The sequence below is a fragment of the Salvia hispanica genome, chromosome 5 (assembly GCF_029641045.1).
Source record: "Salvia hispanica isolate PSC_SH4W2 chromosome 5, Shi_PSC_v1, whole genome shotgun sequence".
NCBI classification, from domain to species: domain Eukaryota; kingdom Viridiplantae; phylum Streptophyta; class Magnoliopsida; order Lamiales; family Lamiaceae; genus Salvia; species Salvia hispanica.
Window position 1 is genome coordinate 30,447,345 of NC_142696.1, and position 72,089 is coordinate 30,519,433.

At 35.3% G+C, this 72,089-nt stretch overlaps 4 protein-coding genes and 1 long non-coding RNA gene across 5 annotated transcripts; 4 read left to right on the top strand and 1 right to left on the bottom strand.

Annotated features, from left to right (window-relative positions):
• Positions 1-22,301: 22,301 nt before the first annotated feature.
• On the bottom strand, positions 22,302-26,510 carry LOC125188777 (uncharacterized). Its single transcript, XM_048085829.2, has 10 exons — positions 26,365-26,510; positions 24,627-25,624; positions 24,167-24,251; positions 23,907-24,002; positions 23,601-23,753; positions 23,407-23,514; positions 23,186-23,305; positions 22,887-23,012; positions 22,713-22,796; positions 22,302-22,610 (listed from the first exon to the last, which is right to left on the bottom strand). The coding sequence occupies exons 2-10, from the start codon at positions 25,598-25,600 to the stop codon at positions 22,485-22,487; spliced, it is 1,872 nt and encodes a 623-aa protein (XP_047941786.1). The 5' UTR covers positions 25,601-25,624; positions 26,365-26,510; the 3' UTR covers positions 22,302-22,484.
• An 8,143-nt stretch (positions 26,511-34,653) lies between these two features.
• Positions 34,654-35,206, top strand: LOC125186056 (uncharacterized). The gene is made up of 2 exons (XR_007170354.2): positions 34,654-34,755; positions 35,034-35,206. It is a non-coding gene; the product is annotated as an uncharacterized LOC125186056 (long non-coding RNA).
• Positions 35,207-39,390: 4,184 nt separating this feature from the next.
• Positions 39,391-40,213, top strand: LOC148926625 (hydrophobic protein RCI2A-like). The gene is made up of 2 exons (XM_089058316.1): positions 39,391-39,496; positions 39,581-40,213. The coding sequence occupies exons 1-2, from the start codon at positions 39,407-39,409 to the stop codon at positions 39,710-39,712; spliced, it is 222 nt and encodes a 73-aa protein (XP_088914442.1). The 5' UTR covers positions 39,391-39,406; the 3' UTR covers positions 39,713-40,213.
• Positions 40,214-40,337: 124 nt separating this feature from the next.
• LOC125190261 (PMP3 family protein At2g24040-like) lies at positions 40,338-40,867 on the top strand. The gene is made up of 2 exons (XM_048087517.2): positions 40,338-40,543; positions 40,627-40,867. The coding sequence occupies exons 1-2, from the start codon at positions 40,457-40,459 to the stop codon at positions 40,750-40,752; spliced, it is 213 nt and encodes a 70-aa protein (XP_047943474.1). The 5' UTR covers positions 40,338-40,456; the 3' UTR covers positions 40,753-40,867.
• Positions 40,868-43,991: 3,124 nt separating this feature from the next.
• LOC125190962 (F-box protein SKIP1-like) lies at positions 43,992-46,405 on the top strand. The gene is made up of 2 exons (XM_048088396.2): positions 43,992-44,372; positions 45,665-46,405. The coding sequence occupies exons 1-2, from the start codon at positions 44,014-44,016 to the stop codon at positions 46,236-46,238; spliced, it is 933 nt and encodes a 310-aa protein (XP_047944353.1). The 5' UTR covers positions 43,992-44,013; the 3' UTR covers positions 46,239-46,405.
• The last annotated feature ends 25,684 nt before the right edge of the window (positions 46,406-72,089 follow it).

Here is a 72,089-nt window from a genome sequence, read left to right on the forward strand (position 1 = left end):
TGAATTAGGATAGATCAAGAACAATAATCAAAACCCTAATTCTCTCACGTGCTAGGCATGAAAATCGAGACCAAGTGAGAGAGAAGAGGAGGCGCCGATTTCTAGGCTAGGGTTAGGGTTTTTGTGTTGTCTTGGATTGTGTGCTAGGGTTTCCCTTTCATTCAATATTTATAGTGGACCTTATTGGGCTAGTAAGGGGATCCATGGAATGACTTAAGTGTTGGGCTCACCCATTAGATAATTTACTAATTAAATCAAATGACCCATGATTTAATATATTATCAATGGAATATTATTTTATTCCACTAAAGAATAATATTGCACTCCCACTTAAATCACCAAATTACAAATAACTTGGGTCCATTTTATTTTATAATATTTCCCGCGTTTAAGAATATCTCGATCCGTCAATTTAATTCTTTTGTCTGCTATGTGACTAGAATTAAATTAATTCTCCAAAGAGTTTTTCTAGTTTGAAACTTTATTTATTATTCGTGGAATAAATTCCAACTGCGCAGTTTTCTGAATAATAAATTCCTTTTTCAAACACCTCTTGGGGATCACCCCTTAGGGATTTAATCATACCACACTGGGCACGCGAATTCTATGAAATAATATTCCAATACCTTCATGTTATTCAATTACTACCACCCAAGATATCATGAACTTGAGTTACGTACAAACTCTCACATATTGATAAGTCAAAGTGGCGTTTGATTGAATAAACAATATTGATATTAATATCATAGACTAGAAAATACTAAACTTTCTGAAATATATTCTTTCAGTAGATAGCAATAAAGAATACATTTCGGATTAGATCCTTTCAGTGCTTTACCACACCGGTGTTACTAATCTCTTCTTAGGTAAGAGAGAATTATCACAAACACCGCAACCGTTCCAATAGGTAGCCAAAGCCTATCTAGGTTGTGAATACGTTTTTCTTCTTACTAGATCTGGCCAAGTCCCCTACTGGAAAACTCATGAGGAGATTCATCGAATTTCCCTGCTTGACCTTCTTAGTAAAAAGCCTTAGACTTGTTTATCATATTTCAATAATAAACCATTTATATTATATTATTTATTCTCATAAATAGGTAAACAAGTGGATGTGGCGTTTCTCGTATACATGCACAAGCTGACTGTACAAAGGCATGTACGCTCGAAGCATCTTTTAGTATACAAACCCCAACAATCTCCCACTTATACTCAAAGAATGCTTTCGAGTATACCAACCGCTTTATTGGCCTTGTGCTACACATTCACAACACATTTTCTCCCACTTATACTCAAAGCAGGCTTTGGCCACTATGTACTCAAAACTATAATTCTTTAAAAAGAATCTACCAACATAGTTTGCTAGAGTACATAAAACGAGAATATACTTCTAATTTATAACCTTAATTCTTGCTAAGGAGCACGATTATTTGATCAAAATATTTCTAGGCCCTTTGATCTAGTGGAATAATTTTATGTGCCTTTCTCAAGCGCACTTATACATATTCCTCTATCAAAATCCACTATTTGATCCTTCTGAATTTCTACTAATTAAAGTAGAATACTTATAGCAAATATAAAGTTTTAATCATGTCGAATATGATTCCCAAAACTTTAATTATATAATACCAACCTAATTTGGTATTATCCTTGCTATATAATTTGTGATGTAAATTTATGCATGAACATAATTACCTCATCACAATGACTAATTGGAAATTAGTCCTTATGACAAAATAAAACCGAATGATTGCATTCTTTGTTTTATAGTCATAAATTCCAAGAGTTCATTTATTTAACCATTTGTTGTGATCTTTAGAAATACTTTCTTTGGAAATCCAAAAGCAATTCTAATCTTTAATAGCTAACTTGGAAATATCTTTTAATGTTATTAGAGTCTTAGAAAGTGTGCAATTCATCACTTCTTTCATTCTAGGGTGTGAACCCTTTTTAACTCTATCAAACATTACCTTAATTCCATTTATGAATATTCTATGAGACAAAATTTAGCTCCCACTTTTAAAAGTAGAAAAATACTAGTCTCAATATTCTTTAAGGCTATTAAAACAATTTAAATAGTGCTTGGAGTTAAATTCATCCTAGTTTAATTAAACACTTAGAATTTAATCATTCATTAAGAAAAGCTCCCACTATTTTAATTATCACTTTCACAACAAAATAAATAAAACAATAACTAATCAAATAGTCAACTCTTGGCTTGGAACATTAAAATAAATTTAATGTGCACACTATATTTACTATACAAGAATTTCTAGTATTTATAATAAATACTTATCTTGTCTCTAGTTGAATTTAATTTACTTATCTTGTAATCAATTATTGTGATTATTTTTCTTATACCTTTATTTGAACAAACGCGATCATAAGATCATTTTATTTTGTATTGAATCCATGTCGAACATTAATGTTCTATTGACTCTTCAACAAAATAATGGTTCAAAAGACTTAAGGATTAAAGAAACATAATAATCAATATTTCTAGAAGAAACCTTCATGATAATTGAATCAACAAAATTAATCACAAGTAAATATTTTGATATTAACCATGTTACATTTGATGTCATAAATAATTGGATAATCAAAACTTAATTTATCTAATAATGCAAGCATTATAAAATTACATCGATAATCCAAAAACACAATTGATAAACTAGGAATGAAATTCCATATCAATAGTCCATATGATATCAAAACCAAACAATGTACAAGTATCAAAAATCCTCAAAAATTCAACAATGTAAATAAAGCAAAATAAACTTGTCTGACTTGAACATGATCATCTTAAAAGTCCACTCCTTCTGTTCATCTTAGTTTGAGCAGCCACAAGCTTGTTATAAAGCTCTAGAAATGAAAACCTTTTGTCGCTAAACAAAATTTCATCTCTGACTTCATTAAAGCTATCTGGAAGCCCATCAAGGATCATTATCTGTTGGGTTTCTGGGTCAATTTCCTCCCCCCCCCCCCGACAAGTGAAGTTTATTGAAGTAGCCAAGCATGACTAGGGCGTATACCCCCACGTCTTGGCTCTCTTCAAACACATCATTCCTTAAATGCTTCACGGCGATACCAGCTCGTATCTTAGAGGACTTTTCTTCAAACCACGTGGGCTTGTTGACCAACGGCCTTTCGGGATCGTCAAACCTCTCAAGGGCATTGCCAACACTGGCTAAAACGAAACCCTTGAGATGACATTCCGCGGTATGCCATTGATCACGAAACTCCTTGTCCTCTCCTTGTAGATGGTATGTGGGTGGACGATTCTTGCTGAGAATCAACCTTAAGTCATTGATCAAACGATCAACATCAAGCTTACTTTTCCATTCCTTAAACAATTCAGAGTCACACTTCCTCGAACTAAGTATGGCATAATAAATATCCCAAGTGTCAATCATCTTTCGTTCAAGCTGAGAACAAAAACCAATAATATAAACATGTAAAATTTCAAGGAATTGCAAATAACCACAAAACAATTCATCAATTTTACATCCACAAAAATCAAGCACAAACGTTCTTCTACGAGGAAGCCGAGTCTTATTCATGCAAGAAATTCATTATTTTTACTGGCCACAAAGTCGACAGATAGTCCAGAGACCATAAGAATGGCATGGCTGACTAACAATGCTAAAGCGTATAACCATAAAATTAAGCACTAAGGATTCTTTACTTGTGCGTGAACTCCTCTAAATAAAGGTCGAACCGGACAAGCACCTCCTCCTATAGCTCCCTCTAAGCATTATTAAAATACAATCCTTATAATTTCGCAGCAATATTGCTCCGGTAAAGACCAGTCGCGATATTACTGAAAAACTAATTTTACGATTTTAATAACCTTTATCTAGAGAAGTCAAAACTTACGAACTGGTAATGTTCCTCCCGTAAAGACAGGCCGGTCACTACTTCGCACTAAGACCAATTTTATGGAGGCCATATACAAACGTGTTGTAATTATCGCTTCATATTTTCTTGTTGGTGGTTTTAATAGTTTAATTATCACTTAAGCAGATGAGGCAGGTATCCACATTCAAAGAATAATTAAACATGTACTAGCTATGCATGCAAGGCAATAAGTACATAGGCGATGCACGAGTTAAACTAGATTTTAACAAATAAAATCATAACTCAAATTAAATATCCATCATTCATCAATAAAACATGTAAACACATTTACATAAGGTTCACATAAACATAATGACGAAACTTGATCATTTAATTAAGCATCTTAAAATAAATAGATAGAATTAAAATTCTATCTTCACATAAACAAGATTATCTAGACATTAAGTCCAATCTTAAACAATCATACATTATTAGTTAAAATAACGTATCTTGATTATTAGAATCACCTTTTAATACTATTAGGATTTACTTAGATAGAATTAATCCATCCTTATCCTAAAATTAATGTCTAGGTGTATATCATAAAAGATTAACTAAGTCTCAATTTAAAATGCCCACTTGGATATATAAATCCGCATTTATCCAATTAAGACTAAATCCATTTAAAACACACCAATTAAATTTGAGAATTAAATCTCTCTTAGCTTTCATAAAATTACATGACAAGAGGAATCTTATTACATCTTTAATTCAAAATGATGTTTTCTAGATGAAATAAAATTTACCTTCATCAAAATTAAAGACAAAATTCAACTTAATAAATAATTAAGGATTTTAATAGCAAAATTAATGCTCTATGAATTTTCATACCTTTAAATCACATTTGATAAATCACATTTGATGTTATCTAGATGAAACAAATTCACCTTCATCAAAATTAAAGATAAAATTCAAATTAAACTAGGAATTGAATTCCAATTAAAATCCAATTAATCATTTAACACTTTAATAATTTAGGATTTAAGTAGCATGTTAATGCCAAATGAATTTTTCACTTCTTTAATTAAACCGGTGTTATCTAGATGAAATAAAATTCACCTACATCATATTAAAGACAAAATTCAAACTAGGAATAGGATTCCAATTAAAATCCATCCAATTATTACTTATGTAATTTTCAAATATTCAAGGTTTAAAACAATTGAAAAACTCATGTCTTTTCCTTAGGTATATATCTAGGAAATAATTCCATAACACACCAAATAAAATATAGACAATTTTCAATTAAACCTTAAAATTAAAACATGAAAGCATATTAAGAGAATATTCTTTAAAATTCCATCCAATTAAGGAAAAGCCAAAAAATTAGATCAAACAAATATTGAATTTCCTTATGTTAATTACCATGATATTATCTAGATGGAAACAATCCACCAAAATCAACTAATTAACAAATTAAATCAATTATTTGACTAATTATTCCAATTGGCAAAATTAAAGAAGACAATTATTCTCTTTAAATTAGAATCTTCACTTAATTGCAAAATCATTCTAATTACCACTAGATATTCAATTATTCTTGGTTTAGGATTTTAAACCATAATTATAAATAGCTTGCGTGTTAAGAAACGAAACGAAAATACGAAAAACAAAACGAGACGATGAGACGACGCAACCCAAACCCTAATTAGGGTTTGGGCCGCCACTGTCTCGCAGCAGCCGCCGCTGCCGCGTCTGGCCACCGCCGCCGCCTCTGGCCCGTCGGGAACTGCTCCGGCGTCGACCGCCAACTGGAACCACCGCACGCCACCGCCGCCGTTGCCTGGAAACGCCGAGTTTGGCCACCGCAAGCGTCGATCAGCCTCTGCAGCGACGAAGGAGGCCCACGTCGCCGGATCTTGGCATACCCGACACGCCTCCAGCGCCGCCGCCTCGCCGATTCGTCGCCTCCAGCGCCGTCGTCGTCAGACAGCCGCTGCAGCAGCCGCCGGAGGCCCACGCCGTCGGATCGAGATCGATCCGACGCGCCTCCGACAGCTCCGCCGCCTGTTCGCCGTCTGCCGCCTCTCCCACTGGACTGGAGCTCCCTCTGGTCGACGACCATCGCCGGCCGCCGCCTCGAGCTCCGCCTCCGTCGCGATCCCCGGTCGGCGTGAAGCTAGGGTTTTTCGAAACCCTTGTTTAAATTTTTTTTTTTTTTTGTTTTTCGATTTTTATTTAACTCGATTCATCGCGGTCGCTACGCTTGACCGCGATCTTAAATCTTAATTAATCGTTTCTTATTTGTAACAATCTTTTATGTTCATATCAAATATGCATATTTAAATATCAAGCATTTAGCAATTTAAATTGTTCTAGCATATTAAGAACATAAAACTATAGATCTATGAATACTTGCTTAGATCTAGAATATTCTTGTGAAAAACTCAAATAAAATTCGAGATTCATAATATTCTTTCATCGATCCAAGTATTCAATCATGGACCACTTTATTTCTTGATTCAAAAACATATATTCACTTAAACACATACATATATGTACTCACAAACATATAATCTAGTACATATTACTTAGAATATATAGATCTAATGATGTTCATCATAGATCTAGAATATTTTTGTGAAAAACTTGAATAAAATTCAAGATTCATAATATTCTTTCATCGATCTAGAACATCATATCATAGATCCAAAATTAAAATCAAGAAAAACATAGATCCAACACACATTGCATTATTTTCGAAAATCCCAAGTTTTAACACTACAATTTTCGAAAAATTCAATTAATCAAATACATAATCAGAGCCTAAAAAAAATGGCTCTGATACCAGTTGTTGGGACTACCGCAGCGGAAGACACGGAAACCAAACAGGTCCTAGACGGATCTATTTAGGTGATTATGCATTCGACTCCAATTTCATGCAATAAACATAGATCTATAGATATAACATCAAATAAACACATAATCATGCATATTCGATGTAGATTCGATTGTTACCTCATAATCCATCATTGGATTGACGTTGCTAGCTGCACCACCCGGAGATCCTTGGTTTATCGACCACGAATCTTCCGTACTATTCCCTTGTCCTTGATTCTCCATCCGTGTGGGCGGATCTTAGATTATCAATTAAATAACTTTGAATGGGTCTAGGGAAACCCAATACAAACACCAAATTGTCTAGATCTAATCCTATGAATTAGGATAGATCAAGAACAATAATCAAAATCCTAATTCTCTCACGTGCTAGGCACGAAAATCGAGACCAAGTGAGAGAGAAGAGGAGGCGCCGATTTCTAGGCTAGGGTTAGGGTTTTTGTGTTGTCTTGGATTGTGTGCTAGGGTTTCCCTTTCATTCAATATTTATAGTGGACCTTATTGGGCTAGTAAGGGGATCCATGGAATGACTTAAGTGTTGGGCTCACCCATTAGATAATTTACTAATTAAATCAAATGACCCATGATTTAATATATTATCAATGGAATATTATTTTATTCCACTAAAGAATAATATTGCACTCCCACTTAAATCACCAAATTACAAATAACTTGGGTCCATTTTATTTTATAATATTTCCCGCGTTTAAGAATATCTCGATCCGTCAATTTAATTCTTTTGTCTGCTATGTGACTAGAATTAAATTAATTCTCCAAAGAGTTTTTCTAGTTTGAAACTTTATTTATTATTCGTGGAATAAATTCCAACTGCGCAGTTTTCTGAATAATAAATTCCTTTTTCAAACACCTCTTGGGGATCACCCCTTAGGGATTTAATCATACCACACTGGGCACGCGAATTCTATGAAATAATATTCCAATACCTTCATGTTATTCAATTACTACCACCCAAGATATCATGAACTTGAGTTACGTACAAACTCTCACATATTGATAAGTCAAAGTGGCGTTTGATTGAATAAACAATATTGATATTAATATCATAGACTAGAAAATACTAAACTTTCTGAAATATATTCTTTCAGTAGATAGCAATAAAGAATACATTTCGGATTAGATCCTTTCAGTGCTTTACCACACCGGTGATACTAATCTCTTCTTAGGTAAGAGAGAATTATCACAAACACCGCAACCGTTCCAATAGGTAGCCAAAGCCTATCTAGGTTGTGAATACGTTTTTCTTCTTACTAGATCTGGCCAAGTCCCCTACTGGAAAACTCATGAGGAGATTCATCGAATTTCCCTGCTTGACCTTCTTAGTAAAAAGCCTTAGACTTGTTTATCATATTTCAATAATAAACCATTTATATTATATTATTTATTCTCATAAATAGGTAAACAAGTGGATGTGGCGTTTCTCGTATACATGCACAAGCTGACTGTACAAAGGCATGTACGCTCGAAGCATCTTTTAGTATACAAACCCCAACAGTAACTTGGTGATCATCCTAGCTCATCTACATAAATATGGATAACTCTCCTCTTTATAATTTTTTTAAGGGGTGAGTGACTCATTTCAGATTTGGTATCAGAGCAAGCTCAAGTCGACGAGGATTTTATCTCTTTATCTCTTCTCTTGCCTACCCACATGATGGAAGTCTGATGTGTCATTCCGACCTACACGTGAGGGGTCGTATTAAAACTATTAATCTTGTCCCACGTCGACTTGATGATGATCCTAACCCATCTATATAAGTATGGATAACCCTCCCCCTTATAAAGCCATTTAAGAGGTGAGTGACCCATTTCTCATATAACCGAACTCCATATAAATATGATATTGTATCTTTGAGCGAAGTCCTTATAGTTTTTGTAAGATTTCAAGACTATATACAATGTGAGTCTGTTACAGCAACAACAACTGAGGACACAAAGAAGTCTTCTTAAACACAGAACTAACTAATGTTCAACTCTAAGTGGTTATCACCGTGTAGTACACCTGAAACACTTAATACACATATTGGATGCGTTCACATGATGATGTACAAAGGAAATCGAACAAGAACATAAAAGAAAACAAGGGAATAAAAGAAGATATCAAATAGGCTCAGGTTTCACCAAGTTCAACAGCACATGCCTATTTTATCCGACCATCAATCCCTTATTTCACCTTTCAATTTGTCCAAGAAGAAAAGCTAACAGATAACCAATCTGTTTCACCGTATCCACAAACCCTAGATCCTGCAACTACCACGTTGCAGACACGCACAAGAGTCTCAAACCACGACCAAACTCACACTCTTGCAACTTCACCAAATAACACAAGGATCCACTCACATACGGTCAAGTTACCAGACTAGAAACAAGTGGTTCCCGCACATACCAACTCAGTGTATACACACGTAGAGGTGGGAAATAGAAAGGGAAACTCTCAAGCTTCAAAGCATAGAGAGATCGCAAGAAGGAAGAAGGAAAACCCTAATCTCATTTTTGTCAGAGCACTAAAAATCAGAGAGAGAGAGAAGTAACACATTGAGAAGAGGTGAAGAAGCAGAGGAGTAGGGTTTCTGGTAGGGTTTCTGATAAGTCGTATTCTAAGCCTTGGTTACTGATCAGTATATCGTGATTTGCATGTATTATCCGCAAAGAAATTGCTTAAGTGTGCAGGATAAAGGGGTCCAAGTCAGTAGGAAACGGTTCAGACAACTCAGGTGAAAAGAGCGCTAGAAGGGTGCAATACTGACCAGGATGCATGTCGGAGAAAAGGCTCGAGATGGAGAAGAAGGATTGCTGGGATGATCTGCTGGGGATAATCGCAGCGGAAATTGCAAATTAAATAAATCCACAAAAGAATCTATTTAGGTGATTATGTGGGTCGATTCAATTTCATGCTTAAACATGTAGAAACATATAATTGTGCAATTAATCACATAATTTAAATTAAATTATGTTATTGAATACTTACAACAATGATTCTCCAAAGAATCGAAGTGGCTTGCTACTTCTCCACGTGTAGATCTTGAAGCTTGATTATGAATGCAAGACCAAAGATCTTCTAACCTATGACCCTTAACTCTATAGATCTAAATTCCTTGTGGGAGGAATCTCTTAGAAATTATAAGAATCTTGAAGGAGAAGACAAGAAAGCCAAGTGTGGAGGCTAGGGTTTGTGATGTGTATTTTGTCTCCTCTCCTTACATCCTTATTTATAGAGTTTATGATGGGCTAGGTTAGGGATCTATGGGACTTGGATTGGGCCTCCCCTATTAGACCTTCTTTACTAATTAAATTATAACCCATAATTTAATATAAGGCCAATGGAATATTTCTTGTGCCACTATAGAAGAAATATTGACCGCTCATCCAATCCGTGATTACAAGCAATCCGGGTTAACCTCTTTAATATATTATTTCCCGTGTCTAAGACTTTCTATATCCATTAATTAATTTGTAGTCTGCTATAGACTTTAAATTAATTAATATCTTTATTTCCAAGAGTTTGTCTAGTACGAGATGTATATTAAAAATATACTTTTCCTTTTCTATTTATTCTTGGATTAAATCCAAACCGGCCGGGTTTCCGAATAATAGAACTTCTCTCGAACACCTCTTGGGGATATAGTCAAACCGCGCAGGCACACGATTCAATGTAATAATAAAACTGACACCATGCTAGTTATTAATTACTACTACCCAAGATATCAGGAATATTGGGTTAAGAAAAACCCGCACCTATTGATAAGTCAAAGCAGCGTATGATTAAATAACGTGTGTCCTATATTATTACAAAGATTAGGAAATATTAAATCTCCAAGACATCGTCTTACAGTAGATAGCAACAAAGACGTGTCTATACTTTAGATCCATTCAATGCTATACCACACCAGTGTCACTAGTCATTCTCAAGGTAAAGACGACTTTCGGATGGACACTGCAACCTTTCACGATAGGTAGCCAAAGCCTATCTAGGTTGTGAAAAAGTTTTACTTCTACAAGGTACCGATTGGGCCACCTACTGTGATGACCTGTTCCACGACCCAACCTTCAATGTAGAAGACTTAGACTGATTTTACTTTCCGGCATTTTAATTATATAATTTAATATATAATTAAATACGGTCAATACCCATTAAAGTAAAATACACAGTGTGAAGAAAACATTTATTATTCTCATTAAATGAAGAGTGTTTACAATATACAAGCAATTTATCAAATTCAAAAACTCGAAAAATGCTTTTTAGTATATATGTTCCAACATGATCAACCATAAACAAGGGCAAGAGAGTCAGTTCGCGAAGGAAGTCTACCCTTAAAGCAAGGGCAAGCCTCCCTATAAAAGAAGCCACTTGGAGAGAGAGCAGGAGTTCTTAGTTCGGAGTCCAACCACCACACTTAGTTAGAATTCTCTCTCGAAGATCAGTTCCTTCAGCATTGTCCACATTCTTCTCGTTCCTCGCCATAGCTATGGTCGCCTGAAGTTCCAGACGTCCACCAGAGAATCATCATCCACCGTTCCAGCCATTTTGTCTCGTAGCAGTAGCAGTTTCATTGCCCGGAGTGGCATAAACAATCTTTAATCGCTTTCCTAGTTTAATTTTTACTAGCTTTCTTCGTTGGATCTGTTGCAAACTTAAATCTTGTTGCCTTTTGAAGTATTTCGTTAAGATCCAAACGTTTTAATTACGAAGTTTGTTTTTCGCATCTCTCTTTGGTTTGAATCTACTTCATTCTGCCTAGGAAAGTTAGATCTAGTTATCACGTTTATTTTCTAAGTGTTTACGCATTCTTCTGAGTAGGCTAAATCTGGAGTTGTTAATTGAAATTTCAAAGTTCATGTTTCAGTTTAAGTTTTCGTGCATGAGTTTTTTATTTTGTGTTGTCATTACCACCTTGCATGTTAGCCAGTAGGAGTAATCTGCAGTTATTAGCCGTTAATCTTCAAGTTTAAGATTTTTAATTGATGGATCTTGTGTTTGAAGTTGAGAATCTGAGTTTATCCATAGAGTTTGTGTTCATATAATTTTTGTTAATACTTGTTGAAGAAGAAAACATCACAATCCACTTTTGCTTTGGACCACTTCTGCTTTTTAGTTACTTTTTACTTTTGTCCTTTACTTTAAGTTTGTACGCTCCAGACCTGTCAGAGTTGCCACCCAGCCATCACATAAACCCTGTTGTTTTAGTAATAGGGGCGTTTTTCCATTTTCGTCTGTTCCATAGTAATAGAGTCATTTCCCGTTTTAGTAAAAGTCAAACACATTTTTTCACACCTACTTTACTCTCACTTACTTATTTCTATCTTCATCTCTCTACCTTTTTCATTTTTCACTTTATTCTCTCTTTATTTAACTCACTTAAACAATTTTTCTTAATCTCCGTGCCGAAAAGTTTTGCCTCCATTACTATGGAACGGAGGGAGTACTTTCTTATTTAGTAACTGTCTACTTTCCACATGTCTCTAAGATACCTTGTCCCCTATTTTCACGTACACAACCACATGTCGGTCATTTCGCGCCCACTAGTTAGGTAGAATCTCAACCCAAAAGCGTGGTAGCTAACCAAAACCTTCCAGATTATCACCATAATTATCCGAACGTGTCCATCTATGTGGGATTCGACCCTTACCTCCACTATACTAGCCAGTAGAAGTGGTTGAGGAATTTATTTGATACTAGGTTCCGGTTGTCGTGCCAACGACTCAGCTTGGTTGGGATTTTCATTCTGATCAGTTGGACGCACCCTTAATTTAACACAACACCGAAAACCTGCACTTTCAGTTTCTCAAGCATTGGGTTGATAGACTAGGCTGGTAATAAGGTAGCAGATTGAGCCTTCCAATAAGGACCACTACTCAGCGAGTATTGGGCAAATCCTATTCGGGTTGCGAGCTAGCCGGGCAGGTTAATCGGGCTAAAAGAAATAATTAAAATAATCTTTTTATTCTTAGGAGCTTATTGGCGGCGTGCACCTTCTGATCGCAGTCGGCGCAGCAGAGCACCTTCGCGGTGCACTGAATCTTCAATACCGCCAGCAACAGAGCAGCAACAGCAATGATTCCCGCGCTCAATTGCTCACACGCCAGCCACAGAGAACACATGTAGCGAACGGTTAGAGAGCAAGATGAAGCTTTCAGGTAGGGAAAAGGAAGGTTGCAGCAGCGGTTTAACCGAGAGAGAAATGGCGGGGAAGTGGTGAGCAACTTTTTATAGTGGAGTTGGATAGTTGTTGAGTGTGAACATGTATCGCTCTGCATGTGTTGTTTTGAGGCGGTGAGTTGATGTTTTATAAAATAGTCGTCACTTGTCACGTCCCTTCATTCGTCACGTCTTTTTCTTCGTTAATAAATTGAACTTTCGAATTAATCTCTTTTCTTCGTCAATAAGTTAAATGTTCGAATTAATGGTATAACTATTAATTTTGCCTCACGTAACTTGGTGATGATCCTAACTCATCTACATAAATATGGATAACTCTCCTCTTTATAAGTCTTTTTAAGGGGTGAGTGACTCATTTCAGATATGGTATCAAAGCAAGCTCAAGTCGACGAGGATTTTATCTCTTTATCTCTTCTCTTGCCTACCCACATGATGGAAGTCTGATGTGTCATTCCGACCTACATGTGAGAGGTCGTATTAAAACTATTAATCTTGTCCCACGTCGACTTGATGATGATCCTAACCCATCTATATAAGTATGGATAACCCTCCTCCTTATAAAGCCTTTTAAGAGGTGAGTGGCCCATTTCTCATATAACCGAACTCCATATAAATATGATATTGTATCTTTGAGCGAAGTCCTTATAGTTTTTGTAAGATTTCAAGACTATATACAAAGTGAGTCTGTTACAGCAACAACAACTGAGGACACAAAGAAGTCTTCTTAAACACAGAACTAACTAATGTTCAACTCTAAGTGGTTATCACCGTGTAGTACACCTGAAACACTTAATACACATATTGGATGCGTTCACATGATGATGTACAAAGGAAATCGAACAAGAACATAAAAGAAAACAAAGGAATAAAAGAAGATATCAAATAGGCTCAGGTTGCACCAAGTTCAACGGCACATGCCTATTTTATCCGACCATCAATCCCTTATTTCACCTTTCAATTTGCCCAAGAAGAAAAGCTAACAGATAACCAATCTGTTTCACCGTATCCACAAACCCTAGATCCTGCAACTACCACGTTGTAGACATGCACAAGAGTCTCAAACCCTGGCCAAACTCACACTCTTGCAGCTTCACCAAATAACACAAGGATCCACTCACACACGGTCAAGTTACCAGACTAGAAACCAGTGGTTCCGGCACACACCAACTCAATGTATACACACGTAGAGGTGGGAAAGAGAAAGGGAAACTCTCAAGCTTCAAAGCATAGAGAGATCGCAAGAAGGAAGAAGGGAAACCCTAATCTCATTTTTGTTGGAGCACTAAAAATCAGAAAGAGAGAAAAGTAACACATTGAGAAGAGGTGAAGAAGCGGAGGAGTATATATATGACTCAGCCTAAAACTCACCACAGCTCGCTAACACATGGTAGGGTTTCTCAAGCATTGGGCTAATGGACTAGGTCGGTTATAAGGTAGCAGATTGAGCCTTCCAATAAGGACCACTACCCAGCGAGTATTGAGCTAATACTATTCACATGTAGGAATGTCAATCGAGCCAACCCTGCGAGTATTGGGCAAATCCTATTCGAGTTGTGGGCTAGCCGGGCAGGTTAATCGGGCTAAAAGAAATAATTAAAATAATTTTTTTATTCTTAAGAATTATAGGTAGAATGATTAATATACTCTACATGTCCCATAAAAATAATCTTTTGTTTACATTTTGGGATAATCCAAAATTGGTCACCTATTTTTAGCAAGTTTTTTTCTCTCTTATAAGGTGAGTCGCATTTTCCACTGACAATACTCTAATCACTTTTTCCTTTTATCTTTCTCATTTACCAATTTTTGAATTAAAATATGTACCGTCTCCAAAGCTCCTATTTTTTATGGGACGAAGAGTGTATAATATCAAATCAAAAGTAGTCTTTCGTCTTTTACTGTAATCACATTATTCCGGGAAATTATCAATCTTCAGATTACATTAATTATCAGAATTTGAAATATATTATTATTCATATTTAGTACTAGGATTTGTAAAAGTCAATAACATTGTTATTGTGATTTTATGGAAGTCTAGAAATTAGGCATTAAAATATTAAAATCCTCATGAATTTAAAAAAAAAATTATATTAAGAGCATGTAATGTGATTGAAATTATTTGATATTCTATATAAATTCTTTATTTTGTACATGTATAAGTAATAAGTAGAGAATGTCTGAATGTGTATGTTACTGCGGAAAATATCACTACATATATAATGGGTGCAAAATATATTATGGGGAGTAGTGTATTTTACTTTTATTTTCTTCGCAAAGAATTTAAGTATACAATAAATTATAAAAAAATATATATGAAGTCCTAATTAATTATTATACTTCCAGTATTAATAGGCATTTTGCTCTTTTATGGAGTATATTTCATTCAAATAATTTGCTCTTTTTGACGTGGAAAAAAAACGTTAATGACCAAAATTAGATTTCGTTTTGATAGATATACACTTAAATATTTGTCTACTGGCAGATATGCAAATGCGAAACTAAAATATAATTTGTTTCAAAATAATTCTAAAATGTAGTATAGTTTATAATTTAATTAATATGTTTTATTATTTTATAGTATATTAGTTAAAATGTACATACACAACAAAAATAAAGAGTTTATAATTCATAAATAGCGGATTCAGATCAAACTGATGTTCTTTCATTCCATATGAATAGTCCTTTTTTTTCATTTTTGTCTATTCCAAAAAAAATAATTAATAAAATGTTTGTCTTTTATGAAATCACCAGATTTTTTATTAACAATACTTCAATCACTTTATATTTTTATCTATCTTCTATTTTATCAGATTCATATGAAAATTCATGTCATTTTCAAAATCCATATTTTCATAAAAGAATATTAGTTTACTCTGTGTACATAATTAAGATTGAAGAGGCATAATGATCTAGCATTTAATTAGCTACGCCATTATTTCACAACATTCTCCATCTCTATATTTCTGAATTCATGACCAATCGAGACAAGACCTAGTTAGTTATTTCTCTGTCCTACTAGGGTTTCTTTTTAGTCGTTGTTTTGCGAAGATAATATAGAAAATAAAATTTGAAAGAGAATAATATAGAAGAGAGTCGTATCTACGTTATTCTCTTACTTACTTTACTTTTTTGCACTCTAACTATTTATTATCATTTTCGCAAAACAACGGTCGAATAAAAATGCCTCACTTTATGTGGGATGGTGTCCCTTAACCATCCCATCCAAACGGGATATCTTAAGAATGTCCCGGTTTGGATGGTGGAGCGCTTATTTAAGGGACACGCACTAGGGCCACATGGCATTGCCTAGTCGAGCTGTGTTGCCCACTTACCCCCACGAGCGGGCATCGTTCTAGCCGTTTAAATTTGATTTAAAAAAAAAAAATGGGAAAGTTTAAAATCAATAACATTTTTTTACGTCCTCTAATATTACCAATTTTTCCCTCTTTATTTTTTCATCATTTTATCCTCCAATTTCATCCTAAATCATATATAAATACCATATTCATCACATAATTGTTTTCGAACCAAAAAAAATATTTCTCACTTATTTTCCTCTATAAAAAATTCATATGCATTTTTGTTTGTATCTATAATTCTAAATAGTGTACTTTTTAATGTAAATTTTAATTTTTAAGATTTGAACTAAGTAATTTTTAATTTTTAAGAATTTAACTATGTATCTTTTAATTTTAGGAATTAGTAATCTAATTTTAAATTTTTAATAAACTTTTATTAATGAAATATTTTTTATTAATTATTTTTTTAAATTGTAGGGAATGAAATAGGGGATATGTGTTGTCAATAAATTAAGTTTTATGGTAAAAAGTGGTGGACCTATATATAATTAACTAACGATAGTTGTAAATGTTCTTATAGTGTATAAATTCATGATCAAATGACTTACGGAGAAGAAAGTCCTCGCAAACCTAAAACAATGCAGCGACTGTGAATAACTCATCTCCACATTAACTAGATCGTGTGGCCTAGAATTAACGTAAAATCCCCTTCTCCCAATGGCAAGCCGTCTCTATCTGCAATTGGCTCGTCATCAGCGCACCGATTAATTAATTTTATAAACTATGCATTTTTATTGAAATATAGAATAAAATGATTATAATATACTATTAATTTAATTGAATATAGTATAATGTTTCTATATTCATTTTAAATAAATCAAATTTACTATGATAATTTACTTTATAAAAAATAGAGTAATCCAATTATTCTAATTTCTTCTATCAAATTCCTTTTCCCGATCGTTGCCACTTGCCTTGTCCGTTAATTAATACTTCATTCGTCTCAAGATAAGCGACTCGCTTCTTTTTAGCCTTCGTTTTAAAAAATGATATAAAATAGTTAGAGTGGAGAGAGAATAAAGTATGTGAGAAAATTATGCAAAGGATAGTTTTCTCTACATAATTCTTACTCTTACTTTATTTTTTCACCACTTCAACTATCTTATATTATTTTTCCAAAATGAGTGAAAAAAAAAACGAATAGCTTGGGAAGGACATAATATGTAATCATGAAAAGCCTTCAATAGTTGATTTTCAAATAGAATGATCACAGTTACTTATTCTATTAAAGAAGATATTAATAACGTATAATTTTTCTACCAAAAAAAAAAAAACGTATAATTTACTCTAATTCATTGTGTTGCAACACATACTATTTTGTCCTCAAAGAAGTACATTAAATGAGACAAATTTGGCGTTTGAAGAAATAAACAAATAGTTTGATAATCACGAAATAGAATCACTCTTGTTTATATAGAAACGAACGAGCCCTAAACAAGAGCTAAACACAAAGCCACCGAAGCGGCGGTCACTACACCAGTTTGAACCATCACGGCGGCGCTGTGATGCGCCGGAGCAGGGGCGGGCACGGGGGCGTTATCAGCGATGGGCGATGGATCGGGAGCGGTGGAGTGGTGGTGGTGGTGGTGGTGATGCTTGTCGTCAAATTCTGTACCTTGAGAAAAGCTCATTACATGAAGAAGAGCCAAACATAGAAGAAGAGCTCTCCACAAAGACATTTTTTCACCTATTTGTTGGGAAAAATGATGGGATTAGTGTGCCTACTTATAACACAAATATTGGCCACGTGTTAAATTATTATAATTGATTCTCGTTTCACAATTTAAGTATTTTAATTATGAGGTCTCAATTTGAATATGAGTGGTGAATATTGACAAAATATGGTACTCCGTTCCGCGGAAGGGATCACCTCATACTTTCTATGCTACATTTCTTAATACATTACTAAAAACTTGACAAGTGGATCTTATTTTATAGAAAGAAAAATTATTTCCAGAATTTATTTCCTGCACTATCTCCCTACTATATTTAGTTATGTTAACTCTTGTAAACAAAAAATATAAATAGTCAAATTTTACTTATTTAAAAAAAACTGTAATAAGAGTAAATCTTTACGTATTTCAAAAGTTATAAAAAGATGATTTTTTCTTTTTTTATTTAATTGAAATAATTTGGTTTGTAATATCACTAAAAAAACTTTAATTGTAATTAATTAGAATTTGACAAAACTTTTTGATTTAAATAACTATTATCTCAATAAAAATATAGTACTATAAGTATTTATAAAATTTCCACAAAAATAATTGTAAAACTTTAATTAGTTAAAAAAATTGAAATAATTAGTTGACTCTATTATTTTTTTTATTGAGAAAAGATAATATAATTAGTTAGATTTAAAATATCAGAGAAAGTAAATGATAAAAATAATAGAGAGTTATATCATGAAGTTTAGTCAATTTCTAACTATTAAATTTTTCCTAAGATCGATTTCTTCTATATATTAAAAACCAAATTATTTTAATAAAATAAAAAAAATTGAAAGAATTTAACTCTTTTATATAATCTTTTGAAATAAGTAAAATTTAACCTATTACTATATTTTTATTAACAAACGTTAAAGATAATTATTTCAATTTAAATTTTTTATTAACAAATGTTAAGACAATTATTTCAATTAAACATAAGAGAGAGATAGAGATGGTGTACCGTGTAGGAAATATGTAGGTTGTGTTGGAAATAATTTTTCTTTCTATAAAATAAGATCCACTTGTCAAGTTATTAGTAGTGTATTAAGAAATGTAGCATACAAAGTATGAGGTGATCCCTTCCGTTATTAGGAATCGTATTGACTTTACTGCACTCGTTTTATAAAAAATGATAATAAATTGTTAAAGTGGAGAAATGGTAAGTCTTCTCTGTATTATTTTCTTTCTTATTTTACTATTTCTCCACTTAAACTATTTATTACTATTATTTTTATAAAATACATTTTAGAATGTAATACTATGAAATTTAGAAATATTAAAAATAAAATACATTTTAGAATGTAATACTATGAAATTTAGATATATTTAATGTCATCTCTAGTCGTTTTCTCTTCCAGTATGCCAGTGTATCATTGATTTGAAAAGTAATTGTTCTTTTATGGAAATGAAATGAGAATGAACCGTTTCGCGTCATCATTTAGCATTACTAAAATTTAAGGCGCTTTCAATTGCTTTTAATGTACAGAGATAGAGCATACCAAAAATAATTTAGTTTGAAAATGTTGGGAATAAGCGAAAAGGGCTCGTGAATGAAAATAATTATTCCGCCATTCATCGCCAGCCAATAGTTAAAAGTACGGTATTTTCTTCGATTTCTAAAGCAGAAATTCTTCCTATTCGATCTATTTTATAAAAATAGAGATTTTGTATTTTAGAAAGTTGATTTCACAATCTGCAAATATTAATTTTATTTTTTTTCTTTCTTTGTCTTACTTTATTTCAAAATGAAAATAGTTTCTATTTTTATGAAACGGATGAGCAATACTTAAGTGTATTTTTTAATTTGCAAACAACTACTACTCCACCCGTCCACGGAAAATAGACCTATTATGAATGACACGGGTTTTAATGTGGAATTGGTAAAGTAATTAATGTGAATCTTCTAGATTGAAGACTCATGAATTTGCCCCGGACTTATTCTTGTAAATAAACCCAACAAATAAACAAGATAAACCAAGAAATGGAACAAGAAAAATGGATAAAAGGATAGAGGATGGATTAGTGTTATGATTTAGGTGAAGAACAAGAAAGGAATCCCAAAGGCACTTTCACATACAAACACCTAATGGCTCCACAAACTAGCAACACAAGAACTAGCAAGCATACCTTTACAATCAACCTTAGCCCGGCAAAAGATCGAATGCAACCCGAAGGAATTTGATAAGTCTTCAAAAGATGAAGAAGGTGAGCTCTCAAATATGGAGAAATGGTCTCTTACAAATATTCAAAAGCTGAGAATGAAAACCCTACAAAACAGTATTTATACTAAAACAAAAGTAATAGGGAAAATAGTCTTTAAAATCTTAAAAAATGGCATTTTCGGGCAAAACGCCCGGCCCGGGCGTTTTGGGGCCTTGCCCGGGCGTTTTCTCTGTGGCCGGGCATTTTTGGCAGTTCTGCACGACTTTCGTCAAACGGCCATAACTTCCTCATCCGAGCTCCGATTGAGGCGTGTAAGGTACTCACGCGAAGCTCTTTTGACGATGAAGATAATGGTGGTCTTAGAACAGAATTTGGACATCATTTTGATAGGCAAATTCTGGTTTGAGTCAGACCTCCGAATCTGGCTTGGCTCCTTGTCATATCTCCACCTTCTTTTCGGACCCCAAGCAACCCATGGCCCTCGATGTCGTTGCATCCTATGATTGTAAATACCCGGATTCACATCAGTAATAGAGAAGGGAAAAAAGAAAGAGGAATTAGTTGTAGTGGAATGTGAGATCCAAATTATTAGTAGGGTTTAATTGTGTTAGGTAGCAAATGTGGGATCATTTTTCAAACTTGGTCTATTTTTCGTGGACAACCAAAAATGACAAATGTGGTCTATTTTTCGTGGACGGAGGGAGTATGGTTTAACGAAGTACTTCCTCCTTCCCAACTTGTTTGAATTGTACTCCCTCTGTCCCACTAGAAATGAAACGTTTTCCTTTTTGGGTTGTCCCATTAAAAATGAAACGTTTCTTAAAATAGAAATAATTTTATCTCTACTTTTCCCTCTCTCTTACTTTACTCTCTCTTCTTTAACTCACAAAACAACACTACATAATATCTTGTGCCGAAAAACAAACGTTTCATATTTATTGAGACGGAGAGAGTATTTCTTTTTCGGATGTCCCAATTTAGTTGAGTCATTTTCCTTTGTAGTAAAAAATATATCTAATCATTCATATTTTATTCTCTCTCCTACTCTTATATTTTACTTTATTTTCATTTATTTCATTTAAAAGAATCTCTTAATCTCTTTGCCTAAAAGAAATGTATTAATTAAGTTGGACGAATGGAATATGTTGCAGTGGAGTAGTGAATCAAGTGCAGTGTAATGCCCTCAGTGCAACACTGTATATAATGCCGATAAGATATGCATATTTTCAAAAAAAAAATTATAAATTTAATACAATTATCAATCGGATCGTTTTAACCTTAATGTCTTACTCACGTAAAACTAATGTACACACTAAAACTCTAGATCTTCACCATCCATTTTTTTATTAAAGGCTCCATATTTGGCTTATTTTTAATACTCCCTCCTCTCGTACAATTAGATCGAATTTCCATTTTCGTCCATCTTATAGAAAGAATCCGTATTCGTTTATGAAAATCTTTTCTATTTTTTCTTTTACTTTATCATATATGGGTCTCACCTTTCATTACACTATTTCAATTTATTTTTCTCATTTTTACTTTTATTTTATCATTTATGAACTCCACTGTCCATTATACTATTTCAACTTCTCCTTCTCTCCTACTTTACCATTTACGCATCAAAATCCATGTCATTCTCTAATGGTCTAGGGAATGGATAGAGTATAACATTAGGAGTCATTTTAACCTTACCCGTACAATATATCCATGTAACTATAACGTATACTCCCTCCATTGCAATTCAACATTTTATTTATATTCATACTTTTCCAACAAAATAAATTATTTCACCTTTTTATAAAAATTAATATATTTATTCTCTTTTACGTTATCCAATTATTGAATTAAAATTCAAATGGCAAACACTGTCGCAAGTATTTTATGATTTTTCTCCATGTTCTTGAATATGCTCATAGTCATGTGCTGTGTTTTGAATTAAAATTCAAATGGCACCATCGCAAGTATTTTATGATTTTTCTCTATGTTCCTGAATATGTTCATGTCTGTTTTTAGTATTAAAGTATACGACTTTATTGTTATTAAGAAATCGTTGAGTTTAATATTTACCACGCATGACTCACCATCCAAAATAAAGATTAATATAGAAATATTTCGAACTGGCAACATTAAAAGAATTTCAATGAATGTAGTATGACAACCGCAAAATGCAAAGGCAATGAGTCACTCTGAAATTCAGGAATTTCAAACGGGAGAGAGAGAGAATCCAGGTTCATTAGAAGTAATATCACACAACACACAGGGTTAAGCTTGAGAAACAGACAAAGAGTAGATGTAAATCCAAGTTTAAAACGGTAAAAGCAAAAGCAAAAGCAAGCAAGGCTAATGGATCTATTTGAGAAGCGTTTTCACGATGGACTTCACATTGAGCTTCTTCAAATCAGTATAGGATTGCCCACATCCAACAAACATCACCGGTGCTCCAGATATGTAAACCATGGATAATGCAGCTCCCACCTACACCATTTCTTTTATTTAGTAAATAAATCTGATGCCAACTATTATGTCATGTCATGCCATGTCAAACAAAACAACGTTTTGATGGGGATGGATACACACCTTGTCGTCAATAGTGTCGAACTTAGTTAGCAGGATCCCATCTATCAGTCGGGGATTTGGCGAGGGTGAGAGGTCACCTAGTTTCTGTACAAATTCAAGAACAATGACCAGTTAAGTGGCGTATAAGTATCACTTGAACTACTGAGGACAAATGAAAAGAAACAAAGAATCAACCTGGTTGAACTTTGACAACTGATCAACAGCATCGTTCCCCACAAGTGCCTCGCCAACAAACAGAACAAGGTCTGGACTGTTGACGTAGATAAGCTTTGACAGAGCTCGCATGAGTGGTTCGTTATCCTGCAAACATGAAAATATCTCAATGAACACGCACTTAGCTGGAAAATGCACTCAAGATAACACAGGATCCAGCAGCTTGGGGGTCGAACATAAGATCATGTAGCAATGGAACATTAACCAAACAGTAAAAAAAGTCATTGTGCACATAGAAAACCAGAACATCTGTAATCTACCTGCATTCGTCCAGCTGTATCCACCAGAACAACATCTGAACCATTTCGACTGGCCTCCTGGATTGCTTCTTTAGCCACAACTGCAGGATCCTTCTCATAACCTTTCTCGAATATGGGAATCTGATGGTGACATGATCATAGACATTCCAGTTAGAAGTTAGAACTATTTCATTTAAGACATGTATATCGCAGATAAATAAAAGTGTGGCACTACAATATACCTGGAGTCTCCGTGCATGGGTACGCAGCTGCTCCACGGCACCTGATCTGAATGTGTCACAGGCAGCCATCATTACATTGACATTATGCTGTTGAAGCCAGTAGGCAACCTGGCAAAGATATATTTGAAAATCATAAGAAGAGAGTGTGCAGATGGTCGAATCTTCAATTTGAATTAAATGTGAACATAGACTACCTTAGCAAGATTGGTAGATTTCCCTACTCCATTAACTCCGACAAAAACCACAACATAAGGTTTCCCTTGCTCCTTCGCAGCATGAACATCCCTCAAAATATCAATTGAGCGTCTAGGAGTTAAAATGCGAGTAAGTGCATCTTCCATAGCAGCCTGGAAGAATCATGAGAACCATTAGATCACTGAGGAAGTTCTAGATATGAACCAAGAGAAATAGATAGAAGCAATTATTCCTAATTATCCATATAGATGTGAAAATTTTCACTTTTCCTGCCTGATAGAAGAGGTTCAGATATTCTTAGATACCTGAACTGTTGATGAGACTCTTGTGAAAGAAGCTAGCTTTTTCCCCTCAAGACTTGCGGCCACTGATTCACAAAGTTTCTCAGCTATTTCCTCTGCCTGTTGACGACCATTCAAAGTAGGAACAAAAACATATTACCAAACACTTGATGGAAATTGCAATGCTAACTTGTATAGGTGAAGAAAAATATTAGTAGAAATCAATTGCCATGTGATAGACCCCAGAAGTGGAAGTTCGTAGTAGATAAGACACTACAACTTACCACGTTCTTGGTCATAAGCCTGTCCTTGAGAGCTTTAAGAGCTGGTTCTAGGTCAGACTTCTCCAAATTTGCTTTACCTGCAATACTGAACCAGATAAAAAAGTCAAAAACGTATCTTTTGTAACATTGTTAATAAGCTGAAATTATACGCCTGAAATGCAAAAGGATTGACAATAAGTTCGCCCCCCCCCCCCCCCCAAAAAAAAAAAAAAAACTCCCAGTCACACTATCTTCATGGTCATATTCATTGGTAAAATGCCTGAAGGAATACATCTTGACTTGCACTCCATAATGTACTCGAACCATTACTCATTTTGTTGCCTCACACTTAACTAAATAAAGGAAGTACATATTGAAGAAATAGCTCTAGCAACATTTTCCATGTTTAATAGATTGAACATGCTGTAAGTAGAGGAGAAAATCATTTTAGCTCAGTTCAGGTCAAAGACAGATAATGTACCTCTGGAACATGGATGAAAACCACCCTTTCTTCTTCCCATCATTCTTATTATCCTTTGCAGTCTCTTCATCCTCACTTTCGCTTTCACTGTCACTGCTAACAATCTCATCTTTGTCCATCATACTCTCACCTTGATCTGTGGATACAACTGATATGTGCTGTTCCCCATTCTCACTCCCTGGATCAGTGAAATCTAATTTTGCCTCTTTTGGTGAATCATCCCAAACTCTGTTCTTTTTGGTTGTCTTTTTAGGTTCCTCTTTAGAAACCTTGTTAGCAAAACTCTCAGTTTTTTTTCCACCTTTCGACCTAAGCTTTTGTAGCTTATTTACATCAAAAGCACCAGTGTTGGAAACGCCATTCTCTTTCCCATTATTTTTAACTATTGTAGTTGGTTCCCCTTTACCAATATGATTATTCTTGAGATTTCCATTTTCTGAAAGGCGGCCTTTGAAGTTTTCACTGGCATGATCATTTCCAGATTCACCTCCACTCTTTTTTTGATTACCTCCATCCATGTTTCCATTTTGCACATTCCCTTGCTTTCTAGAAAGGTTATTGTTCATAGGCTTGACCACCTGCTTTGATTTCTTCATTTCCTCTGCACGAGCCTCAGCTTCCTTCTTAAGCTGTTGAAATATATCATCGAAGTCATTGTATAAAGTTCGCTTTGGATCATAAATCACCGAGAACTCTTGCTTAACCATAGACAGCAAATCGTCAACATACAAGAGATGGAGAATACGCTGATACACAGCGACAAAAACAAGCCCCAGATCATTGTGAAACGTCCACTTAAGAGTGTATGAACAACCCGGGGCATCATAATTGTACGATGCAGCACCTGACCTTTCCTCCAAAAGGCAGGACCTTATCAACGTATCAATAGGCGACCCTCTAAGAGCATTCCCAAGCTCTTTGCAAGTCCAGAGGATTAAACCTCCTCTTGTAAATATGAGTAACTGCTCTAACATCTCTAGAGCTCAGAAAGTCCTATCCTGCAAAAGTATTGCAAAAAAAGTGATGTCTTCAGAAACCTTTTAAAATCACCAATTCAAATAATACAAGTTAAAATATTCGACGATTATCTCCGAAATAATGAAAATTTCATAAAAACCATTGAGCCACTGAGCAATTAATGATAGTCAAACCCACACACAGAAGATAAAAGGCAAACACAACTTTAAGAAATTCCAAAGTAAATTAGGAGCTCCCTTGATAGCTACTTAATCTGCAATTCTCCTGAATATCATACAGATCACCTCACATGCATCGACATAAGACATATCCTAACCATTAGATCCAAATTGTTGGGGCATCAATTTTCACCAATTCTAAACAGTGTTGCAACTTCAAATTCTAAACAGCTATCAATCATCAGATAAGCTGCAAAGGCCATGATTCTGACTAACCATATCAAGTATAAAAGAGGAAACCACAAGCACATCCCTTTGCATGTCAATTTAATCGCAGAAATATATCAGATCCCAAAAAGGTACCCCAAATTTAAGAAGCAATAGGGGAAAATAAGAGATTTACACAATTCACTCGACACAATTAACGAAAAATCGAAATCCCAATCGGAGATCAGAAACATCAAGGAACTTTACCCCAATCCCTTGACCAGAATAGATCAACAACAAAGTACGGCTACCAATCATAAAATTACCCAAAATTGAAAACGACGAACGAATCACACAAATCCTAAAATTTACTGATCTGATAATAAATTCATCACCTGAAAATCGTTAACGCCAATTCTGTTAAGGAGAAAGAGGAAATCCCTCGTCAAAAAGGAAGTGATAAAAGAAACCTAAAAAAAAGAGAAAATGGTTTTTGAAAATGGGAGCTGACTGGGAATATATAGTTGGTCGGGCAAAACCGGTGTCCGTGTGCGCTAACCGGTAAATTATTGTCAAAATTAGTAAATTCGGATATAAAATTAGTCAAATAATTTGGATAAAAAAATTAAAGTACTATTACTAGATGATGAAATGCAACTCATTAATCAATACTTCTCCGTTCCACATGATTCACTCTTTTATTTTAGTTCTTCCCACAAGAATATGAATTTATCCAATTTTAAAAACTTTTATTCTCTCCAATAAAGTGTAACTTATTCTCCACTAACAATATTTTAATTACTTTTTCTCTCTAGCTCTCTCTTACTTTACTAGTTTTGCATTAAAACTCGTATCAAATCTAAAGTGCACATATTTTTGGGACAGAAGGAGTAAGAGGGAACATCTTTTTTAGTCTACGAACTTTGCCAAAGTATCATTTTAGGTCCGTGAACTTTGAAAATATCATTTCAGGTCCATCAACTATGGGTTAATATCATTTGGAGTACTTTTTAACTATTTTCAAGTTTTTTTGGACAAAAATACCCTTGATACCTTAAAGGGTATATATTTTTAATAAACTTATCCTATACTCATATTTTTTATAAATATCTTTACTATATATTTTTGATGAATTTTCAAAATATAATTTGACCTTCAATATTATCACTTAATTTTGTAATTAAGTGACATGCAAGAAAAGATCCTTATTAAATTTTTTATTATTAAAGAAAAGTTCATTATTCAATTTTAAAATTCTTTAATATAAAAATTGAAGAAGCAATTTTACTTGCATGTCACATAATTAAGTGATAATATTGAAGGTCAAATTATATTTAGAAAATTCGTCAAAAATATATTGTAAAGATATTTATAAAAAATATGAGTATATGATAAGTTTATTAAAAATATATACCCTTTAAGGTATCGAGGGTATTTTCGTCCAGAAAAACTTGGAAATAGTAAAAAAGTACTTCAAATGATATTAACCCATAGTTGATGGACCTGAAATGATATTTTCAAAGTTCACGGACCTAAAATGATACTTTGGCTAAGTTCGTGGATTAAAAAAGATGTTTCCTCTATAATATAGTACTCACTTCCTCTCAAGTAAGATAACCTCTTTTTAGGACATCAATTTATACAAAATCTTATTTCAAGGAATTTATGAAGAGAGACAAAAAGGTTTATCAAGTGTTTAAAAGTAGTGCTCTTTTCATCAGTGAATAGAAGTTTCTTTTCGCAACGAGTTTTAGAAAATGTTAAGAAAAGTAAGTGGAAAAAGTTACGGCATATGAGCCACTTATATATACTCCATTCTTCTCGGAAAAGTATAAATTATTTCCTTATTAGTAAATCCTTGAAAAGTATGAACTTTTTAAATGTGAAATAGTTAAACAATACATTATCCTTACAAATCATTTTATTTATCAAGGACTTCATCGCCACAGAGGCGAGGAGATTTGAAAATATTGTTGTAGCCAAGAATGTGTCTATTGTGATTCAAAAGAAATTTCATCTAGGTGTATGGATCCATGCATGTTCTCCTAATTACCCATGCATATTGGAAATGTGAAAGTGGAACATTCTATGTGCGATTTGGGTGCATCTATTAATATTCCATCTTTATATGTGTACAATAGATTAACTAACATTGAGTTGGTTGACACTACAGTAGCAATTCAACTGGTTGATAAATCACGCATATGTTTGAGGATTTTTGAGGATGTTCTTATCAAGGTTCTTGGTTTCTTATATCCCACTTATTTTTACATTAATAAAAGAGTGAACTACAAAAATAGTCTCTGGACTATGGGTTTATCTTGCCCATAGTCCCTGAAAATATCGCCAGTAGTCCCTGGACTAAGGGTTTATCTCGAAATTGGTCATTTTGGCTTTTTTTGGTACGAAAATACCCTTTGATATTATTTTGGGGGGTTTGGGCAATTTGGTCTTTTTACACTTTTAATATTTTAAATCTGATATTATTTTAGTTATGTACTAACTTTGATATAATTTCAAAATTATCATTCTTCTTCCATTTTGTTATCCTTCACTGAATTTGTTTTTTTTTTATTTCAATATTAAATTTAATTTTATAAAATTAAATCTAATATTTAGATTTTTAAATATCAATAAATTTTTTTAATGAAAACTATTAATTCATGGACACTATAAATATTGATTAAAACTATTAATTTTTGTTATTTAATATAATATTCAATTGAATTGAAGAAGTACAGAAAAATAATATTAATCATGATGGGAAAATAAGAGTTATTCTATTTAGCCTCCGGTCGGTTGTTATAATTGCTTGTGATTAAATATTATGAAGTTGACTAAAAATTTGATCCTACTTAAAATTTTATATAGGAGTATTTTTGTTGAAATTTTCTAGTAAATTTTGATTGTTTTCAAATTAATAAACGAAAATTATATTAGTCTTACATTAGATTAGGGGTGAGCAAAATAACCGAAAACCGAATATCCGAACCGAACCAAACCGAAATTTTGAAATTCGGTTCGGTTTTTTCGGTTTTTCGGGTTCGGTTCGATTTTAAAAATACAAAAATTTTGGTTTTTCGGTTCGGTTCGGTTTGGGCGAAAAAAAAAACCGAAAAACCGAAAAATCGAATTATATTTTAAATATATTATTATATATTTTTATCCTATAAATTTAGTATATTATATCATATATATAATATATATTCTTCTAATATATTTTTATATAATAAAATTATATATATTATATTAATTTTATATTATATATATTTATATTCTATTAGTATATATAAAATAAAATAAATTAGATATATTAAAATATACTATTTTTTTCGGTTTTTCGGTTTTGTTTTGAAATTTAGGTTTTTTCGGTTTGGTTCGGTTTTTTATGTTCGGTTTTCGGTTTTTCGATTTTTGGTTTTTCGATTTTTCGGTTCGGTTCGGTTTCAATTTTAGCCTAAATTCGGTTTTTCGGGTTCGGTTCGGTTCGCCCAAACCGAACCGAAACCCGAATGCACACCCCTACATTAGATGCATATTTATTTCAGAATAAATTGTGTTATATAATCTATTTATGATTAAAGCTATTTAAATATTGATTAAAACTAAGGCGTTGTCTTACATAGTACTATACACTATCAAATATTGATTATAACTATTAATTTTTGCTATTTAATAATTTTTATAATTAAAAAAATTTATTGATATTTAAAAATTAAAATTTAAAATTTTGTAAAATTAAATCTAATATTGAAATAAAAAAAATAAATTCAGTGAAGGATAACAAAATGGAAGAAGAATGATAATTTTGAAATAATATCAAAGTTAGTACATAATTAAAATAATATCAGATTTAAAATGTTAAAAGTGTAAAAAGACCAAATTGCCCAAACCCCCCAAAATAATATCAAAGGGTATTTTCGTACCAAAAAAAGCCAAAAGGACCAATTTCAAGATAAACCCTTAGTCCAGGGACTACTGGCGATATTTTTAAAGTCAAGGGACTATGAGCGAAATAAACCTATAGTCCAGGGACCATTTTTGTAGTTCACTCTTAATAAAATGAATGACTTACTTTCTTAAGATTCTAGTGGGGTGTTGTTAGGATGGTCGGTCCTTAAAATCACTGTAATAACTAATAACACAATATAATACAATAGTAACAAACCAATTTACGCATGACCCGGTTTCTACATTGAGCTCATGTATGCACATAGGTTCGTTCAAGTATGTCTTCTAGAACAACCAACGACGTGGACACTTGTCTAAGTACGTCTCTCAGAACGACCATCAACGTGAACACATGTCTAGTTGTGCCTCCTTGTCAACACACATGTAGCTCCCAAATGTCACAATCTTGTCTCTTGAAAAGAGACATTCCTCAACTCAGCGTTTCAAACAGTTTTATTTAGATTTTTATGTAATTCTTTTGCAGTTTCTTTTTTATATATAATTTTTTCTTTATACTCTATCCGCTCTACTCAAAATATTCATATTCTTGAGCGACATAGGATTTTAGAAGAAATTGTTAGGTAAAGACGTGAAATAACTAGAGAGAAAAAAGTAGTTGAATATTATAATGACAGAGAAGAGATGGAGATTTATTTCCAAACATAGAAAATGTTAGGGAGATTCAATATAGAGAACAAAAATGGATATCTGAAAGTCGTGCAAAACACTTTCAGATCAAATCAATTTCGGTGGTTCTACCAAAGTTATTTGATCGGATAAAATTCAGAGTATGCAGAAAATTCATATGTGTATTCGAGATGTGAACCAGACGAATTGATCAGATTTTGAAGAAGATGAAACGATGCAGCTGTTGACGAAACAGTGCATCCGTTGGGAAAAATTAACCGAAAATAACTAATTTTCAAAGGTTTCTGAAATTGCAAATTAGTCCTTCGATTTTCAAAAATTACATTTTCGGATGAATTTTCTGAAACAGCTCGACCCCAGCCAGGGGCTCTGCCCCTTGGACCCCGCTACCCGGGGGCGCTGCCCCCGGACCCCCGTTCATCTGTTTAGGGCCTTCGTCCCTAACATCATAATGAATTCAAATAAGCGTGCACTCCGCACCTCCATACTTAAATGATGTATCATTATAACAATAACCGATCAATCAAGTTAATCCAATTACACTAAAATATCCAACAATCCTCCCCTATTTTAGTGCAATCTTTGATTAACTAAAACAAGTCGTTTCAAACATTCAAGCTTTTGCATAAATGAAATATCGTAACGATTGAATTCCATATTAGTACATTACACATTCCAAATATTCGAATACCCCGGGTGTCTCTAAGGATTGAACCCTGGGAACTCACATTGAATACACGAAGATAATGTACACAAAAGTTTACATACGAATATGTTCTATCTTGACACTATATTTTACTAGCCTATGTCCTTATCCTTCATAAACACGTCGAAACCAAGTCCCAGTTTCTTGAAGCGGCTAAACTTCATGCTTATATAGGTAGCTCCTTTATTCTTGCACCTACATTTGCAATTTTTCAAAAGAACTATTAAGAATATATATATTCAACCTCCTTAACTTGTAGGTCCGAACACATACCTTGGGACGATTTTCAAATGTGTTCCAACCTTCAAATATTAAGTCTTCCACATTGAATTCTGCATCTAGTATCATACTAAATGGGAATTGGGTATCTTAATATCAAAGATTTGTGGTGGACTTTAATCCCATCCCTATAGCCGATTTGTACACAAGATTCTACTTAACCCTTTGGTTAGATGATCGGCTAAGTTATCATGAGTTCTCACAAATTCCACAGATATCACACCATCCATAATAAGTTCACGAATCATGCTATGTCTAACACCTAAGTGTCTTGACTTTCCATTATACACTTGACTATATGCCTTAGCCAAGGTAGCTGCACTATCACATCTGATAGATATAGGTGATATCGGTTTAGGTCACAATGGAATTTCATATATTAAATTTCTTAGTCATTCGGCCTCTTTACCAGCTGCTGCTAATGCCACAAACTCCGATTCCATTGTTGAATTCGTGATGCAAGTTTGTTTCTTTGATGCCCAACATATAACACCACCTCCAAGCCGGAATACCCAACCACTTGTGGAAGAATGATCTTCCCTATTGGTGATCCAACTTGCATCCGAATAACCTTCAAGAACAGAAGGAAATCCAGAATAAGTCAACTTATAATCCATGTTTCCTTTTAAGTACTTAAATACTCGATTCATTGCTTGCCAATGGATTAAACTTGGATTATGAGTATATCGACTCAATTTTCCAACTGCAAAGGCTATATCGGGTCTAGTACTAATCATAGCATACATTAGTGATCCAATAGCCTTCGAATATTCAAGCTATTCACAGCAACTCCTTTATTAGGCACGAGTTTTGCACTAGGATCAAAAGGAGTCTTAACTGAAGAACAATCTTTGAAGTTGAACTTTTCCAACACTTTCTCAATATAATGTGATTGAGAAATGGAAATTCTTTGTTCTCCATGTGTGATCTTAATACCAAGAATCACATCAGCCTTCCTCATGTCTTTCATTTCAAACTCAGATGACAAAAATTCCTTCGTTTTATCAACTTGATCTTGGTCAGTACCAAAGATCAATATGTCATCCACATATAGGCAAATGATAACCCCTTTACCAGTAGCATCAAATTTGCTATATACACACTTGTCTGCTTGGTTTAATACAAAACCATTCGACAACACCACGTCATCAAATTTTTGATGCCATTGCTTGGGGGCTTGCTTTAGTCCATAAAGAGATTTTACCAACTTACAAACCTTATGTTCATTACCAGGCATGACAAAGCCTTCTGGTTGTTTGTATAAATCTCTTCATTTAATTCACCATTCAAGAAGGCAGTTTTAACATCCATTTGGTGAATTACAAGATTATGCATAGCAGCAAGTGCTAACAATAATCTAATTGTGGAAATCCTCGCAACAGGAGCATAAGTATCAAAGTAGTCAATGCCTTCCCTTTGTCTAAAGCCTTGGATAATCAATTTGGCTTTATATTTGTCTATGCTTCCATCCACCTTCATCTTCGTTTTGAAGATCCATTTGCTATTTAAAGCTTCACAACCGGGTGGTAAATCCGTTAATATCCAAGTACCATTTTGGATTATAGAATCCATCTCCTCTTGGATTGCCTCTTTCCAAAATGCAGAATCTCTTGAAGCCATAGCTTCTTTGTAGGTTCTTGGATCATCACCAATAGTAAAGCAATATTGATATTGAAAATTAATTTCATTTCTTGATCCTTCAAGTAAGTACAATTGGAAATCATTTCCAAAAGACTTAGCTTTTCTTGCTTTACTACTTCTCCTAGCATCAGGAGGTGTATCCATCACTTTTCCAGTTACATCATCAGAGTTACTAGACTTTGCAATCATGCCTCCAGGTTTAGGTATAGACGTGAATCTATCCTCATTGCCAAATTCAGCATCCCTTGACTCAATAATAGAGTGCATAGATACATAGTCATTGGGTTCTAAGACATAGAACCTATAACAAACAGAATTTTCTGAATACCCCAGAAACACACAATCTATACCTCTTTGACCTATGTTTTTCATTTTAGGGCCAGTTAGTCTTACCACTGCTCGACAACCCCAAACTCTAAGATAACTCAATTTTGGTGGTTTCTTATGCCAAAGTTCATAAGGGGTGATTTTGTTCCTTTTGTTAGGAACTCTATTCAACAAATAACAGGCTGTTAACATAGCCTCACCCCAAAATCCTTCACTTAGGCCAGAATAACACAACATTGAATTAATCATTTCTTTCAACGTTCTATTCTTTCTTTCAGCTACACCATTTTGTTGTGGTGTATATGGAGCAGTCATTTGATGTACTATACCAGTCGACTCAATACGCTGGATCATAATACTCACCTCCCCTATCAGTGCGAAGAGTTTTAATCTTCACACCATGATAAAGCTCTACACTTTCTTTAAAGATTTTAAATTTATCAAGAGCTTCATCTTTGGAATGACAGGGATAGACATGGCAAAATCTAGTAGCATCATCAATAAAAGTAACTACATACTTTTTATTACCAAGAGATGGAGTCGAATGAAAATCACACAAATCACTATGTATAAGTTCTAATACCTTAGTTTCTTTATTGACATTCTTATTGAAAGGTTGTCTAGTTATCTATACTAATATAAAAGCCGAGTTTTTGGCATAGTTTTGAATATTTATTAATTTTGGGTATTATTGCAATTAATCTAAATTTAATTTTAGATGCAAATTTTAAAGCGACAATTTCGCAGGTATTATAAATGTAATCCAGGATAACAAAAAATTAATTTTTACCAATATGCGTTTAGGAATTTGACCAACTTAATTGTCCTTGAACGTTACAAATTTTTCAAACTTAAATTGAATCAACCGTGCATGTCTTTTTTGCAAATATTTGCATGGAGTAATTATTAAATCAATGTGATGCCGTTGCACAATTGAAATTAATATTAGTTAATGCTTATAATGCCTAATTATTGCCCCGCTTTGCTTCATATGTATATTTAAATATCGAGTCCTCATTTTCAACCTCCAATTTTATGGTCATTTTCTTTCTAAGTTTTCTCTTTTGTTCTTTTCTTATTTGTTTATGCTTTCTAATTAGGTTTATTCGTGTTTATGCCTTCTTTTAGAGTTTAGGGATTCTGCTTTGAATACAATTGATATGTCACTGGAAGAAAAAAGAGAGCAACAAAAGGATGGAGTTTTGCATGGCAGCAGTCTTTGTATTTTTTAAAGGTATTATTTTTTCTATTATCTAAAGTTTATTTTGTTATCCTTTGAATGTGCAAGGCTTAATGCAAATAAGCAAGCACTCCATGTCGACAATAATGAAAAATGAGCGTTTAACGGCAAGGTCTTGCAAGGTCAGTAGTTGGGATAACAACACAAATAGGATTTGTTCAATGTTCATCCATGATGTCGATATAATGCTCATATCTTATTGTGTTTCCGTTTCTTATCAATACTTTATATGTTTGAAAATCTTTTATAACCATCATTACTTGTGAATTCAGGCATAATCTTATTTAAGCGTGAAGTAGAAGATGGAGGCGCTACAAGCGTGAAGAAGAGGAAGCTATCATTTTTCTTTTAACCTGATTGACTCTTTTAAATAGAAATAGGTCAATTTGGTAGTTAACTTAATTCAGTTAGTGGGTTTCAATATAAATTAGCGCAATTTATTTAATTCAATCTATATTTGTATTACTGCATTCGGCTAAATTATTTAATGCTAAGAAATTAAGTAGAAGGTTTTAGTTCTTAGGATTTTGGGTTTCCATAATTTTCTATATAGATTTTGGTTTTGAGTTTTAGCATATGGAATTGGATTTCCATTTATAATATTTTGAAAAAAATAGGGAATTAGATGCAATAAAAGGTAATATTACTTTTAAATATTACTATATATTAAAATCACATAATTTACATAAATAAATAGAGTTAAATTATTTACTAAATATCTTTCAAGTTTCAATGTATTTCTGTGTGACGTATAAAGAGTACATGTTATATGGATATCTTATTTAAACGTACGAAATATATCAAAAAAAATGTTGGAGCAATATTGAAAAATTAAGAAAATAGGTATGCAAAATAAATATAGAATGACCTCTACTGATAAATTGAGTATATGAATTTATGAAATTTAAATTCTTAATTTTATGTAATTAATATACAAATTTTAATTTAATTTAATTAATTTTAGGTTTATTACTCATACACAATATTTGTGTGTTATATACTGAAGAATTTCTTAAATTTATTACTATTTTTTTGTATAAGAATAAATTATTATTGCATACATATTTATTTATATTAATTTCTTTATAGCATGTAGGTATTGCTTAATTTTTTTAAGATTTAGACAAATATATAAATTTATAATCCGTGCATAGCACGGGTGTTACACTAGTCTTAGTTAATATGCAAGTTTTACACTTTTCACCATTCAACTCAAAAGCTGGTATTAAACTCATTTTCGACATATCTTTCAATCTCTTGTAATGTACATGTCCAAGTCTAGCATGCCACAATTCTGATTTACTAACATGATTACTAGAACTAGTAGAAGTCATGCAAACATAATTTTTAACAAAAGATACATCTAAATTCAACTTAAACATGCCACATAGATAACCAAAACCAATGAAATTACCATGCCTTGATAGAATGAATTATCACTTTCTAATACTTGTTTATAGCCACAACTATTCAATACAATACCAGAAACTATGTTTTTACGAATTCCAGGTACATAAACTACATTTTCTAACAATAAGGAATTTCCAGAGGTAAATACTAGGCTAACAGATCCTATTCCTTTGATTGGTTCAGTTGCAACATTGCCCATCTTCAAGGAAGATCCATCTTCAATTGGTTTAAAGTCCTTGAACCATTGACGATCCTTGCATACATGACATGTTGCACCCGAATCAATCCACCATGAGAGATCATCATCCTGCACATAAAATGCTTCAGAGATTATTGATGCATAATAATTCTCAACCGAATTATCATTAGGTACAGAAAACGAACCTGATTGCTTTTCAGGATCCTTGGATCCATTTGGACCAGCCTCGTTTTTCCCTTTTCCTCCACCCCTTCCAGACTTACAATCCTTCTTGAAGTGCCCGGATTTGCCACACTTCCAGCAAGTCAGTTTGGGCTTCTTATTCCCATCCTTACTGTAATTCCCTTGAAACTTCCGTTTGCCTTGAAACTTACGTTTCTCTTTACCAGCCTTTGAGGATTCACCCTCTTCCACCATGTTCACAGAAGAACCAACGATGTTTTTAGTATTACCAACAGAACTCTTTTCCATATCACGTATAGACTGTTCAATCTGGAAATCACTTCCAAGTTCGACCAAGTTCAATTCCTCCTTCTTGTCTTTCAGATTATTTTTAAAATCCTTCTAAGAAGGTGGCAGTTTATCAAAAATACTAGAGACAGAAATGGATTCATCCATTTTCATATCATATTGGGAAAACTGTCCCAATATCCTCAACAACTCGTTGTATTGTTCCATGACAGGCCTCGAATCAACCATTTTATAGTTAATAAAATTACCAACAAGAAATTTCTTGCTAGAAGCATCTTCTGCCATATATTTGGCTTCGAGGGAATCCCACAATTCCTTAGCAGATTCAACATTTTGATACACATCAAATAGGGAATCAGACATACCGTTTAAAATGTGACCCCGACAAATGTAGTCATCGTTCTCCCACTTCATCCGCCTCCTTGTCTGTTCCAGAGTTTCATTTTCAACAGCCTCGGGCATGGGAGTACTCAGAACGTACACCACCTTGAGATTTGTCAGCATGAAATGCATCTTCTTTTGCCAGCGTCTAAAGTCCTGGCCAGCAAACTTATCCAACTTCGCGAAACCTTTCGCTCCTTCCTTCATCGTTTCTTTGTTCGACATAATTGATTTGATCTTTGTTAGGGAGATTCAATATAGAGAACAAAAACGGATATCTGAAAGTCGTGCAAAACACTTTCAGATCAAATCAATTTCGGTGGTTCTACCAAAGTTATTTGATAGGATAAAATTCAGAATATGCAGAAAATTCATATGTGTATTCGAGATGTGAACCAGACGAATTGATCAGATTTTCAAGAAGATGAAACGATGCAGCTGTTGACGAAACAGTGCATCCGTTGGGAAAAATTAACCGAAAATAACTAATTTTCAAAGGTTTCCGAAATTACAAATTAGTCCTTCGATTTTCAGAAATTACATTTTCGGATGAATTTTCTGAAACAGCTCGACCCCAGCTAGGGGCTCTGCCCCTTGGACCCCGCTACCCGGGGGCGCTGCCCCCGGACCCCCGTTCATCTGTTTAGGGGCTTCGTCCCTAATATTATAATGAATTCAAATAAACGTGCACTCCGCACTCAATACTTAAATGATGTATCATTATAACAATAACCGATCAATCAAGTTAATCCAATTACACTAAAATATCCAACAGAAAATAGACATTTTGAATGGGATAAACTAATAGACATTTTGAGTGGAATGGAAAGAATATATTTTTTCTTCAGAATTTTATTACACCTGGCATGCATTCTAATTATGAAGTCAGTTAATAAGAGAAACAATAAAGAACAAAATAAGATTCAAGTTTATAAACAAAGTAGTTAAACGGGACTAATCGATAGTACTTAAAAAAGTCAAACCATTCAAATAATAATAAGAATATAAGATTATAAATAATGAAAACTCTAAATATTGTACAAACTCAAAAACTATAATATGGACCATTAAAAAATGTCAACAGATGACAAAAAAGCATCAACGGAAAAATATCAACAGAATTTTAACGGTAGTCAATGATTGATGTTGTGTTGATAGTGTGTTGACATTAAAATCTTGAAATTTTACGTTGTGTTGATATTATATTGAAACTGTGTTGAAGCTGTGTTGGGGAGTTTTGAGTTTGTATTTTATCACTACCTTATATTATTAATTATATTTGTTGTCCCACCTTAAATGAGTAAATTTTTTCATATTGTTATAGGAAAATAATACTCCCTCAATTCCATAGTAATAGGGGGATTTTTACATTTCATCACTACCTTATATTATTAATTATATTTGTTGTCCCACCTTAAATGAGTAAATTTTTTCATATTGTTATGGGAAAATAATACTCCCTCAATTCCATAGTAATAGGGGGGTTTTTCCATTTCCGTCCTTTCCATAGTAATAGAGTCATTTCCCTTTTTAGTAAAAGTCAACACATTTTTCCACACATACTTTACTCTCTCTTACTTTTTTCTCTCGTCATCTCTCTACCTTTTCATTTTCCACTTTATTCTGTCTTTACTTAACTCACCTAACATAATTTTTCTTAATCTTCGCGCCGAAAAGTTTTGCCTCCATTACTATGGAATGGAGGGAGTAGTAAATAAATAGTTAAAATAGAGAAAAAGTATAGTATTAGATATAATAATGCAAATGAGATTCTCATCTTTATTATTATTTAATTTCTCTTTTCTTATTTTTTGTCAATTTTAAATATTTATTATCATTTTCTGAAACACCCGTGAAAAAATAAATGTGTTATTTAAGATGGAACGGATGGAGCGTGATTTGGGTTGAATTTTAATAGATCTTAGGCTGCTTTTTGAAATAAAATGCATTTCGAATGGAATGCCCATCCATCAGTTTTGGACTTTGGGTACAAAATGAATTTCACAGAAATGAAAAAGTTGGTCATACAATAAATCACATGATCCTAAAATTATGATTTAGGAGTGGTCTCAGTAACTGTTAGTACTATAATTCATCGCCTAAAGACCAGCAAACTAAACATCCATTTCCACATAAGTTTAATAAATATGTATCCACTAATTCATATTTCCAATTAGTCCCAAAATGGCATCAAGATGTGCACTCTTTGTGGAAATAATTCTTGCAATACTTCTCCCACCATTGGGAGTCTTCTTCAGAAACGGTTGCTGCAGTGTATGTTTACATATTCTGCAATCTTAGACAGTTGACTATATTTTTTTACACTCTATCTGGATTTGATATTGTGATTGATTGCAGTGTGAGTTCTTGATATGTGTGGTGCTCACACTATTAGGCTATATTCCTGGGATTATCTATGCTGTTTATGCCATCGTGGTACGAGGTAGCCCATGGGATGATGAAGATTATTTGCAGCCTATTAATCCTTAATTCTTCTCTAATCTCAATTACTTAGATTTCAGTAATCTTAAAATATATTGTAACTTACAAATTCATTGTCTTCTTTATCTTTGACAGCACTAAAATCAACTTCTTTTTTTTCTCCAAAATGTTTTGCTCTTCTTCAAATTTTATAATTTTGTTAAATCTTTTCTTTTATAAGAAAAAATAAATGTTAAATACCATCTTCCACAATCTTTATTGGGATTGAAGTAACCGAAATAAATTATATCAAACTTGTGGAGTTCTAAATTATTTAATAACTTCCCTCATGACCTTTGAGCATATGCTACAACGTAACGTGATTAATAGTTGTGAGATTGGATTGAAAATAATGGTGGAATGCTTTGTCACATAATTATGCTTAATTGTGGTTGTTGTAGTATTATAGAGTACCTCCAATTCAACAAAATAAATAAAGACCATTATATGCATGTAACTCTATTTAATAAATACTACTTCCTCCATCCTGGATAATTTATCTGATATTTCCATTTCGATATGTCCCATATAATTTGTCTCATTTCATATTTTACCATTTTTAGTAGTGGACTTCATATTACTCTAACTTATTCTTACTCACCTTTTATTATAAAACTAGTATATTAAAAAAACTCACGTTCATTGTAAATATATTTCCCCAAATTTGAAACACATCAAACCCTATCGTCTCCAAAATTACCTAGCCCACTATCAGCCAATCGCTTGTAGCTTGATACACAAACACACAGGAAAATGTCTTGCTGTATAATATTCTGCGAGATCCTACTCGCAATCTTGCTCCCTCCTCTCGGTGTCTGCCTCCGCCATGGCTGCTGCACGGTAACATGATTTCACTTCTCACGATTCCTTATTTATGATGATTGATTGGATTTTGGACAATCGTTCATTCCATTTGGCCGCAGGTGGAGTTCTTCATTTGCTTGGTGTTGACTATCTTGGGGTATGTACCTGGGATCATCTACGCTCTCTACGCAATCGCCTGCCTTGATCCTGATAGGTTTCGTGGAGAGTACTATGTGCTGGCATGATTCACCCTTTGATTTCTGTTCCTCGATTGATGAATCGTATTACTTCTATGTTAATGTTATTTATTTATTGTGTAATTTTTATGACAGAATTGATTAATGGAGATGCTTGATTCTAGTCCGCTTTGTTAATTGTGCTGCCTTTTCAATTCGTAGCCCATGATTTTGTTGCGCTGCTGATCTAGGTATATGATGCTTTTCCGGTTTGGTAGCTGCTGTTTTTGTTAGGGATTAGGGTTTTAGTCAATGATGTGGAAGAGACACAGAAGCAATCACCATTGCTAATTTTCTTGTATTAGTATATCAACAAATGTAGATTTGGTTTTCCTTAGTTTCTGATGATTAGTTGATCTTGAATCTGCATAGCTTTTCATCATAGACAAGAATCAGGCTATTCAACATCCCCTGAATAGAGGTAACCTGACCATATTGAAGATGCAGTAAGATTCAATCAGGTGATTATGCTGACAATCTAGGGAATTTCGGTGTTGTGATCTAGTGAGCATGAGGTGTAGCCGTGTAGGTCCAATGTATGTGCTATTGTTCATGGCTAGTTCTTGCTCCTCGTTTCTCATAGACTCCGTTGTTGTGAGGTTGTAACGAAGACAAAAGCTGCTACTTATTAGGGTGATTTGCTCAGCTTCTCTTGTAGCACTTCTCTTTTATAACATAGCCCTGTTGTCTTCCATTTGAAACTTTTTCTATAAACCTGATCTCTACACGTCTTGTTTTTCACTATGCGCTGCATTTTTTAATATCTTGAAGACTAAGGAGACGTTTACTTGAGTGATACGATAGAATCAGCATAGCTTTTCATGTCTAGTGAGCATGAGGCGTCCAATGTATAGTGGTATTGTTCATGGCTAGTTCTTGCTCCTCGTTTCTCGTAGACTCTGTTGTTGTGAGGTTGTAACTAAGGCAATAGCTGCTGCTGATTGAGGTGATTTGCTCAGCTGCTTTTGTAGCACTTCTTTTATAACGTACCTCGTCTTCCAATTGAAACTTTTTCTATAAACCTGATCCCTACACGTCTTGTTTTTTACTGTGCGCTGCATTCTTTAAAATCTTGAAGACTAAGGAGACGTTTAATTGAGTGATACTATAGATTGATAAAATATTGGATTGAGTAGTTGAAGGATAAGATGGTCAAACAAACTCAAAATTAATAAATCTGTCAATGTAAACAATGGATTAGCGGAGATTATTTATATCAATATATCTCACCACTCAAAGTAAACAGCCCTTAATTGGCATGTTTTGATCTTGCATATTAAGTTAGAGACTTGTTTCTTTCTAATCTGATCGGTTTAAGCCATGAGATTTATGCTGGTTAAGTTTGCAGTGTTCATAGTGATACTGGTTTTAGGTCTCTGTTGTGGATTGTGCCTCTAGATTCTGTGTAATTATTTGACACTTTCACCTAGAAAATTCTTGCATCCTTCCATAATACACTCTTTTGGAGTAGTTTCTGGTATATTCATCTACTTGAGGAGTAATCAATGGGATGGTCTGAAGGTCTGGTACTTAGTGACATGGTTTTGTTGATATGAGAGCATGAGACAGGTTTTTGTTGTAGTCTTTGTAATAAAAATTGCACAACATAGAATCGTTTTGTGGTTTCAAGTGTGGTACTGGCACTGATCGTATCAATTGATGTCGTACTACTCATGGCTGTTGTCGCTTGCAACGGTTGGAGTCGATCCACTGCTTGTGGAGCACTGGCAGCCAACGATACTTTGGGCGCTTCGGTTGGCCATTTTTCTATGCTTTCTACCCTGCCCACTTTTCGTAGCACACCTTCTTCGAAATAATAGTGTACTTGATAGACTTGTAGTTCTCGGTTTGGTAGGACGCAATTGTCTTGCGGAGAATATCTGCCTTGTTTGCGACGCGCCTCCATTCGTACTTCAAGTTGTCGGTGTCACATCATGTTTGGATTTCTTGGTTTACCTAGTTGAAACCAGATTGAAGCATTTTATATGTGCTCTCTGGGTGCCTTAAGGAGTATCTCGTTGTACCTATTGACAGGTTTCTCCCAAAAAGGCTTTTTTTTTTTTTTTTTTTTATCGATTGTATCTTTGCTTGTATCACATAAACTTTAAGGGGTTGTTCGGTTTGCAAGATTGTATTCCGAGATTAAATATGTAATGTGTTTGGTTCATGAGATAACTCAATTCTAGATGGATAATCATGAGATAATTAATACTCATATGACTAAAATAATTTCATAGCTCAATCATAAATTATATCTTGGTATTATTTTATTTAGGAAATCGAACCCCGCTTGAAAGTCTCCTTGATGTCTTCACAGTGTGAACTACACTCGTACAGCGCGTGTGTAAACCTTAGGGATAGGACAGGCCGACAGGCCGTTGAAAAGTTGGAAGACCTTGGATTCTTGGAGTTGGCATTCCAAAGTACAAACTGTTTGATTGTATGATAGTACAATGTTCCGATTGTGGCATCTTGATCAAAGCCAGACCATAGTGGAAATGGAAAATGAAATAGAAAAATTGAGAATATTAAGACGATTGAGAAAAAAATTAAAGGAATTTGGAAAATACGAAGAAGATGATTATTTTAAAGTGTGAAGAGCTAGTAAGAGAAGTGAGGTATTTATACGAAAGGTCAAGGTTAAAAGAAAAATTTTGTACTCCGAGATACTTTTTCCTTAGTGACGAAATTTATGGAAATTATTTTGAAAAGTCTTCTATCTTTAACGGGATGAGATTAATTTTCCATAAACAAAATATTAAGTATCACAATAAGTGTCACATTTTGTCATTTCGATCCATTTCAAAAAGAGTTAAATTTTATTTTTATCATAAATGGTAAATAAATCTCACATTTCACCAACTAATTCTACTCATATTTTATTATAAAATTAATATATATAAGTGGAATCATAGTCATTAACTTATTCAACCCACTTTTTTTACTCCTTCCGTTCACGAATAAAAGTCTCGTTTTTCCATTTTTGTTTGTCCATAAATAAGAGTCCCGGTTCATAATTATCATAAATGGTAAAGAGACCCCATATTCCACTAATTCATTCCACTCACATATTATTTAAAACTAATATATACTACAAGTGAGGCCATATATTCACTAACTTTCTTCCATCCATTTTTCTTAATATTTTTTTTAAAACCGGTGCCATTTAGGAATGAGACACTTAATGTGGGACGGAGGTAGTACTTGTTTTTATTATTCTTATTTTATTATCCAAAAAACAACTCGCAATTCCCCTTCGGTCTCAAAGAAATGGATGAGGAAAAGAAATCGGAGAGGGAGAGTAGAACCAGCGAGTCGGAGTGGGCCGAGTTGACTCACGAGTGCCTCATCAACATCCTCTTCCGCCTCTCCTTGGAGGACCGATGGCGGGCAGCTATGCGCGTGTGCAAAGCGTGGCATCAAGCCTGCAAGGATCCCTACCTCAATTCGGTTCTCGACCTCGAATCTCATTTCGTCCCTGCCAATGAATTACCCCGCTTCTGGACTCCCGACTTCGAGCGCAGGGTTGATAATATGCTCCGATCCGTCGTCGTTTGGAGCTCAGGTTCCCTCACTCAGATCCGCGTTAGGCATTGCTCCGATCGATCTCTCGCCCTTGTTGCCCAAAGGTATCCTCCTTTTTATTTGATTCATTTGATTTAATTTATTTTTATCTGGAAATTGATTGATTAAATTATACCTTTTTGATCATTTCCTTTCCTACTTTGTTGATCGGAACTCGACTTGCAGATAATTATATTTATCCATGACTGCCGATTAGTAGCTTTTAGTGTAGCTCTGTAATTGTTTGATTGGAAGCTCGTTTAGATTGATAGTTGAATGTGTTATCGTAGGTCTAACCTTTGATTGGCAAGTCAAAAAATCAAAATTAAACTACACGAAACCCTGACCCCCAAACCAAAACCACAAAGGGGACAAAAAATCAAAATCAAAATCAAAATCAAAATCAAAATCAAACTACTCGATGCTGTCATAGTTGTCGGTTTTGGCTTGGCTGGCGCCCATCGCCACAGGCTCACCGTTGATGCAGATACGGGAGTTTGGGGGTGTGGATGAAGTGATGGGATAAAAAGTGGAGAGCTATTAGAGATTCAGAGCGCAAGCTGATGCCATTCATATTCGGGTTTCATAACGAAAACCCTATTTTATAGCTATTTGGATTTCTAAATGTTTACCTTCAAAGGTATGGAATTGGAATTGAGTTCCATTTCCAAATCTGAAAATTTTGTGTTACAAAACAGTTGATTTGGAATTGAAGTTCCATTTCCAAATCCAAGCCCCCAATTCCATGGTACAAGTAAATTGTTCTCAAGATAAATGATGTGAGGTTGTGGTATGGATTAAATCATGAGCGATATTCTGAATATTTTTAATTGCCATTGTGTCATTCAACCTATGTAATTATTGACTAATGCATAGTGCTACTTATTCCAAATATCTCAGTTCTTTACTGAACTTATTAATGTCTCTTTGTCTGAAATATTAAATAGTTGATGTGCAGTTTGTCCGATTATCTTTTAGTTGTAAAGAAGCAATTTTGATTTAGCTTTACCATAAACGGCCCAAAAGGTTAACAAAGTCTTAAATTTTACCTATGAATTGGAACCTGCAGATTATCACTCTTCTTACCATAATTCCAGCTTTAACCTTAACAGATTAGAAACTTTCATTTTGTTCTGCCATTTCGTTTGCTATCCTTGTTGTCACTTATCCACAGATTACATGTCATCATGTATCTTGTTTTAACTTTCAATGCAGGCTAACATAAGTGTTGTATGTTTGCATAACGTATGCTCTTGTTTTATATTATTTGTTGGTATAAAATTTGACATCTTTCACTTTGTTTGGTCGGTAAGGTCCATAAGCATAAGAGAGAAACTGTTGTTTTGTGGTTTTGCAGGTGCCCGAATCTTCAAATTCTTTCTATCAGGAGCTCTCCTCATGTTACCGATGCAATCATGGCTGAAATAGCTTCTGGATGCCCCAAGATCGAGGAGCTCGACATCAGCTACTGCTATGAAATATCTGACAAATCTCTGGCAATCATAGGCGCTCGTTGTCCAAATCTGCATGTGCTTAAGAGAAACCTAATGAACTGGCTGGATCCTTCCCAGCATGTAGGAATTGTCCCCAACGAATATCTAAATGCATGTCCTCAGGATGGGGATTCAGAAGCTGCCGCCATCTCAAGATGTATGCCTCATCTTCTCCATCTTGAACTCAGATTCTTAAAGTTGACAGCAAAAGGGGTCACTCTAATCTCTGAAGGGTGTAAGGAGCTGGAGTACATCGACTTATCTGGGTGTGCAAATGTGACTAGTCGAGATATCGCTTATGCATCTCTCAATTTGAAAAACTTGAAAACCATCAAGAAGCCCAACTTTTATATCCCAAGGTCATCTTTCCACGCAGAAAGATATGGGCATTGGCAGTTGTACGACGAGCGGTTTCAAACAGATGTATTCAGAATTTGATGGAGATGAAGGTACAGTGACAGGTTGTGTTTCTCTATTTTGTGTATATATCGTTGGACCCTAGCTTTGTGAAGCGTTTGTATCAGCAAATTCAAAATTGCAACTTCTTTGTTCTATGTTTTGTTACTTATTGTAAATTTACTAGATTTTATAACATTGTTTGATCATATTGTTGTCACTAAAATCCCGCAGTATGCCTTAAAATCGCAACGAATGCTTTTTATCGTGGCATTTCATCGTTTTCACACAAATTTTTACTTTGGCTTTATTCAACTCAATGAACCATTTGTAAGGACTCATTTCCCCTTTCCTGGCTCTGTAAATATGATTGCCCATATATATTTTTGCCTCTGTAAATATGATTGCCCGGCTCCATCCCTGGTATAGACGACTTGAACGATGGATGGAATTTTAAATATATTTTGAGCATGAAATCAATCAAATAATTCACCATTTAAGCAACATTTCGGCCACAAGGAGAACTTAAAAAACTGTTAATCTACACAAGTTTGCATGAAGAGTAAGAAATCCATTTAAGCAACATTTCGGCCACAAGCAACATCTGAATTGATTGTGGAAAGGAAAAATGGTGAATAATTCAAGTTTATCATCATCAACCAACTCACGCTACAATGCTAGAAATAAAAAGAAAGATCAGCTTATGATTATGTTAAAGAAAATCAACCAACTAACTATAGAATGATGATATATGGAACTGAAATATAAAAGAAAATCCCAACAATCTTGGTAATACTCCTCACCTGCCTTATAGCCAAAATGGTCTCGTCAAAATTGGCAGGCGCTTTTGGCAAATCAATAGCGAGATCATGCAGTGATGCAGCATATAATTATAGGAGGAATCCAGTAATATTATTGTAGCAGTAGACCAATAGGTTGGACACAAGTGAAATCGCCTCTTTGACAACCTGAAGGTGATAGGCAGGGGACTTCAATTCTTCAACGTATTGCGAAGCCTCATCCAAAAGTCGGACGCTGAAGTATTCCTCAAGAAGCGACACTGTCTTCCTCTTAAATCATCATTGTGGTTCGAATTTGTAGTTATTGGAGCTGATGGTTTTTCAGTAACAGAGGGTACCAGCAAAAGGTCCAGATTATAGGTAACAAACACTGATTAAACTAAGCTAAAATTGGAGAAAACTGTAATTATTCTAATTCGCCAGTCGTATGAAGAAAAATAAGCTATGTGTTCACCACAAGCATGTCATGCTGAGAGCAGCTTCACATGACGAGGCTAAACAGAAACTAAACCTCATCGAACACAAATCCAGCTAAGAAAGTCATTATTACAAGCTTAATCCCAATTATCATATCCGCAGGTTTCTTCTTTTGCACACCCACCTAAACCCTATGTATTGCTTTATGTCCATATTTTACAGCAAATACACTCCTTAAGTGCACTGCCAAGAATTACTTATTATTCCTTCCAAATAACCAACTGATGAAATAGCAAATTGCGTACTACTTAATTTTCCTTCCAATTTCATAACTTAATATTTTCAATAAATTGTATATTAGCATAGTATAAATCTATCAATGGTGATCAGATTTTAACGAAGTATACTACTCTCTTCGTCTCATTCTAAGTGACACATTTCCTTTTTTGAGATCTTCAACTCTAAATAATATTAGGTCATTTCTAAATATGAAAACATCACTCTCTCTACTTACCCATAAACCAACATTACATAAAACCTCATGCCGAAATACAAATGCTCTACTTGGAGTGAGACGGAGAGTATTAATTATAAGACATACTCCCTTCGTTCCACTACTTTATTTAAATACATTTCTCTCATTTACTTTACTCTCGTATTTTATTGTCTCTTCATCTTTATTTTTTTTCATTTCCTACTTTATTCTTCATTATTTAACTCACTTAACACATTTTTTCTTAAATCGCGTATGAAAAAACGGCTCCACTACTACGGGACGAAGGAAATATATAGTCAGCCCCTACTAGGATATTTTTCTGCGGCCGCCCCTGCTACCTAGACTAATATGAGCAAGGGATCTTGAATATCTTACAAGTGTTAGTGAAAGATAGAAAAACCTCAAAACCAAGGTTGAACAACCTTTAGGCAGGGATGAACACCATTGCTTCCACCGTCTCTATCATTAAAACTCAAATGGACCAAGTACAAAATAAGGCGGAGGAGGAAAGGGCCAAGGCCGCAGCACGGTCGATGACATCAACAAAAAAGTGGGTTGCCAAGACGCCCAAGGATGAAGCCATGTGACACCCCGACTTTTTTTATCCTTTTGTTCTTGAAATGATGCCAATTTTTTTTAAAAAAATTATTTCTTTTTGTTTGTTTGAGCACAACTTGATTGAGAAGCCTTGTACCAAATTGTTGTATTCGTTTGGGGCTAGCATAAGTCAAATAAATGCATTACAAGAGTTGGGTCATGCTAATATTTCTTTTGTGTTTAACCAATTTGAGCCCAACTCAGTCAAATATTTTTGGAGCCCAGATCTTCCTCCTCCCATACCAAACGGGTGACTTTTCCTCTCCAATCTGTTTGTGCGTTAACCCTCCACCAAGTGTGTCGATTCACAAAATCAAGTTCAGGGAAAACTCTCCTACGCAAGATGTACAATTCACAAACAAAAGGAGAAGACAGTCAAGACACAACAAAGGAAAGAAGGGAGAAGGAACAGCTCGGCAGTTTCGTCACACGACAAGGGCAGCAAGACAGCGGCGACAATGCTGTGTACGTATATCACCACCGAACAGCGACATGCATTTAGGTGAACAGCGACACCGGCGCCGAAAGAGAGAATGGAGAGGGGCAGCAGCAGTGGCTGGGCGCCGAAAGAGAGAATGGAGAGGGGCAGCAGCAGTGGCTGGACGGGCTGAGCAACGGAGCGGATGGTGTGTTTATGAACAGCAACATTGGCTGACTTGCTGGCGGCGACGCAGCGGTGGCAGCTGGTGCATAGTTTAAGAGGGAGAAAGAGACGAGAGAATTGGTGGAGGAGAAGAGAAGAACGTCTTGTTTCTGTTTTGACCGCTTAAAAGGAGTTGCTCTCATATTTCTTTGGGTGAGCTTAATTGTTTGAAAAGTTAGGAAAGAAGAGTCAAATTAAATTTGAGAAGAAGACAAAGTTGGTGGATGAGAGTGTTTTTGGGAATTAAAAAGTTTTTTATAAATTCTACTTGTGCTTCAGAATTTAAATTTTAAATCCTTGTTGGGCTAATGGTTAAAGAGAAAGACCGGGTTTATGGTTTGGCGCTATTGTAATTCAAATTAAAAAGGAGTTGGATCAATTTTAATTTAAGAGTGAACTACATCAAAAAGTCTTTTGACTTTTTCAGTTGTGATATTTCAGGTTCCTAAAAAAAAAGTTATTTTTGGATGTCCCTAACCTTAAAATTAATCATGTATCATGTTTATGTTTCTGTAGCCAATTTTCGGACCAAAATACCCAAATGCCTTCATAGGCATTTTAGACATACTACACTCAAACTGGCAGACCTACTCTGCCATCATCTGCAGAACTTGCAGGCCTTACCCAGTCACTTTTGTCAAATCAAAGTTGATATTTCACACGATGTGCATTTACCTCTATTTTAAGGGGATACAAATTTGAAATTAATTTCTCTTCTCTCACTTCAATTCAACACCCTCGTCCTCTCAGTCATCCTCTCATTTTCTTTCGTTTAATTAGTGTGCTCCCTATCCACCGTCGTACACTCATTCAGTCATCCTATAGCTGAGTTTGACATAGCAATTTGGGTAACTTGCACTCTTTCCGCACTCTGACTCTGACTGGTAAGGTGAGTTTGGGTCGATTTTGCATCTGAATTTGGGTGGATTTTGCAGCTTGCATCTGAATTTGGGTGGATTTTGCAGCTGATATTAGGTCGATTTTGCATCTGAATTTGGGTGGATTTGTATAAAATTTAGGGTTTATGCGTCTAAGTTTTGAATATGTGTTGAGTTTGAATTTTCAGGTGCTTGTTGCAATGTCTTCTTCTAGTTCTCAATCGTATGGGTCAAGCTTTAATTGGAATTGGCCTCGTCCAGAGAGTGTGAACTGCAACCATGATCTTGAGGCCGAGCTAGTGATATCTAGGACTACTGCGAATCCTGGTTGGCGTTACTATCGCTGTCCAATCTGGAAGGTATGGTATGGCACAATCACAAAGAAAATTTCCCTTTACAGAGACGACATCCCATTGATTTTTGAATGAATTATGCAGGAAGATGATTGCAGATTCTTTCGCAGGGGTTGATGTGGGTCTTTTCCCAAGTCAAGACACTTACTTTCAAAAAATCAAGCTCGAACGATATAACCTTGAAGAACAACTCCGATTCAACAAAATATGGAGGGTGTTCTTGAAGAAAAATTGCGTTTGAAAACTGACGAGTTTGAAGAGCTGAAGTTAAAATTGAGCTTGAAATCTGAGGAGTGCGTAAGTCTTAAGTTGCAAATTGAAGATTGCGATATTGTTTTATGTGTTGTAATTATTCTCCTTATGTAATTCCTTATGTAATCTTATGTAATGTTGGGATCATTTTGTTTGTTGAATATGGAATATGGATGAAATTGATTTTTTTCGTTTGTTGAATAATAATGCAAAATCACTAATGAAATACCATACCTTTAACAAAATCGCAAATGAAATACCACACATTTAATAAAAACACGAATGAAGTACCACACCTTTAATAAAATCACCAATGAAGTACTAAAAGGTGTTAAATCTTAAACCTGTAATAAAATCACGAATTAAGTATCACACCTTTTACATAATCACGAAGCAAATACCAAATCTGTTTAAAACTCATTTTAGATCATACGCAAAATACGCAGATTAGTAGTTCCAAATATGAGATAGAGCCTAACCTAGTTAATTCACATCATAGGCCAAACAACAAACATTCATTCATGATATTAACATATGCTGTTAACAACAGCCCATCAAAAACCATCAAAATATTTGCTACCATCTGTTAGTCATAATAGCGTAGCGTAGTCATAAACATTGTTTGACCAAAAATACCAAAATAAACCATGACAAAAAAACCACACCGTTGTTTAGATTTTACATCACCCAATCTTCTTAATCTTCTCATTCTTCCCAACATTACTCAATCCTGATCCCTGCGACGACCACAACGCTGCGGATTAGCCCTAGTCCGACTTGAGGTTGGCCTCGTCGGATTTGTCTACAACAAACAACAAAGCGTGAGGAATTGACGCCCAACGGTTTAGATATGAAATATATTGATGGATACTGAATACTAGCTCTGCGTTCTGTCGTGTGCGAGGTCGTCCCCTCAGAGGAGCTGGAGTGTTCTGTAACATACCCCAACGGGTGGGGATTTCATATATTCGTAGTGAATACTACCTCTTGGTTTTGACGAGAGTTGGAAGACTCTGCCCTATTACCGGTAGCCTATGTAGATAGGTCAGTGGCCTGTGACGAACTTTAGTACAAGCATCCTCGGGGATCATTGGTGCAAGTTCTCCTGTTATGACCCCCTTGTCCGCACCGACGACATCTCAGTATATAGGTTCGCCTTAGTGACTCTGCTCCATTCTCGTGATGTCGAACCTAAGTCTCCTCGCGCCTGAGTTTCTTCGGCCATCCACGTTGTCGCTTTGTCTTTGGAGGCACCAATTCAAATTCAACAGCAGAAGTCTTCGGCCAATTATCCATCCCATTGATCGGGTAGAGGACATTCTCGTACAACATAGACATTGTGGACCTTAAATAATAACGAGAGACGTAGTCTGATACATCCTGGCGATTCTTGTTGATTGTTGCGACACGGGATCCCAGTCAGCTGCCATAATCTGCAGGAGCATGTAAATTCAAGCATGTTGACTACATACTAGCCAGACGATCCCGACACTTGGTACGAATCCTCTCCGTTCCATATTGATTTCCAAGAAGAAGCCCTCGTTTAGAACTTATCCACGATATCTTTGATAACAGACGACAGTGGGTGATCGTAGGTCTTGATCCATTGATCTCTAATTTGAATCCTCTCCATCTGACTGGTCCGAATCTCCTCCAGCATGGTTTTAATTGCCAACTCTCGAGCAATTGCTATCTTTGAATTGAAGGTCTCACATATGTTATTGAGGATAATATCACAGCAAACATGCGTGGAGAAATATGCCTTCACCCATTTTTCTTTTGGAGCAACATGGAGTAGGTATTCATGTGCTTGGGGATATGTACTCCGCAACTTATCCATCCATTCCTAATATTGCTCGTTGGTTGTACTGGACGCAAGCTCCCACAACATCTCTTTAAAATTTTCCCCGATGAATCATGATGCATATTTTTAGAGCTTTAAAGTCAATAAAAATTTGACACTCAAGTTTAATATAGTAACTCTAAAACTACAACTTAACTGCAAGAATACAGTTGTAGTTGTAATACTTAGGGTGTCGAACCACAGGGAGGCGTATGATTATCTGATTCGAAAGCAAGTAAATTTTGGAATTTTTGGATTGAGAAACTAAATTGAAACAAAGACAAGTGAAGAAATAAAATGACCACACAAAATATAACCAAGAGAGTGAGAACATTGCTCCTAATATGCTCCAGATGTGAATTAACTTAATGGACCAATAAACCTATGGATTAAAGATTAATCTAATGAAAGTTGAAAATATCTCGTTCATTCTACTCACACTGAACATGTTCACAGATGCTTGAATTTAAACTTGCTGAACACTAAGATCAAATTTGTACTCATCGGATTATCATTCCTACGGTAGCGTGGTAAGCTCAAACCCAACTTCTAAGTTCCAACGTACATGATTCATTTACAAAATCAATTGAACATTCCTATGGAAGCACAGTAAATGTCCAACAATTATTGTAACGACATGCAAATTAACTTATCCAAGATTCATATGCTGAACACAATACAATCTCAAACTCTTTATCTACGTTTCCACCTTTTAACCAAGTTAAAGAGACATTGGCTAAAAGACATGATTGAATAATAAATCAGGCCGGAATTATAATTCAATGTAAAAAGCACCGTAGAAAAAGATCATAAATTAATACTAATCCATAGAATCCAAAAGTAATTCACATCTTTCACAAATTAGGAGAAAAATAAGAGTTTAGTTACACATCCACAAACAATAAAGAAGAACCATAGAACTCATGAAATTGATGTGTGGATGGTAGCAAATCTTCTCCGGGATGATGGAAGTTGAGTGATTGCCCTCCAATCTTCCTCCTCTCTTCCTCTGATAATTTTTCGTGCAAATCTCTCTGAATATCCCCCAAAAGCTGCCTCAAAACTATTTAAAAACGGAACTCAGCAGTTACTGCGTCATCGTACCCGGCCGCGTGAATTATTAGGCATGAAATTCACCCGGCCGGGTGGCTCATTTTGAGCATATTCTGGACTCGCGACGCAGACTGGGCAATCTGTCAAATCGGGCAGTCTGTCAATGACCTTGTTCTCCATCCAAGCTCCATTCCATGTCTCGTTTCACCATCCATTCCGCTTCCTACACTATAAAATATACTTTTGCAAGGATTAAACCATATAAATCATATAAAGTTATGGGAATAAAAATATACTATTTGATTCGCATCACTTCTTGAAGCTGTTGTGTATGTGTTGAATACAAAACCGATGATCGCTCTGTGGGAATTCCTGAAGAATGGCTTTTGCCAGGCCCTACAAATGGAACACACACAAGACAAAACTCAGTTAACACCAACACTTGTGTAAAAAACTCTACACTCTATAATCACAATCAAAGTATTAATGTACAGGTTAAATCACAAACAAAGTATAAGTAATTCAAAAATCACATTTGAAGTATTAAGGTATAGGTTAAATCATAACAAAGTATAAGTACATAAAAAATCACATTTGAAGTTTAAACGTTATACTGAAAGCACATAACACATACTTTTTGCTGGTCAGACATGAAGACGTATCTAGAGGCATTTTCATGCAATTGTAGGTCCTCGGCTAGGTAGGAGAGAAACCATTTCCACTGAGCGTAGCTCTCTACCTCAGTCACCGCCCATGCAATAGGCCACCAACCGTTATTGGGATCAATTCCAATAGCCGTCATCAGTTGGCCCCTATAAATAAGTTGTGATGCAAATTTCAAAGTGATTGGGCTGATCTAAACGTGAGGAGTTGGACGAAAGAATTTTATAAATAAGTTGGACTACTCAAATTAATTTAATTATTTAAGAGTTCGATGTTCATATTTCATCCCATTCCTATAACATTTCTGGAAAGTTTAACAAAATTGCCACTTTATATTAGTATAGATTTTTTATTAAAACTCGTGCCAAGGCGTATGTATACCTAGTTTTGTTCAATGAATATTTTCGTCCAGCCCATAGAAATAGTCTATTTACAATATTTTTCTCCTTTTTTACTTTATTATTAATAGGTCATACCATCAACTGCACAATTTCAACAACTTTTTTTTTTCTTTTGTCCTACTTTACCAATTACGCATTAAAACTCATGTCAAACCCTAAAATAAATGATCTATTTCTATAGGACGAAGAGAGTATTTTCAATGAGTGTTTTGCTATTGAACTGTTTCTATATTTGGTTTAGAATTCTATTCCATTAGTGTTGGCACATTTCTTTCATCCAGTGAAATTTATTTAAATTTTGGGAGTGGACTTCAAACTTAGTCTCTAAACTATGAGGTCTTGTCACGCCCGTATTTTCTAAGGATAGAAATCACGGTTGATTGCGACTAGGGGATGATTAAAGAAGCGAGGAAGAAAGGGGGAACACATCTTTGACCAAAATATTTAAAAAATTGAAGTAACTTAGAAAACAACATAGTATCATTTCAACAAAGTACAAATTCTAAGAAATAAAGACTAGAATGTAAACAATATTGAAAAGAGTTAGGTTCTCAATACTAAAACAATTTTAAAGAAAAGACACCTGGCGGAAGCGTTCAAGACACGGAAAATGCCGAGTATGAAGACACGACATATCCAACAATATTAAGCCAAACATAAATAATCCATGAATTCTGCTCAACATCCTCCACGCCCGTCGTCGCTCAATCTGCACATTAAGAAAAACAAATATGCAAGGCTAAGGTTGTCACCTACGACTTCTTAAAAGGGAAAAGGTTGAGGATTATAACATAAAATACTCTCGGTCGTCACCTACGACTTCTTCAACAATTCAAACTTTATTGTTCTTTCTATCTCTGCTTCTGAAATTCATGTTTTCATACTCTGTCTCTCTGTTCCAACTCCACACTAATCTTAATACATAAAAGCAAAAACCAAATAAAAGGATTTATAGATATGCACACTCCCTCACAAAACTCAAAGAGCAAAAGTAAAACTAAATAAATTGATTTAATATCTATATACTCCCAATCATCTCCGGGTACCTATCCCTTCCACAAAACAAATTCTTTCTCACACACACACAGCAATAGCAGAAAAAGAAACTCCCATCTCCCTTGTTCCAGAACTTGAATCTTTTATTAAATTTTCTCATATGTTCGATTAAAACATTTTTTTCTTTCTTTTTTTTTGGGCGAGTAAAAGGGCAGTTTCTAATAGTGTTTAAGATCGAGGCCTTCACACAAATGTTGCATTCAACAAGTTTTCAAGAATTTCAACAAATTGATCTGTGGACTAATATGGTGTATGAATCTATGGCATGGATTTGAGTAAAAGATATCATTTGGGAAGAAGAGAATGACAAGAAGAATTAAATCACAGCTCTCTCGGTCTTCTCCTAGCAACGCTGTGATATCAAGAATTGGCTACCCAAAAATCAATATGATTCTACGAAGGAGAATTTATTATTCAAGAAATTGAGGAGAATTGTGAAAGAGAAGAAAGAACTGCTACAACATGGTTTGAAAAGAACGTGAATGTGGGATTTTTATAGGCAAAACTGATAGATATTCATGGATTTGGTGGTTGGAGAGATTTTAGGGAGTGGAGGTTTTGGTGAAGAGGAAAACGTGTAGAATAGGATTAGAAGAAGGAATTATTTTTGACTGAGTATTTGACTGCATGCATTAAATAGGGATTATGAATAAATGGCTATATTGAAGTATCCCAATTGAATTAAGATAAATGTCGTAGGAGAGAATAATAATAGACAAAAGTGATAGGCCCAAAAATATATATGATTCTAGTATATTAATTAAATTGTTGTGCTTCATTATTTTAGTACTTTGGTGTTATCCCAAGTACTCGTAAACGAACGCCCAATTTTCCCATCGACGAACCTCACGTCAATCTCGTCAACTACTTTCACCACATGTTTAACCAACAACAATTCAAGCATTCATATTTCCATTCGCAGCCAATCAAAACAAAGACGGTATTTTCCTCAAGGTCTATCACTCGCTCAATTTAAAAACAAAAATCTCAATGTAAAAAAATTATAAAAAAGCGGGTATTACAATCTACCCACCTTCACAAAAATTTCGTCCCGACATTTGCTTAGATCATTCGAACAGTTCCGAATATTTCTCCTTCATTTTATCTTCCAACTCCCATGTAGCTTCCTCAACACCATGATTTCTCCACCGAACCTTCACCGACGCAATTGACTTATTTCTCAACCCTTGTATCTTCCGATCTTGAATAGCTTCTGGTTTCTCTTCATAACTCACATTTGGATTCAAAATCATCATCTCCTCTTGACGAATTTTGTGGTTATGGTCGAACGCATACTTCCTCAATTATGACATATGGAAAACGTTGTGTACTTTCCCAAAGCTTGGTGGTAGCGCCAATCGATACGCTATGGGACCCACTCTATCAAGAATCTCATAAGGTCCAATAAATCACGGTCTCAACTTGCCTTGCACACCGAACCAGGTTATTCCTTTTGACGGAGCTACCTTCAGAAAAAAAAAACTTTATCACCACCTTCGAACTGTAGATCGGTTCTTTGAACATCAACATATGATTTCTGTCGATTCTGAGCTTCCTTGATCCTCTCATGGATTTTTCGAACAATCCCTACCATTTCTCCCCCTTAGTCCGGTGATCTACATTTCTTCCCATACAATGCCTCATAAGGAGCGAGCCATGTTAATAGTCGCATGATAACTATTGTTGTAAGCGAACTCTATTAGTGGCAACACTTCCTCCCAACCTACTCCTCGATCTAGCACTACAACTCTCAACATATCCTCCAAAGTCTGTATCATCCTCTCTGATTGTCCATCAGCCTGTGGGTGGAACGCGGTGCTGAAAAATCAACTTAGTGCCTAGCTCTCGCTGCAAGCTCATGCAAAATCTAGAAGTAAACTTCGCATCACGATCGGATGTGATGGTCATGGGTACTCCATGTAAGCGTATGATCTCTCGTACATACATATTAGACAACTTATTAGCTCCATAGGTATCACGAATTGGCACAAAGTGAGTGGATTTGGTGAGACGATCCATAATCACCTAGATAACAGTATTCCCTCGGGATCTCGGTAATCCTATCACAAAATTCGTTGCAATGTGCTCCCATTTCCATTCTAGAATTTCAAGTGGTTGCAGTCTCCCATAGGGTCGTTGATGCAGAGTTTTCACTTGTTGACATGCTAGACACCTCTCCATAAATGCCGCTACATGTTTTTTTTCATGCCATTCCATCAAAACTGTCTCTTCATATCTTGATACATCTTGGTACTCCCCAGATGCACAGTATACGGTGTTTCATGCGCTTCCCTCACGATTTCATTTCTAAGTCCTTTGTCTCTAGGCACACACAACCTTCCCTTGAAGGTGAGGTCATTATCCGCCTCATGAAAATTTTCTTGCTCTCTCGTCCTCACTTCCTCACGGATTTTCTCTAGTAAAGTATCGCGTCTTTGAGCTTCCACAATTCTAACCCTTGGCCTGGGTTCCATCACCAAGGTGGCGATCCTTCCTTCCACTATCTTGGATGCTCTCACTACCTCCAATCGCATTTTACTGAACTCTCATATCAAGTTTTCTTCATTCGTGAGAAAAGTGGCCAATTGAGGTTGAAACTTTCTACTTAGGGCATCACCCACTGCATTCGCTTTTCCTGGGTGGTGGTTTATACTACAATCCTAATCCTTTACCAACTCGAGCTATCTACGTTGGCGCATGTCCAAATCCTTTTGTTCAAAGAAGTACTTGAGGCTTTTATGGTCTGTGTATATATCTCACACCGAACTCCACAATGATGATGTCTCCAAATCTTCAAGGCATGTACTACTGCTGCCAACTCCAAGTCATGCGTCGGGTAGTTCAACTCATGTGGCCTCAACTGCCTTGATGCGTACGCAATCACTTTCCCATTCTGCATAAGTACACATCCCAGTCCAACCTTCGATGCATCAGTATACACCACATAGTTAGTGTCCAGCTCTGGCACAGCGAGAATCGGTGCGGTGGTCAACTTCTTCTTCAACAACTGGAAACTCGCCTCACATTCTGGTGTCCAATTCACTTTGACCCCCTTCTTCAATTGTTGAGCCATTGGCCTTGCTATCTTTGAAAATTCCTCAATGAATCTCCGATAATATCCCGCCAGTCCTAAGAAACTCCGAATCTCATTTGGTGTAGTCGGTGACTTCCATTGTTGTACCGCTTCCACCTTTGTAGGATTCACTCGAATTCCATCCGCGGTCACTATGTGTCCAAGGAAATTTACTTCCTTAAGCCAAAACTCGCACTTGCTGAACTTAGCATAGAGTTTCTCGGCCCTTAGCGTCTCCAAGGTGATCCTCAAATGTTCTTCATGATCCTCCTCGTTCTTTGAGTAGATAAGTACATCATCTATGAAAACTAGGACGAACTTGTCCAAATATGGATGGAACACACGATTCATAAGGTCCATAAATACAGCCGGGGCATTTGTTAATCCGAAAGGCATCACTATAAACTCATAATGGCCGTATCTAGTTCGGAAAGCAGTCTTGGGTACGTCTTCTCGTCGGACTCTCAGTTGATGGTATCCCGATCTCAAATCCATTTTCGAGAACACTCCAGCTCCACAAAGTTGATCGAACAAATCATCTGTCCTCGGCAGCGGGTACTTATTCTTGAGTGTCAACTTGTTCAACTCTCAATAATCAATGCACATCCTCAATGTTCCGTCCTTCTTCACGAACAACACTGGCGCTCCCCACGGCGACACACTGGGTCTAATGAAACCCAAGTCGAGCAACTCTTGCAGTTGTATCTTAAGCTCTTCCAATTCCTTACGCGCCATCCAGTATGGTGCCTTAGATATCGGTGCTGATCCTAGCTCCAAATCAGTTGTAAACTGCGAATTTCTATAACGATCCTAAAGATAAACTTATTTTATCATTTCCATTTTCTTCCTATGCGAAAAATTCTTATAATAATATTCCTAACTCTCTATTTTGGTTGAGGAGGTGATGGGGCTACCACGCGTTCTTTCTTTCGATTGCTTTTCCTACTCGACATATCTCGTCCCCAACGTTCCTTTTTTTTGTTGATGGTGCTACCTTGTTAACACACTCGTATTTTCTCTGCAATTGTCGTATTGTAGCAGTGATCTTTAAATACTCCATTCCTTCGTTCACCTAGTTTTATTCATCATCCTCATATCGATCGAGCAACTATTTTCACATAGATCTCTACACCATACAAGACAATTAGGCCTATGTGCCTAAAATTTTTCATAACATTTCTTTTCTTCAATCTCATTATCTATGTACATGACACGACATTCAATTTCTTAGCAACTCGTTACAAGCGGTTCGTAAATGCGAAATATTCCAAATCTCATTCTATTGGTCATGTCTACACTTCTGGTTGGTGTATCATTTCAGCGCATGTCTGTTGGTAAGATTTATTTCTCATGTGTATCTTAAAAGATCAAGCTTTTTCCTTTCCTTGCATCAAAACTCAGAATATGTGTCAAGAACTCAAAATTTAATCAAACAGTGTTAACTTGGATATGGACCGATTTCAAATTATAACAACACCGCTAGAAATGTCTTTAAATTGGAAGAGTTCCAAAATCACTCAAGGAAATAAGAATTACAATTTCAACTCGACTTTTGTTTTGAATCTCAACACTAACTTGCAGCAATTGGTTTGGATCATCCCAATAGAGATTGAGAATTTACTTTCAATGAGCATGAAAGAACATAAGATAGATTATGAAACTAGGATGGAATTTCAATTCTCGTAGTAGGCTACCAAACAAGATAATTTAGTTGTCCGACCAAATTTGAAAGGTCTCATATATCAATGAATAATGATTCAAACAAGTCATGGCCAGAAATGATCAGTTCCATGAGGATTTAGAAATGTAGGTGGTTGCCACAAGCAGCACTATCATGGTTCAACGAAAATCATAGTATGGAATAATGATATCACACCAATGGGTTCATAAGTTTGTGAAAGACAGCCATAGTCAAGAGGACTTTTGAAAAAAAATCAAGTGGTTAAATCTATTAAGGGAGAGTACAAAATGTAGGCCGTAACTTCGTTTTGAGGAAAGAAAAGTTCTAATATGGAAACGATACATGTATTGGGACTGAACCAAAAAGCTGAATATATAAGAAAGAACTTTGCCACATATATGGTTACGAAATGAAAAGCTGAATAAAAGTTCAAAGAATAATATCCCATAGAAAACATGTATGGGAGACGTGACCATAATGAAGGACATAATTACAAGCACTTTAAGAATAGAGTTTAATGGCGGAGGCTCACTAAGTCAAAATATTGTCCTTGTGAATGATGAGTGAAAGAAGACTACAATCAATCCAGGGGTCCAAAGTTATAAAGGCAAATGCCAATTTCCAAGAACTAAAAATGTGAGTTATGACTCAATGGAGGAAAAGAAATAATGGGCATTACTTGCAATTATGAGTCAAACAAAGTGTTAAATAGACAAGGGCTCACGGTTATTCATCCAACATAATTAAATCTGATTACTTAATAAACTATATCCATCCAATTAAGTAAAAATTTAAGGAACCGTAACTTAATATACTCCCAAACTTCACGTAAGTACTCCCGATGTAACACATGATTAAAGAAGAATAACAATTAAAAGAATTAACTATAAATACTCTCATCCACCACGTGTATATACCCTTTCACAACACCTATATACATACTAATATCAATTTCCCATTTTAAACTACTATACACTAAATCTAATTGGACCTCATCAAATAATATAAGTAGTAGTGCTCAAATAAAAGAATATAGAAAAAAAAAGTCAAGCAACACATATATATTCCCAACTTAACACACGTAATACTCCCTACCCACACAGAATGAAATAAGAATTAGCAATTCAAAGATTTGTACTTAAATACTCTCTGCCACCACATTTATACCCCTTTCCCAACACGTTTATTAACCTAAAGGGAAAAGGTTGAGGATTATAACATAAAATACTCTCGGTCGTCACCTACGACTTCTTCAACAATTCAAACTTTATTGTTCTTTCTATCTCTGCTTCTGAAATTCATGTTTTCATACTCTATCTCTCTGTTCCAACTCCACACTAATCTTAATACATAAAAGCAAAAACCAAATAAAAGGATTTATAGATATGCACACTCCCTCACAAAACTCAAAGAGCAAAAGTAAAACTAAATAAATTGATTTAATATCTATATACTCCCAATCATCTCCGGGTATACCTATCCCTTCCACGAAACAAATTCTTTCTCACACACACACAGCAATAGCAGAAAAAGAAACTCCCATCTCCCTTGTTCCAGAACTTGAATCTTTTATTAGATTTTCTCATATGTTCGATTAAAACATTTTTTTCTTTTTTATTTTTTTGGGCAGACACTAATATTTCCAAAAATTTGAGATCAAAGGAGAGTAAAAGAGCAGTTTCTAATAGTGTTTAAGATCGAGGCCTTCACACAAATGTTGCATTCAACAAGTTTTCAAGAATTTCAACAAATTGATCTGTGGACTAATATGGTGTATGAATCTATGGCATATCTCGGTCTTCTCCTTGCAACGCTGTGATATCAAGAATTGGCTACCCAAAAATCAATATGATTCTACGAAGGAGAATTTATTATTCAAGAAATTGAGGAGAATTGTGAAAGAGAAGAAAGAACTGCTACAGCATGGTTTGAAAAGAACGTGAATGTGGGATTTTTATAGGCAAAACTGATAGATATTCATGGATTTGGTGGTTGGAGAGATTTTAGGGAGTGGAGGTTTTGGTGAAGAGGAAAACGTGTAGAATAGGATTAGAAGAAGGAATTATTTTTGACTGAGTATTTGACTGCATGCATTAAATAGGGATTATGAATAAATGGCTATATTGAAGTATCCCAATTGAATTAAGATAAATGTCGTAGGAGAGAATAATAATAGACAAAAGTGATAGGCCCAAAAATATATATGATTCTAGTATATTAATTAAATTGTTGTGCTTCATTATTTTAGTACTTTGGTGTTATCCCAAGTACTCGTAAACGAACGCCCAATTTTCCCATCGACGAACCTCACGTCAATCTCGTCAACTACTTTCACCACATGATTAACCAACAACAATTCAAGCATTCATATTTCCATTCGCAGCCAATCAAAACAAAGACGGTATTTTCCTCAAGGTCTATCACTCGCTCAATTTAAAAATAAAAATCTCAACGTAAAAAAATTATAAAAAAAAGCGGGTATTACAGGTCTCATCTTCGCAGTTACTGAAAAAACAATATCACCAATAATCCATAAACTGAGTTATAAAAACGTGCGAAGTCCTTTTTCCTTTTATTGGACGAAAATGCTTATATTTTTCTTTTTTACTTTCTTTCCTCTTTGTGCATGGATTTTATTTGAATCCTAACTAATAGAGAGATGTGCTTGAGAGAGGAGAGAGTAGAAAAGAAAAACGAACATTTCATAAAGAAAGTGCACAAAGACTTTTTATGTGTTTATAGCTTATAGTTTAGTGATTGTAAACGATAATTTTTCAGAGACCACGTGGGGAAACCCTATATTAAAATTTATTTTCAAGTCCATCATAATTTTATTCTACCTCATCACATTCATATGAACTTAAAATGAATTTATTTATAAGACTTGGCATAGATAGATAAGAATAGTAAGTACTCCATTGTTTACTGTCAGTCCTATAAAAATTTTCTTTCATTGGTAAAACATTTGTAACACTCAGTTAGGTATGTTATAAGTCAACAAATTCTAATGATCTATTCTTAGGGCCGTGCATCTATGATATGCAGAATCTCCTTGTGATTTCATTTACTCTTTGTTAAAAATTAATAATCATGCTTGTGAAATTCATCACGTAATTTATACATGTATAAAAGACGAATTTTAGCTTCATTTTTGAATATTTATAAATTTTGGGTTTAAACTTTAATATTTTTAAATTTTGGCTTTAATATTTTAGGTTTAACACTCTTTTCAACATTATTCTCACTCTTAGTTTACCATTTCTCCATTTTAACTATTTATTATGTTTTTTACAAAATGAGTGTGCAAAAGTCACGAGACTCCTAAAGTGGGACGGAGGGAGTAATAAGCATTATTATACTGTTAGAGTTTGTATATACTAGAAATCACGTTTCGAGTGATTGAATACTGTAAAAATCTTATTTTATTTTCCAAGGAATAAAACAGATTATTTTTTTTCATAATGTTGTTATGTTTTACATTTAATTGATGTTTATGCATGTTTAAATGTATAAGTTAACTTAACAAAGTCTAAGTCTTTGTTTTAGTAGACCGGTTGTGGGCGGCGTCCACTTTAAGGTAACACAGTCAGTCCTAAACAAAGAAAAAAAAGAATTTCACGACCTAGATGGAATTAGACTATCCATCGTGAAAGATTGCAATGTCAGTCCGCATATTTCTAAGCCTTACTGAAATAAGATGACATTGGTGTGATAAAGCACTGAACGGATCTAACAGCAAGACTTGTCCTTAGGCTATCTCTACTGAAAGGCGAGGTCTTGATAAATATTTGTTTCTTAATCAATGTAGGTTAGCATTGAGCATACGGTATTGATTATGCATTACTTTGACTTATCAAATGGTGCGGGTTTTTCGTAACCCAATAATCATGATATATTGGGTAATGGTGATTAATGTCTAGCGGTGCTAGGATTGCTATTATATTGAATCGTGCGCGAGGTGAGTCTCGTTTGATAATGTCCTCAAGAGGAGCACGAAACAAGGTTTTATTATTCGGAACCTAGCTAATTGGAGTTTGATCACTCTATGAATAATAAATAAGCGTTTCATGCTGACTCCACTCTTGGAATTAATAAGAAGTTAATTAATTAAGTCCATAGCAGACATTAATTAATTAATGGACATTTTTATCTTAAGCGCGGGAAATGAAAGTTAAAACGGAAACCCGTATTACTTATAATTTCATATTTGGATGGGGAGAGTTCAATATTACTTCTGTAGTGGTTGCTCGTAATATTCCAATTAAAGCTTATATTAAATTGTGGGTTCAATTTAATTAATAAAAAGTAAATTGGATGAGCCCATATCCAAAACCTTCCATAGATCCATGTCTGGGCCCAAAAGGAACTTAATATAAATAGGAGAATAAAGGAGACAGAAACCATAATTTTACACACACAAAATTTTCGTCCCCCCCTATAGAGTAGGATTCGAATTTTTCCTCTCCCCTTAGGAGTAGAATTTCTGTCTTCTTTGTTTGAGTCCTAGTATTCCGGTGAGATCAGCCCACACTGATATTGGAGTACAGTTCGGAACCAGTGAGAAGATCCGTGGTCTAGTATTCAAAGCATCACGTGGAGAAGTCACTAGCCATCTTCAATTCTTTGGAGAATTAATTAGGTATTATTCTTGCTCCGTAGAAAAGCATGTTTTAGGTTTCAATATTCTTAAAGCATGATTAATTCAAGTTATGGGCATGTATCATGTGAGAATTACACGAATACATTTTGTCTAAATAATCTGCTAAATAGATCTGATTATTATGTGATTTATTTGCTCGATTAATAATTGTTAAATTATGATAATTCGAAAATTGCAACGCTTCCGCTGCCAGTTCCTTCGTATACTAAATGAAATAATGAGTAACCGTGCTGTTTCAATTGTTTTAATGAAATAATGAGCATTAACAAATTCTTAAAACCATTATATTTGGTGTTATACTAATTAAATATTATATTACCATTGATTATACGAGACATCAGAAAACTTCTTTATGCGTTATTTTTAAAACCATCGCCTAAATTTACTAAATAATGAGCAATAAAATGATCACTATTCAATTGAAATGACTAACTCATTATAAGCAATGAAAACAATATAATTATGTCATTGATTATTTTGAAAGAGTAATAAACTTCTTTAGGCGTTTTTTAAACCATCCATTTCTCTAAATAATTATTAATGATTATTCAATTGAAATGGAAGTTTCAGGGTCTCTAACTAAACCACAATTTTATTTATTTTAATTGTCACTATTAGCTAGATAAATTAGGCCTTTTTTATTTTTTTTTTATGTACGGTTGGTTTAGGGTTGAGGATAGCTTTTTATGTTTTTTTCCCTATGAATATCCATCATTTTCTAGCTTAGGGTTCATTTCCTTCTTATCTTCTCTCATTTTAGAGCATCTCCAATGGCGGCGAGCGGGCCGGCTAGTCGATTTCCGGCGTTGGCCGGTCCGCTTGCCGAACATTGTGGCTGGCTAGCGCCAATTCGGCGAGAAAATAGGTGAGCGCGGGCCGATTCCCGGTCGCTGGCCGATTGGCTCGCCGCCATTGTAGGCTGGCGATTGGCGAGCGATCGGCCAACAGTGTTTTTTTTTTCTTTTTTCGAAACACTATATATACGCGATTTGAACGTCATTTTCATTTGCACCGCTTGTTTTAAAGAGTTTTCTCTCTCTCTGAATTTCTGTATAAGAGCAATAACGCGGGTGGTAGTGGTGGTAGTAGTGGGGGATGCTGAGGAGGAGTTCGAATGGCAAGTGTTGGAAGAGTTAGAGGTCTATACGACCCGCGAGGCAGAGCGGCTGTTAGAAAGGCCCTTGCAGCCGCGGGTACTTCGACCTCGACCCGTTGTCCACCGCCGAGCAGTGATTGATCGGGATCACGTAGCTGCACATCAACGGCTATATGACAACTACTTCGCAAAGCAAGCGCGGTTTGGGGACAACCTGTTCAGGCGGCGTTTCAGGATGTGCAGGGAGCTGTTTATGCGTATCGTTGATGCTTTGGAGCGTCGATATTTGTGTTTCCGCTTCAGGAACGATGCGGCTGGCAGACCCGACCACTCTGCTATTCAAAAGTGCACTGCGGCAATCAGGCAGTTGGCCTACGGAGGCGCGGCAGACATGTGGGACGAGTACCTCCACATCGGTAAGACGACTGCCCTGGATTGTCTGAAGTATTTCTTTCAGGACGTGATTAAAATATTCTGTGATCGGTATCTTCGAAGCCCTACCCCCAAAGATTGTCAGGATCTGATGCAGATGCACGGCGAGAAGCATGGGTTCCCGGGGATGTTAGGCAGCATAGATTGTATGCATTGGGAGTGGAAGAACTGTCCCGCTGCCTGGAAGGGGTTCTATGATGCACTATTTTTTAGCACTAAATAAACCTGCAAATATACAAAGTATATTGAAGTTAGAGTTGTCGTGAGCACGTGTCCCTCCTTTCAACAAGATTTATAATTTTCCCACTAATGCAACAAATATTACTAAGTATAAGCGGCAAGAGCGGGGCCGAACCACAGAGACCATGGACCTACTCGAGATTGTTTCTACGACACAATCGGAACAGGGGTCGGCTGCTGCAACGCATTCATTGAGTTAAATTAAATCTACTTGACCCTGCGGAATTAAACTGGACTCTATCTACCTGACCTAGGGGATGGGAAAAGTACGGACACTTGCAACTTGTAAACTGGAGTTAAACTGACTAGAACACCTGTAACTGAAGGAACATGCTTAAACTTTCCCAAAATAGGCAGACAAAGATGCAAAAACAAGTGGGGACCATTTTTTCCAAAACAGGCTGGGGCTGGCAGAAAAGCTGTGAAAAGCAAAAAAGCAGATCTGATTTTCTAACTAACTTCTACTTCATCTTCTCCAAACAACCAAGTAAAAACAGGGTATGGAACAGAGCTTTAACACCATTGACGAAATAAAACAGAGCATGCTTCAAAACGAGACGTAAACACGAAATTCAAGCTAGAACTACCAGATCTACTCTACCGGGTCAAGCAGAAAATATAATGAACACAGATTACCTTGCATCACCTAAACTATTGGATCTCAGGAATCGAGCACGTGAACAACTAGATTTAAACCTCTAAACTACTGGAAATCATGTAAATAGCGTGGATCTAAACATCTAAGCCACAAATTGCGAAAAACATCCAAGAAACATAAGTAAATAGCATCAACAACATGAAAATAAACACCAAAGCTTCATAAAACTGAAAATAAGTCGAAATCCAACGGCGGAGTCATCAATTCCACCGATGAAACTACAAATTTAAGCCAAGAAAGCAGCAAACTATCTAACTAAACTAAGAGAGCGGTGGCGTTAAGCGCCTATGAGAGCTTCCTACCTAAACTACGATAGCGTTAAGCGCTACCTCTTCATTGTGGAAAGCTTCTATATATAGAGTGGCTTTAACTTCAACCCTAAGGCAACTTCTTGTCGGTATTTGACCATTTTACCCTTGAAATAATTGAGGATCTTCATGTCAGCACGCTATTCTGTCTCTTTGACCAGGTAGATGACTTTTTCTGCGCGTCAGCTCTATTCCGCCATTCTATCTCCTTGACCAGGTAGATGACTTTTTCTACGCTTTTGCTCCATTTTTACTCTTGTCGTCAACTTCCTGATTCTCCTAGGTCCGAGCGACGACTTCTGGTATTTTACTTCAAAATCAGCTATTTTGCATCTACCAGGTCAATTAGCACAAACTCCTGGATCCAGCAGATTTCTGCACACTTAATCTCAAAATTTGTGCATTATCTCCCCCAAAAGTATATAATATCACCGAAAACCAATGCATGAAAGGAGCCTTATCATATATACAGTATAGCTAAAGGTCAGTACCGGATATTGAACACGGGGAAAACAAACACAGACTGTCTATCTTATACTAAGACTCAATTACTATTTGGAAGAATCGAAAGATTTTGAAAACTGAAAATATTTGAAAGCAAATAAAAACTAGATGCAATTAAAACACAGAGATAAGCAATAGAGATAAGGGAATTCCGGGGATGTGCGTTCACTGTTGTGGTTATACAAATTCCAAACTACAATACCCTAACACAGTTATTACTTTGATAGGACGAGTCACCTAGCTTATGCTCATGCTATGCAAACGTTGATTACAAGATTAGGGTTGTCAATCCTAACACGTCTTGAAAAGACCCCACTCTCAATTAACAGTCCCGTTTTAAAGGAAGCTAACTGTAGCGTCTACTAAGTGGATCTAACTCGCTAGAACAGTTATGAAGCAAGTTATACTAAATCATACATAATTGTGTCACTCAATCATGGAGCATCAGAATTACTTAGGGAAGAAACAAAGTAAAAACAAAACGGATATTAAATAGAAAACTGGAATTGTATAACCAAAGTCGTTACTAACACATCCCTAGAATCCTATGAATTTAGTTACACATAGTGGAATAAGCTAAACACATGGATTGAAGTGAAAACAATTTGAACATAAAACTAAAGCAAATAAAACCCGTAGGTTGAATCCTTGTCGTTCATGATGTTCTTGAAATCCTTCTTCAACTCCATGCAAAATGACGTACTCTAGCTTTTAATCTCTGAAATTTATGTTGCAAAAAGAAACTCTCATTATAATGAAGCTTGAGGTCCTATTTATAGGGGAAAGCCAATCCTCATTGTAGAAGGAAAAGATCTTCAAAATATGGTAAATCTTGGAGCAGATCTAGGTCAATTCGGATTCGCCGCCTTTCTCCAGCGGGCCGCCGCACCTTGGCCGGCGGTCGCCAAGTTGGAGTCCAGAGACTCTGTCATTTCGGCGGCGGACCGCCGCATGACTTCCGGCGGTTGCCGGACGAGACTCTTCTCCAAGCGCAAATTTCTGAGGCGGGCCGTTGCATGATTCTGACCGCCGGGCACCGGCGGTCTCCGTACAACCTTGCAGCGGTCGCCGTCTGAACTCCAGAATTCCAGACTTTGCGTTTTGACTCCCTTTTTCGGCTCACATATGCACATTTCTCACAAAACACGTCAAAATTCCAAAATAGATAAAATGTGCAAATAATCGACATGTAAAGTGACTTTGACATAAAAAACGGGCCAAATCATGGCATTAAAACCGTGCAAAATCCGAGCGTATCATTCTACACCACCGGCTACAAGGGAAAGAATCTCACGATGACCCCCGAGGCCGTAGCTGATTACCAGCTGTGGATTTGGCATGGGTATTTTGGGGTACCCGGGTCGAACAACGACCTCAACGTCCTCAACTCATCGCCCCTTTTCAACGAGCAGTGCCTCGGCGTCGGTCCGACCATCAGTTTTGTTGCCAAGGGCAACCGGCATGATATGGGCTACTACTTGGTGGATGGGATATACCCTAGATGGCCCATCTTTGTGAAGACGATCAGATGCGCAAATGATGACAGGAAGGCCTACTTTGCGGAACGGCAGGAGTCGGCGAGCAAGACATGGAGCGCGCATTTTGTGTGCTCCAGGCTCGATGGGCGGCAATTAAGGGTCCAACGCGTTTGTGGCATGTCGACTGCATTGCTGATATAATGTACGCTTGTATTATCCTACACAATATGATTGTCGAAGATGAAGGTGTACAACTGACTAGTTGGGCCAACGACGATAATGAAGCTGGTCCAAGCCACGTCGTGGCCGCCGCCAACGTACGAACGGGGATACCTCACGATGAAATCGGCCGCCTTCAGGCACGTGCCGACATGCGCCAAGTGGATGCTCATATTCAACTCCAAAAGGATTTAATTGAAGAGTTGTGGACGCGGAGGACTACACGGCAATAGTTTTTTTTGTTTTATGTAATTTTTTTTAATTATGTAATTTTTTTTAGGACGCACTTTTTCTAATTTAAATGAAATTATTGCATTTTCCCGTATATGTGTCGTAAATTTAATTTTGTCGTAAATCTAATTCCGTATTTTGTGATAATTTTGTTTATTGTGGCTAGCCTATGGCTGGCCTATTGCTTGTCCAGCTGCTTGTCCTGATGATGTGGCAGGATGAATTTTAGTGCTGATGATGTGGCAGAAGGAGTTTGTGGCTAGCCTATGGTTGGCCTATGGCTAGTCTATTTCTATTGGAGATGCTCTTATCACGAATCCTCTGGAGAAAGAGGAATATTCTAAACCATGGAATTCACATTCCTTCGTTATCTAACGCCTAGCAATACCAAATCAGTTATTGATAAACACGGGATTTGCATGTTTTTAAGGCCTAGATTTGACTCTTTTTAAATGTCAATCTTGCAAATTATGTTCTTAAATTGCATATATTATATATTTTGATATTTTGACGTGTTTGTTGATAAATGAGAGAAAAAGATAGATAAAATGTGCAAAATTGTCAAGGTTCAGCAGCCTCTGTTCGAGCCCATCTTCCAATTATTTTGAAGTCCAATCAGTGCCTAATACATACCATTCTCTTCTTCTTCGAAAGAGCTTCGCGTGGGTACCTTGAATATCTAAATCGGAGTTCTGTGGAGAAAGTTATGACCATTTTACGAACGTTGTGCAGTGCAGTCAAAATTAGGCGGAAATTAAGGAAGGAAAGAAATTATTGCCAAATCTCTCCTATTAATTTAGGAATTCGAATTTACCTTGTTTCCCATTGCTTGGAGGACACTTTTTTAACCAATTATAAACCTTTTTCTAGCCTATATATATCTCATAACCTAATTCAAAATATATCTCAAAGCCTCCAATCCTTCTCCATCCCTATCTTCTTCCATCCCATATTCCACATATTATTCTTCCATATTCCATTGGAGCGGAGCTCTGCAGATCCAGGCAAGAGAAGACTGAAGATTGCATAATTCAACCTTGGTTTTGTTTTGTTTTACTTCATATCTAGTACTTTTTGTTGTTTTACTTGTCTATGAGTATTAAACATCTTTTGTAGAATTTTTGGTAACATGCTATGATTATAAGTTATTTATTCAATTGTTTTTCCTTGTTAGCTCTTGTAATTATTTTGAATTTTCTTGTGCTTATACATTTATTTGGTTGACCATCTTATAAATGCATGTGGATTTTACTACAATAATCGGGAGATGAGTAATTTAATTTGAAAGAAGAGAAATTGACGTCTTTGTCAATATAATCGAGAGATTTGAGCCTTTGAATGAAGCAAATTTATCTTAGGAGCTTTTAGAAGTTGTTGTCTTAGTTCTAGGAAGGACACTTCGGTTCTAGGTAGCAATCTACAAATTGTATGCTTCGAGAGAAGATATAATTTTTACATTTGTGATAGCTTAGTAACTCTAGAGACCGTAATTCAAGGAAGTCTTTTGGATATTAGCTTTTGATTGTGGTTCCTAAAATTCTACATTCTTTAGCCTGTTTTGTATATTATTTATTTTTATATTTTCTGTTATTTGTTTATTTATTTCTGTCTAGTTTAATTATTCAACCCAAAAATCGTGTGTCTCAAAATAGTATATGACGCTTAGTATATGATAGACAGTTGCACTCTTATTCCCTGTATTCGATATCTCGGTACTGACCTTTAGCTAGACTAGATCTACCTTGTATACTTGCAAATATTTTTAGTACTAATAAATAGTGCATCAGTTATCGGAGTCTGGTGTGTGCGTATTTTTGAATTGACTATATATGGTGACAAATCAAATGTCATTTACTTGGAA

Coding starts and splice junctions, on each gene's coding strand:
- LOC125188777 (XM_048085829.2), bottom strand. CDS start 25,600: ATGTTAGAGCAGTTACTCATATTTACAAGAGGAGGTTTAATCCTCTGG. Junction 24,252..24,626: donor TTTTCATCCATGTTCCAGAG/GTACATTATCTG, acceptor TATCTGGTTCAG/TATTGCAGGTAAAGCAAATT. Junction 23,515..23,600: donor AATCTACCAATCTTGCTAAG/GTAGTCTATGTT, acceptor TATCTTTGCCAG/GTTGCCTACTGGCTTCAACA.
- LOC148926625 (XM_089058316.1), top strand. CDS start 39,407: ATGGCATCAAGATGTGCACTCTTTGTGGAAATAATTCTTGCAATACTT. Junction 39,497..39,580: donor TCAGAAACGGTTGCTGCAGT/GTATGTTTACAT, acceptor GATTGATTGCAG/TGTGAGTTCTTGATATGTGT.
- LOC125190261 (XM_048087517.2), top strand. CDS start 40,457: ATGTCTTGCTGTATAATATTCTGCGAGATCCTACTCGCAATCTTGCTC. Junction 40,544..40,626: donor TCCGCCATGGCTGCTGCACG/GTAACATGATTT, acceptor ATTTGGCCGCAG/GTGGAGTTCTTCATTTGCTT.
- LOC125190962 (XM_048088396.2), top strand. CDS start 44,014: ATGGATGAGGAAAAGAAATCGGAGAGGGAGAGTAGAACCAGCGAGTCG. Junction 44,373..45,664: donor CTCGCCCTTGTTGCCCAAAG/GTATCCTCCTTT, acceptor GTGGTTTTGCAG/GTGCCCGAATCTTCAAATTC.